The sequence below is a fragment of the Pelodiscus sinensis genome, chromosome 3 (assembly GCF_049634645.1).
Source record: "Pelodiscus sinensis isolate JC-2024 chromosome 3, ASM4963464v1, whole genome shotgun sequence".
Lineage (NCBI taxonomy): Eukaryota > Metazoa > Chordata > Testudines > Trionychidae > Pelodiscus > Pelodiscus sinensis.
Window position 1 is genome coordinate 7,169,993 of NC_134713.1, and position 60,948 is coordinate 7,230,940.

The 60,948-nt window shown below is 47.7% G+C and overlaps 3 long non-coding RNA genes across 3 annotated transcripts; all 3 read right to left on the reverse strand.

Annotated features, from left to right (window-relative positions):
- Positions 1–11,805: 11,805 nt before the first annotated feature.
- On the reverse strand, positions 11,806–13,451 carry LOC142827732 (uncharacterized). The gene is made up of 2 exons (XR_012902436.1): positions 12,590–13,451; positions 11,806–12,029 (listed from the first exon to the last, which is right to left on the reverse strand). It is a non-coding gene; the product is annotated as an uncharacterized LOC142827732 (long non-coding RNA).
- A 9,594-nt stretch (positions 13,452–23,045) lies between these two features.
- LOC112546501 (uncharacterized) lies at positions 23,046–27,260 on the reverse strand. The gene is made up of 2 exons (XR_003090197.2): positions 27,075–27,260; positions 23,046–23,275 (listed from the first exon to the last, which is right to left on the reverse strand). It is a non-coding gene; the product is annotated as an uncharacterized LOC112546501 (long non-coding RNA).
- A 9,318-nt stretch (positions 27,261–36,578) lies between these two features.
- On the reverse strand, positions 36,579–42,762 carry LOC112546500 (uncharacterized). Its single transcript, XR_012902216.1, has 3 exons — positions 42,619–42,762; positions 39,543–39,629; positions 36,579–37,746 (listed from the first exon to the last, which is right to left on the reverse strand). It is a non-coding gene; the product is annotated as an uncharacterized LOC112546500 (long non-coding RNA).
- Between the last annotated feature and the right edge of the window lie 18,186 nt (positions 42,763–60,948).

Here is a 60,948-nt window from a genome sequence, read left to right on the forward strand (position 1 = left end):
AGGGAGGGAGGACGGGCAGGTGGGGTGGGGTGGGGTGAGGGACTACAGATGTAACATATTTCCTTCTCCAGCTGGGGAGGTACACCTATCAGAAAGGCAGCATGGCCCTGTGACTAGGGCATGTAACTAAGATCCAAGAGAAAATGGGTTCTGTTCCTGATTCGGCTGCTGAGTGACCTTACAGAGGTGCTTCTGGTTCATTTATGAGGATAATAAAATCTTTGAGCAGGGGCCTGTCTCCTGCCACGTCTTTGACCTTCCTTCAGTAGATGCCCTGGGTTGGAGGTTGGGGAGGGAGGGTAGCAGTGCTTTGGAGCTGTCTGGCTTAAACAAATGGCATCTTGTCCCCCCCCCCCAAGGAGGAACCCAAGAAAAAGGCACGTGCGGACGTTGAAGAGGTTTTTGGAGGGTTTTTTTGAAAGAAGAGGTCTCCAGGAAAAAGCACAGGTGCCCTAGTGGCTACTCCATCCATAGTAATTGCAACTTAAATGTGAGATATCATCCGAACAATGTGGACGCTATCTTTCAAAAAAGCAGATTGATTTTTCAATGCACTTTGGCTGTGTAGACGCTCTCTTTCGAAATAAGTTTTTCTGGAAGATCTCTTCTGGAAAGGCTTCTTTTGAAGAAAGCCTGCAGTCTAGACGTAGCCCCCATCATGACAGAATTGGGAACAGGACCCAAGAGACCTAATTTTCAAATTGAGGGTCATGTCTTGAATTTTGTTCTTTGATCAGAATGAAGAGTTCCCAAAAGCCTGACAGAGCAACAATCCTTCATGGGCATTATTCAGCACGTGTTCTAGAAGAACTAGAACCTTAGGCTACATCTACACTGGCAGCTTCTTGTGGAAGAACAGCCATTCTTCCGCAAAAACTTGCCGGCTGTCTACATGGCACGAGTGTTCTTCCAGAAGTAAATTTACAGTATAGTGTTGTAAACAGGGCTTCTTCCGGAAGAGTTAGTCCTCTCCCTACAAGGAATAAGCCCTCTTGTACACGAGCTCTTCCAGAAGAGGGCAGTGTAGACAGGCAACATGTATTTCTTGCGCAAGAATCCCCTATGGTTAAAATTGCCATCAGAGCTTTCTTGCGCAAGAGAGCGTCTACATGTCCATGGATGCTCTTGCGCAAAAGCACATCTCTTGTGCAAAAGCCCATGCCAGTGTCGATGCGCTCTTGTGGAAGAGTTTTTGCACAAGAACTCTGCCGCAAAAGAGTTATTGCGTAAGAAGCTACCAGAGTAGACGTAGCCTCTGAGAGCACTAGGAATCATGCAGAGAAGATTATAGGAGACCAGCACAATTGATCAAACACATGATTGGTTATGAGTTATAAGTGAGGTCTTAAAAGAGAGTAAAAGAACCTGAGTTTCCTCCCTGTCAATAGGCCCCTGCTCGGCCAATCAGCATTGAGACTGTGAGTGCTGGGAGGAGGGATAGCTCAGTGGTTTGAGCATTGGCCTGCTAAACCCACAGTTGTGAGTTCAATCCTTGTGGAGGCAGTTTGGGGCAAAAATTCATCAGGGATGATACATGGTCCTGCTGTGAAGGCAGGGGACTGGGCTCAATGACCTTTCAAGGTCCCTTCCAGTTCTAGGAGATAGGCAGTCTTCATAAATTTATTAGGTGAAAACAGACCCCTTACTGGAATTGCAGCCTTTCCAGTGTGGAGTAGAGCAAATAGAATTCCCTGTATTTTATATCCAACTCTCCTGTTACTATAACCTCAGTACAGCATTTGCCTTTTTCACAACGCTCCATTGTTGCCTAATATTCAGTTTGGGGTCCACTGTAAACCTCAGGTCCTTTCCTGCCAAAGCAGCTCTTCCCCATTTTGTATTTGTGCTTGATTCTTCCCTTATCGGTGCCTTTCTTTGAACTTGTCTTTGGCAAATTCTCCAGTGTGTCACAATCATTCTGAATTCACTCGACCTTAGGCTGATGTCTTTTTTTAATTTTTGGTGTACTAGACACTAGTTTGTCACATGCCAAAATTATGCTGCTGACCCAGTCAAAGGATAAGGAGAGACAGCTTGCCTAATTACTTGAGACAAACTTCTAGGACAGATGGAGTGGTTCCAATTTCCAATGGGAGAAAAAAAAAACAATGTAAGAAAAGATAAGGTGGGCCATGAACAATGTGCTTTGTGTACTTTGCAGTGATCAAACCAGTGGGTCAGAACAACATTAAAAGGTGTTGACGAGTGAATATCATGAGTAGTTAGGAATGGATCAGCTCATGCATTAATCAATGGGCAGTTCTCTGGGGCATCTTGTTTGACTAGTTGCTCACCATGTGGATAATAGGCCCACAATCTGGCTTTTAGGGCTGCCCTCGGGCATTCCTCTAGCCAGGCTGTCAGCAAGGGGGTCTGGACGAAGCTGTAGGCATAGTCCTCATGGTTAAGAAGCACACTGCATCATGGGAAATACAAGTCCTTCAGCCTGCTCCCATTGACACGGGTGTCCCCCTGTTTACTCTTTTAGTGTTACTCTCTGTCTGATTGTGGGTTGCTTCACTGACACTGTCAGGAAAGGAGTCAGTGAATTCTCTTCAGGAAGTGAGCTTTTGCCCGGAGTAAACCAACAAATGGTCTTAAAATATTTGGCCCCAGTTCTGATGCTGGTGTATATTGGTGTAACACCACTGACTCAGTTTGCACCAGCTGAGTGCCTTGCCCCTTATTTTTGTGCTAAGAAGGACTTCTGTCCATGGGACCTGTGGGTCGAGCAATTGGCTGTGGTTTTCCTTCCATGAAACCTAAAGAACTTCAGTCCATTGTCTGCTGAGATGCGCTGACCTTCAACATGGTTTCTGGGGCAAGAATAAGTTCTACATTCAACAGCTAAAGCCTTAGCTGAGTCCCTTTCCCTATGCACCTCATTTATGTACAACGCTGACAAGCAGAACTGACTCTCAGACCTCTGGAGCTTAGTGCATGAGCCTCTCCAGCTTGAACTAAAAGGGAGCTGTCTCTCCATATTAACTGACCCACCAACCACACAAGGCTGACAGTGGTATGATTGACTTTGTGACCCACGTAGCTAGCTAGTGGTTCGGTGAATATAGACAGCCGAACAGTGGAGACACAGATAAACGAGTGTCTACTGTATATTGTATCTAGGGAAACAAAAGTTCAACAGTTCATTGTGGAAAAATGCAGATTTTTGTGTGTCTTTCTAAATTGGAGAATGTTCTTTTTATCACAGAAAATGAGGATCTCTGCTGAGCAGTTCTTGGCCCTACGCTATTTAACGTTCTTATCGGTGATCTGGAAGAAAACGTAAAGTCATTACTAATAACGTTTGAAAATGACACAAAATTTAGGGGAGTGGGAAATAATGAAGAAAACAGGTCTCTGATAGGGAGTGATGTGGCTTGCTAGGTCAGCTAGGCACAAGCAAACAATATGTGTTGTAATATGTCCAAATGTATATGTGTAACTAACAGATTTACCTAGTGTTGCTCAGGTATCAGGCCCCATGAGCGCGGGATGGTGGGAAAGTGGGGTGGGAGTAGGGGGGTGGGAGGGAATCCTCAGGCCCTGAGAGGAGTGGTGCCGGAGAGGAGAGGGCATCTGCAGGCCCTGTGAGAAGTTGTGGGTGGGGAGGGGAAGGGAATCCCCAGGCCCTGGGTGAAGTGGTGTTATCTGCTTAAACAAAGCACACGAGATCTTTCAGAGGGGAAAAGGCAGTACGCCGCATTTATTGAGAATACAACAGTTGCATGTGCTATTCAATAATTCACACACAAACACCATACACACACACAGTCCCGCCAGACGATGTCATAGGGTATGTCTACACTACCCTCCTAGTTCGAACTAGGAGGGTAATGTATGCATACCGCACTTGCTAATGAAGCCCGGGATTTGAATTTCCCGGGCTTCATTAACATAAGCGGGGAGCCGCCATTTTTAAATCCCCACTGCTTCGAACCCCGTGCAGCGCGGCTACACGGGGCTCTAACTAGGTAGTTCGGACTAGGTTCCTATTCCGTACTACCGTTACTCCTCGTGAAACGAGGTGTACCGGTAGTTCGGAATAGGCACCCTAGTCCGATCTACCTAGTTTGAGCCCCGTGTAGCCGCGCTGCACGGGGTTCGAAGCAGCGGGGATTTAAAAATGGCGGCTCCCCGCTTATGCTAATGAAGCCCGGGAAATTCAAATCCCGGGCTTCATTAGCAAGTGCGGTATGCATACATTACCCCGCTAGTTCGAACTAGCGGGGTAGTGTAGACATACCCATAGTTACCAGTCAAGATTCTGTATCAGTCTTGTGGCCAGCTAGTTTGAACACAGAGGGCCTTTGTCGATCAATCGATCCAATGCTTTTCTGGAGTTTGTGGCAAGACGAACCCAAAGTTCCAAAGCAAAGCATCCTGCTTTTATAATCCTTTCTCTGTTGAAATCAATGGATTCCACTCTGTCAGCTTGTGACTGGAATGTTATCCTATTGATGTCAGTCATTCCCAAACATCTCTTGAAGGCTCATCCTGTAATCAATTGTCTTGAAGGCTCATCAATGTGCCACTCTGCCAATAGTCCAATCACTCCTTATTATGGGTATGCATTTTTGACGGCGGGTCGTCTGTAGTCTGGTCTTCGCCTACACTCAACCTCCCTCTTTGGCCATCTGGTTCTGAGCAATAACTTTTGCACCTTATCTCAGCACATTCATTCCCTTTTCACACACATAAGCAATGTTACAAGGGCTTTCAAGGTTAGGCGGCACAGCGTCAACATCTGCATTGGCAAGACAAAGAGACATTGTAAATCAAGCAATTAAGGCCTCAGCCTTCAACATCCTGTTAGTCTCATTAACACTGACACAATATCAAAGCTATCTTTTTACTTAGGCCCATTTACTAAACTCACTAAACTTTAGGCCAAAGAAATAGCCATTTAACTAAAGGGACAGAGGCAGCAACATGGGGTGGCAGGTGGAGCCGGTCCACGAGAGAACCTGGTTTAAAAATCGGCTCCCCGTGCAGACCGGATCCCACCTGCCACCCCATGCTCCTGCCTCTACTACAGAGGCAGCAAGGAGTATGTGTGTGTGGTCACTTGGATTAACCAATAAGCCCAGGTTTACCAATTAATTGTTTAAACGACTATACACTAACATCCCTAGTGTGTACTAGTGTCCATGTGTGCACAAAGGTATCTCTTGCACTGAGCTTCTGCAATAGCCAGAAAGTGAGGAAATCTGTGTGGGACACAGCAGTAGTGTTACCACCTCATTGTTGCATAAGAAGAATTTTCACTATTATTTCCCAAGCAGGTTGCAGTGTCCGTGGCTACACTGGTGCAAATTGCCATTTAGCATATTCAAATGACTTGAAAGAAGAATTGTAGGGGCGCAGTCACACAGAACTGAGCCAGGGGCCAATGGTTAGCTTAATTTGAATGGAAGATGCCAACTGAGCCCCACAAACAACCCCCTTGCCCCTTAGGGTCCCTGTAGTGCGAAACGGGACATGGTCAACCTTCCAAGTGAGAAAAGGCAGCTCAGGTTGGGCCAGGGATGAACCGTGTGTGACAGAGCTCATGGCATCTCCAGTCTGGCTTTGCTGCTCCTGAGACACCCCAATTGACCCTCTTGCGGCACGCAAGGATGGCTGAGGGAGAGGTGTGTGCTTTAATTCTCGCTGAGGCAGCTCTTCCCTGAGCGCCTGGTAAAACCATGCTCCTGGGAGTTTGCCCCCGACAGGTTCATTAGTTACCTGGTGTGCTTTTCAGCTTGCAGCACTCTGAGCTTCAGGACTATCCAGGGCTGCAGGTAGGTTCCAGTACAGGGGGGCAAGTGAGTTGTCAGAAACAGCCAGAGGATACAGCAATTGGGAATTGTGGGAACAGCAATGGAGAATTAGCCAGGCTCAAACCCAGGTATCTGCACCTTGGCAACCATGCCGCTGCACAGCAGGTGGGGAGGGCAGGTAGGTGGGGTAGGTTGCAGCCCAACCTGGATGCCTTCCCACATCTGCCAGACAAGCATTCCAGCTCAGGGTCTACTTTCTGGAAGGGTGCAATTAAGGGCCTTGAGTGCTGACAACAGGGAGGTTGGGTGTGTCTACACACCTCAGCACCTGGAGAACCTGCAGAATAGACACCCGCTGTGTGTGGATGTCACATTACTGGATTTTAAGGGGAGCAGCCAGATCACTGCTGCACCCAATAAGGGGGTATTGGCCCCGAAGTGAATACAAAGGGGGCCATGTGAGGTGTCACACGAAAGCTTCTGTTCTACTGATTCTGTATCTGCTATTCATGTCATTGTATAATATCTGTATGTGGAGTTATAAACACTCTGTGTGGATGCTGGAAAATTCTCGGTCTGTGGCTGAACAATGGACAAGGAATGCTCAAACAATGGCGATGCTCATTAGCAAGGGGACAATGAATCTCTAGGTGCCAATACACACCTCAGGAATGTGACTGATACCTGCAGAGCAGCATGGATAGGTTGAGAAGATGCCAGAGGAGGTATATAAGTGCCATGTGGCATCCTCCATCTTGTCTTCAGTTTTGCTCCTGTTCCCAGATGCAGTCTTGCAGGGAACAACGAGCCGGAAACAACTGTGGACCCATCCTGACATCGGATGTACACCAGAGACTTTTAAGATAGCAGTTTATAATATCTCTGCTAAGAGCCTGCACTGAGAACTGGGGGATTCGATGGTTGTAATGTATTATCCTTTAACAACCTTACTCTCATGCTTTTCTTTCTTTTAGTAATAAACCTTTAGATTTTAGATTCTAAAGGATTGGCTCAGCGTGATCTTGCAGGTAAGATTCAGAGTGTAAATTGACCTGTGGGAACTGTGACAGAGAGAGTCTGCAGAACTGGAATTCATCTACAGATTTGACACCTTCACCCTGGGTTTGAACAAAGTCGTTAACAGGTGGGCATATTACAAAGCCAATTTCTCCTGCCTTTAACATCTGCATTTCCACATCAAAAGCTAAGTATAGGACACATCCAGCTTGCTTAATTAACCTCATTAACACAGCCACATTAACGTGATTCTGTCTGCGTGAACAGAGTGTTGTGAGCAAGACAAGAGAATTTGTCATGCTGCTGTATTCTATGCAGATTAGGTCTCAACTGGAGTATTGTGTACATTTTAGGAAAGATATGGAGTAACTGGAGAAGGTCCAGAGAAGAGTAACAAAAATGATTAAAGGTCTAGAAAACATGAGCTATGAGGGAAGACTGAAAGAACTGGGCTTGTTTAGTTTGGAAATGAGAAGCCTGAGAGGGGACGTGAGAGCAGTTTTCAAGAATTTAAAAGAGTGTTACAAGGAGGAGGGATAAAAATTGTTCTCCTTGGCCTCTGAAGACAGGACAAGAAGCAATGGGCTTAAACTGCAGCAAGGGAGGTTTAGGTTGGACATTAGGAAAAACTTCCTGTCGGGGTGGTTAAACACTGGAATAAATTGCCCAGGGAGGTTGTGGAATCTCCATCACTGGAGATATTTAAGAGCAGGTTAGATAGACATTTGTCAGGGATGACCTAGATCATGGGTTCCCAAACTGGGGGGTGTGCTCCCCTGGGGGGGCATGAAGGAATTCCAGGGAGGGGGGTGGAAGGCAACCCATCCCCCCCATCCCCCGGCAATCCCCTTGCTATTTCTGTTAGGTCAGTTCCTATTCTTTTTTCTTTTTTTGCTCAACAAGTTTTGTTGCTGAGGGTGGGGAGGGGGCGTGAGGGTTTCTCAAAAAATCAAAAAGGGGGCGTGATGCCGAAAAGTTTGGGAACCACTGATCTAGATGGTGCTTGGTCCTGCTGTGGGGACAGGGGACTGGACTCAAGGCCCTCTAAAGGTCCCTTCCATGTTCAGTGATCTATGATACTATGAGGTGCTACATTTGACGAGTACTTCTTCTGTTGTTATATATGTATAAATCTTGGTTTCTGTTATGTAGGCACCTAACTTTAGTGCATAAAGCCCTGTTTAAAACTCTCCTTTGCCATGAGACCTACAGAGACCTTGTTTGCCTGTATTCATCTCTTGTCTTATGTTTAGGGCATGTCTACACTACAGCCAGAGGTCGGCTTAAGGTATGCAATTCCGGCTTTCTAAATAATGTAGCTGTAGTTGACCTACCTTAAATTGAGCTTTGGCACTGTCCTCACAGTGGGAGGTCGATGGCAGAAATGCTTCTGTTAACTCTCCTTACTCCTCGCACCGGTAAGGAGTACTGGTGCAGATGAGGGCACTCTTAGTGTTCGATTTAGTGGGTCTATACAAGACTCGCTAAATCGAATGCTGAAAGATCAATTGCCCCAGTGTTGATTTCCTAGAAGTATAGAAGTACCCTCTGATTGTAAGCTCTTTGGGACAGGGCTGCCTTTGTTTTCTGTGTCTTTACAGTGCTCAGGTGAGTGGGATCCTACTCAGTGTTTCCTGTAAGATATGCACTTGTGCTCAGGAAAGATTCACATGCAGCCCAGATGATTAGCAGGGTGCACACGACCTGGTATTTTGTTTCCATTGGTGGTGCACATTCACCCATACCTCGGTGCACATAAAAATGTAATCCACACATGGATGGAAAGGATTAGAGGGAACATTGCTCCTGGTCTATGATTAGGGTTCCCAGGAGCTTCTATAACACAAATAATCACATGCTTATTAAAGGCAGGGGAATCAGAGGTTGGTTTGAAAATCAGCTTGCATGATCTTCTTAGGGATCTGGGTTTCTCATGCATTCACTTGGTAACAAGAGAAATGATAGGAGACCCAAAGAAATAAAACATACTTTCTTAATGGATGTAGTGATTAGCCACTGGAATAATTTACCAAGGGCCATGGTGGATTTCCTGTCTGAGCCAATCTCTGAATCAAGATCTTTTATGAAAATTCTGCCCTAGGAATTATTCTGGGGGAAGTTCTCCAGCCTGTTATACAGGAGGTCAGACCAGAAGATCATAAAGATCCATTCTGGCATTGGAATTGCTGAAAAGGAAGGATAAAGATTCCTCTAACTGTTCGGCACCCACCTACGTGCCTGGGGAGAGGGGAACCCAGTTATATGGAGGCGACTGCTGACCCAGCCACTCTTGGACAAGCTATTGTATTAACTTGTATATGAAAAAGCAGATCATCTTAAAAGTGCTACAGGAGAAGGAATGAAATACTGCCTAGAAGAGTGCACTTTACAATTACGTCTAAATTACATTTTTTTCAAAAGAGGATATGCAAATTCTGCGTGAATTTGCATATCTTCTTCCAAGCTCACTTTTGAAAGAGGATCTTTTGAAAGTGAAAGTAGTTTGGCTGCAGTTTTTTCCGGAAAAAAAACCTTTTTCGAAAAAACCGCATAAACCTCATTTTTTAAGGAAGAGCAGTTTTTTCAAAAAAGGGTTTTTTTCGCCCCAAAAAACCCCGTCCAGACTACTGACAGAATTTGCATATCCTCTTTTGAAAATAAAACGTAGTCCAGACATCGCTTAAATGAAAGCGGGGGAATGGTCCCGCTATTGTGGAGAGCTTTCCTGGCTTATATACCACCCCGGTGAAATCGACCAGTGAAATGATCTGAGTCCCCGCTCCCACTTTTTTTACCCAAAGGTCTCCTTGAACCTTAGGGCTCCCCTTCCACTCTCTTAGAGTAGCGCAGTCCTCAAAATCCCAGCAAGGCTGGGCCCAGGTTTTCTGGGGCTTAATCCTCGACCTTGGGGTCACTTGGGGCAGGGGCTAGGGTGTCCCCACTCCGGGGTGTTCTCTTCACACTGGATGCTTTCTTGACCCAGTGATCATTACATACAGTTCAAAGCAAATACAATTTATTAAACAGCAACTGATTAAAAAGAAAAGAATAAGGAAAAACAAGAAAGTTTAAATGAGAACACGCAGTCCTGCTCTGTAGCACGGGGACATCACAAACAGCAGACTGCAGAGTGTAAGGACAGTTCACAGTCTGTTCTTTATAGGCCCCGGGGCTCTTTCTCTGGCCCTGGCTGTGCTGCAGGGGGGGCTGCAGGTGGGACACGCTTGCTCTGGCAGTGACTACATGCCTTCAGGCTCTAGGTAGCAGGACCCCTCTCCCAGCTGGAGTTACAATCCCTCTCCAAGTCTGGCCTGCAGGGCCTCTTGGCTGGTGGTGTCTCCCTGCCCAGAGCCTCTCCCCTCACTTTGCTGGTCCCAGCTGATCACCACACTCAGCTGCAGACTGTGTTGCATTGCCAGACTCCAGCTCCTTGTGTTGCTTCTCTGACCCCTTTGGCTTTCTGGTCATTGGGCCCTGGTCAGCCTCGCATTGAAGGCCTGGTGGGAGGGGTTGAGGTGCCCAGTGTAGGGCTTCATGAGCCAGGGCTGTAGATGGTAGGCCGCATCCCCCCCAGGCAGACGGGCATGTCCACGTCCCCGACCCTGATGTGGCGGTCAGGGAAGAAGGTCCCGGCCTGCAGCCTCTGGCACACGGAGGAGTTCCGGTACACCCTGGTGTCGTGTGCCTTGCTGGACCAGCCCACATTAATGTCCGTGAACTGGCCCCAGTGGTCAGAAACGGCCTGCAGGAGCACAGAGAAGTACCCCTTGTGGTTCACGTACTGGGAGGCCTGGTGTTTTATTGCAAGATTACAACTATCATTATACCCTCTAAACTCCGCAGAAGTCCACATCCTGCTTTTTTACAAACTGCTTTTTCGCAGTTCCAAACACAGAATTCTCGAAGGTTGTTGACTCAGGCAGATGTTGTTATTGTTGGCTCAGGACTCTTGATTGGTTTCGTCCTTGGGATGCCCTGTCACGTGGCCAAAGCACTATATTTGTTGATTCTCTACAGATCTCCCCACGCCGAACTGGTTCCCGATGGATCAGTAGCAGTTCAGCGTGGAGAGCTTCCAGAGGGCGATGGACACACGTTTCTGGAGGGGGATGGCGGACCTCATGCGAGTGTCCCATCGCCGCAGAGCAGGAGCAAGCACCTTGAAGAGCTCCAGGAAGGTGTGCATCTTCATCCTGAAGTTCTGGGTCCACTCCTGTCTCCCAAGCGCTCCAGGACGATGCGGTCCCACCAGTCACTGCTGCTGTCCAGACGCCAGATGTGGCTGGGCACGCCGGCATCCGGGCGCCGCTGCGGCTCCTCCACCGCACCCAGAGAGGCCAGGCGGAGAGGCAGGGGGCTGACGTGCACCAGGTGGTGCCAGGCAGCCTCCAGCCATTGCTGGCAGGCTTGCAGCAGCAAGTCCACAAACTGCACCAGAAAGCCTAGGGCGAGCTCTGGCTCCATGTTGCCACCTGCAGCGGCGTCCCCGAAGGGAACCACCGACACAGACGGGCGCAGAGAAAAATGCTTTTCTGTCCCTCGACGAGGTAGACAAGCAAGCGGAAAAGCTGAGAACAAGCTGTCCAGGGGGGGTCACTTTAAGCACGAGCCTCAGATAGCCTCAGACAGCAGCCACACAAAGCAACTACTGACCTGATGCCCTGCCAGAACCGGTTTCAGCTGCCCTTAAGTGCGCCCCTGCGTCCAATCAGTGTGGACGCGCTAGTTCGAATTAGCAAAACGCTAATTCGAACTAGTTTTTAAGTCTAGATGCGCTAATTCGAATGAGCTAGTTCGAATTAGCGCTGTAGTGTAGACATACCCTATGAGATAAGGTTTTGGGGTGTTTTTGTGGGCCTCCACTTTTGTATTTGTTGTGCCAGAGCGCGGAACAGTCTTGACACTTCTATGGCCACGCCTAGGAAATGATTCTGAGCAAAGAAGAAGGAAGAGAACATTACTCTGTCCCGTCATACGCTCCCCCCGCCCCACACACCACCCCAAGAAGACTCCAGTCATTTAAAAATGCAGTGTGAAATATTTTATTCAGAGAAGGGGGACAAAACTCTCTCTCCATGCTGTGAGGTGTCCCCTTGTGCATTACTTCGGCACAGAATATTTATCAAATTCGGCAGCACCCAAATCCTCCGCTGCATCCAACGGTCACATGTACTATACATAAAAGGTCGACTATGGGCAGACAAGGACCCCATCCGCCGCTACCACACCTAGAAGATGGTGTATCATCACCTGCACAAGAGAAAAAGCAATGATTGGTGGATAGCCAGCACTGCAAATGGAGTATCATCAGTGGACTAGGGACTCTTGCTTGCCTCCATGGTCAATGTTGTTAAATGTGTGGTGCCTGAACTTCAGTGGTGCAGTGAGGTGGGGTGGAGGGGCAGTTGCTCCTGGGCTCCAGACTAGGGGGGCACCCAGTTAGTCCCCCTCCACTTCCCTTGTCATCCCCAACTTGCCTGTTCCTCCTCTGCCTGCCATCACCTGGACAACTCTCCTTCATCTCTACGGGCAGGTTAGTGCTTACGGGAGCCCAGCACCAAACTGGAGGGGGGTGTCTGAGAGAAGCCACGTTCTGTCTCTTTAAGGGAAATCTATCCTGCTCTGTTGTCTCCCCGCACTCCTGTTCTGTGCTCCTCTGAGTCACATGCTCCAGAGTGGAGCAGCTGTAAGTATGCACCTCTGGTAATCAGTTGGGCACACTGGAGAGAATCCGCTTACCCCTGCCCTTGGTGCTACTGCAACAGGAAACATAAGCAATAATAATCCCTACAGGCTACTTTATCTCTCACCTGGAGCAGCATGGAAGAGAAGGAGGGTCATAATAAGGAACAGGTAGAGGCCCTTCATATCGGGAGCTCAGCTGCGATCTCAGTGTCACTGCAGAGAAGAGGTGCCACTGCAGAGGAGTGAGATGGAGGAGGAGACAGGGAGCCCCAGTATTTATAGAGCTCTGTGGACTGAGAAGCATCGACCCATGGGATTGTAGGTGCCCCAGATGCATTCTGTAGCCAGAAGGCCTTGTAAATAGCTCCATGCATCACTTGCCCTGAACAATCACCCAGAGTTTCATACGTAAGCACAGGAGCTAACAATTCTCCTCCATAGAGACAGCGCGGCTACAGGAGGAGTGCTGGCCGTAGTCCAGTGGTCTTGTGATGGAACAGTTGGCTCCACTAGACAACTAGTGTGAAAGGGGTGTGAAAGTTGATAAAACAAGTGAAGGACAGAACACAATAGAAATAAAATCTTTTATAAATACCAGCCCTTTCAAACACTGCCCTCTGGTTAGAATGTCTTCCCTGTGCAGTGTTAAATCTCATTTCTATTCCTAATTCCCCTCAGACCACACCGATGCCCCACCTGGTTCCTTTCTCTCCTGGATTTTCCCCTTCCTCCTATCCCTACCTCAGACCTAGCACCCTGATTGTCTGCTTCTTCATCTCAGGCCTGATCTATACTAGACCAGGCAGGTCGGTTTAAGGTACAGGGCATCCCCACTATAAGTCGTCCCGGTATACATCCGTTCCACACTAAAGTCACTGACACTTGAAGGAACTGATGCGTTATAAGTCCTCCCATTCCCCGCTCTTAAGTCATGCCAAAAAAAAAGCTTGTGCAAATGGAAGCCAACTGCAGGAAAATATCCCCTGCTTTAAGTTTTTCTCTGTAAGTCCAAGTTTTTTTGAATGTATCTTGGACTTATAGTGAGGACAGCTTGTATACAACTCCAGCAATGCAAAATGCAAAATGCAAAATGCAAAATGCATAGCTGAAGTCAGTTTACCTCAAGCCAGGCTGTGGCAGCGTCCACCCAGAGGGAGGCCGACAGGAGGACACTACTGTCAGCTTCCCTTATTCCTTGCAGCATCAGGGGTACCAGATGCTGGCAGGGGCTGCCCTCAGTGTTCGATTTATGGGTCTACATTACACCCACTAAATCAAATGCTAAAAGATTCACCTCCAATCTTCTCACTAGTGCAGAGAGGAACTGCCCTTTTCTGAATTCTTGTTACTAGGCCTTACTTCCATCTCCTGGCCCACTAACTTCATCACCCATCCACCATGACCATCACACCAACCGGCACTGAACCCAAATGTACACATGGTACGTGTGCAAATTAGAAGTTGTTTCCTCTTAGGTACACCTCTCTGACAGGCAGAAAAAACTGGATGAATGATTGCAGCCCTGAACATACATAAAATCTTCATATAGTCATTTCCCTACTTGAATTACACTGGGGATTCACATTTCATTCCCCTCAAAGCTTAGTCCAATCTAACTTGATTTAATCAATACTTTCTTACACTGTGGTCAAGACAAATCCTTTATACTTTGGCACCTGCTAAACTTATGGGCTACGTCTAGACTGGCCTGATTTTCCACAAATGCTTTTAGCGGAAAAGTTTTCTGTTAAAAGCATTTGCGGAAAAGAGCGTCTAGATTGGCACGGACGCTTTTCTGCAAAAGCACTTTTTGCAGAAAAGCATCCGTGCCAATCTAGACGCGCTTTTGCGCAAAAAAGCCCCGATCGTCATTTTCACGATGGGGGTTTTTTGCACAAAAGAAATCTGAGCTGTCTACACTGGCCCTTTTGTGCACACACAGTGTGCTTACAGTAGAGTTAAACAGAGGCAATATGATATTTCCGCTCGGCTAAGTCTAGACTGCTTTCTTCTGCCGAAAGAAGATATGCACATTTGGAGCTAATTTGCATATCTTCTTACTATCGGGTTATTGGAAGAGGTTTTGTTGAAAAAGAAAGCAGTCTAGACATGGTTCTTTAGGGAAAAAACCCCTTTTTCAAAAGAACCCTGCATATCCCATTTTTTTAGGGAAAAGGGTGCTTCCGAGAAAGGGGTGTTTTCCTGAAAGAACCGCATTTAAACTGCTTTCTTTTTTGACAAAACCTCTTCCAATAACACAATCGGAAGAAGATATGCAAATTAGCTCTGAATTTGCATATCTTCTTTCAGCAGAAGAAAGCTGTCTAGGGGAGCTATGTCTACACTGCAGCTTCTTGTGCAAGAACAGCCAATCTTGTGCAAAAACTTGCCATCTGTTTACACTGCACGAGCGTTCTTGCGCTAGTAAATTTACAGTCTAGCGTTGTAAAACAGGGCTTATTCCAGAAGAGTCATTCCTCTCCTCACGAGGAATAAGCCCTCTTGAGCAAGAGCTCTTCCACAAGAGGGCAGTGTAGACAGGCAACATGAATTTCTTGCGCAAGAAGCCCCTATGGTTAAAATGGCCATCAGAGCTTTCTTGCTTTAAGTCGAGATAGCATGTCCACATTAAGGGAGCCTGCTTCAGACTAATTTTGAGGCTTCCTTGTAGCGTGGACATGCTATTTCGAAATAGCTATTTCGGGAGTTATTATTTTGAAATAAGTTACTTTGAAATAATTTCCTAATGTAGAGAATGCCCTTAGGTGCCACAGGACTACTCATTTTTTTAAGTGTAGATAATGATACTTTACTTATATCAGGTCACTAGGTGGCACAGCCACAGGGCAGATGGACTCCACCTTTCAACAGCAAGCTGCACATGAACCTCACCCACACTCTCGGCCATACACATGCATGCACCCGGCTGTGGTGTCCATGAAGCTCACACTACCGGGCCCTCTCTTGTGGGGGTGAACAGTGCTCAGGCCAGCACTTCGTAAGTCTGGCAGAAGCAGTCCAGGGAAAACAAGGCGCGAGGAGGCAACGAGGGACAGCGACGAGCTTAGGTTGCTCCGGACTCGCTGGCAGGCATGTGGATTGCATTGGACAGCAACAGCCCAGGCGTGACTTGCTTTTTCCTCAATGGTCTGCAAGCCAAATTCAGGCTTGCCTCCAGCTTCCACTGCCAGGGCCCAGATGTGGAGAAACTTGGGCGCAGGACTGATACGTTGTCTGCCATAGTGGAGGCTTAACCCTCCTCACATGTCTTCAGCAAGCCCCACATCTCAACCATGGGCTCTGTCACTGCGCGTCCTTGGCCCGGAGCTGAGGAAAGCAGCAGCTCTCTGTTCCAGCTCCCTATCCCTCCAATGGAGGCTATCAACCCCTTGCAGCAGCCTCTCCCCATCTAGCCCAAGCCAGGCCCAGAGGGAGCTCACCACTGCATCATGGGACCTGTAGTTCGTCCTAGCCAGCATAGAGCACACAGAGGTCTGGCTAATCAGAATACCTCTGGAAGGATTCAGATACTCCTCTTATAGGGAGGGAGGGAGGACGGGCAGGTGGGCTGGGGTGGGGTGAGGGACTACAGATGTAACATATTTCCTTTTCCAGCTGGGGAGGTACACCTACCAGAAAGGCAGTATGGCCCTGTGACTAGGGCATGTAACTAGGATCCAAGAGAAAATGGGTTCTGTTCCTGATTCGGCTGCTGAGTGACCTTACAGAGGTGCTTCTGGTTCACTTATGAGGATAATAAAATCTTTGAGCAGGTGCCTGTCTCCTGCCACGTCTTTGACCTTCCTTCAGTAGATGCCCTGGGTTGCAGGTTGGGGAGGGAGAGTAGCCGTGCTTTGGAGCTGTCTGGCTTAAACAAATGGCATCTTGTCCCCCCCCCCAAGGAGGAACCCAAGAAAAAGGCACGTGCGGACATGGAAGAGGTTTTTGGAGGGTTTTTTTGAAAGAAGAGGCCTCCAGGAAAAAGCACAGGTGCCCTAGTGGCTACTCCATCCATAGTAATTGCAACTTAAATGTAAGATAGCATCCGAACAATGTGGACGCTATCTTTCGAAAAAGCAGGTTGATTTTTCAATGCACTTTGGCTGTGTAGACGCTCTCTTTCGAAATAAGTTTTTCCGGAAGATCTCTTCTGGAAAAGCTTCTTTTGAAGAAAGCCTGCAGTCTAGATGTAGCCTCCATCATGACAGAATTGGGAACAGGACCCAAGAGACCTGACTTTCAAATTGAGGGTCATGTCTTGAATTTTGTTCTTTGATCAGAATGAAGAGTTCCCAAAAGCCTGACAGAGCAACAATCCTTCATGGGCATTATTCATCACGTGTTCTAGAAGAACTAAAACCTTAGGCTACATCTACACTGGCAGCTTCTTGTGGAAGAACAGCCATTCTTCCGCAAAAACTTGCCGGCTGTCTACACTGCACGAGCGTTCTTCCAGAAGTAAATTTACAGTATAGTGTTGTAAACAGGGCTTCTTCCGGAAGAGTTAGTCCTCTCCCTACAAGGAATAAGCCCTCTTGCACAAGAGCTCTTCCAGAAGAGGACAGTGTAGACAGGCAACATGTATTTCTTGTGCAAGAATCCCCTATAGTTAAAATGGCCATCAGAGCTTTCTTGGGCAAGAGAGCGTCTACACCTCCATGGATGCTCTTGCGCAAAAGCACATCTCTTGTGCAAAAGCCCATGCCAGTGTAGATGCTCTCTTGTGGAAGAGTTTTTGCACAAGAACTCTTTCGCAAAAGAGTTATTGCGCAAGAAGCTACCATTGTAGACGTAGCCTCTGAGAGCACTAGGGCCCATGCAGAGAAGATTATAGGAGACCAGCATGATTGATCAAACACATGATTGGTTATGAGTTATAAGTGAGGTCTTAAAAGAGAGTAAAAGAACCTGAGTTTCCTCCCTGTCAATAGGCCCCTGCTCGGCCAATCAGCATTGAGACTTTGAGTGGTGGGAGGAGAAATCAGACCCCTTACTGGAATTGCAGCGTTTCCAGTGTGGAGTAGAGCAAATAGAATTCCCTGTATCTTACATCCAACTCTCCTGTTACTACAACCTCAGTACAGAATTTGTCTTTTTTACAACGCTCCATTGTTGCATAATACTCAGTTTGGGGTCCACTGTAAACCTCAGGTCCTTTCCTGCCAAAGCAGCTCTTCCCCATTTTGTATTTGTGCTTGATTCTTCCCTTATCGGTGTCATTCTTTGAACTTGTCTTTGGCAAATTCTCCAGTGTGTCACAGTCATTCTGAATTCACTCGACCTTAGGCTGATGCCTTTTTTAATTTTTTGTATACTAGACACTAGTTTGTCACATGCCAAAATTATGCTGCTGACCCAGTCAAAGGATAAGGAGAGACAGCTTGCCTAAGTATTTGAGACAAACTTCTAGGACAGATGGAGTGGTTCCAATTTCCAATGGGAGAGAAAAAAAACAATGTAAGAAAAGATAAGGTGGGCCATGAACAATGTGCTTTGTGTACTTTGCAGTGATCAAACCAGTGGGTCAGAACAACATTAAAAGGTGTTGACGAGTGAATATCATGAGTTGTTAGGAATGGATCCGTTCATGCATTAATCAATGGGCAGTTCTCTGGGGCATCTTGTTTGGCTAGCTGCTCACCATGTGGATAATAGGCCCACAATCTGGCTTTTAGGGCTGCCCTCGGGCATTCCTCTAGCCAGGCTGTCAGCCTCTCCAGCTTGAACTAAAATATAGAGAGATGAACAATGGAGACACAGATAAACGAGTGTCTACTGTATATTGTAGCTAGGGAAACAAAAGTTCAACATTTCATTGTGGAAAAATGCAGATTTTTGTGTGTCTTTTTAAATTGGAGAATGTTGTTCTTTTTATCACAGAAAACGAGGATCTCTCCTGAGCGGTTCTTGGCCCTCCGCTATTTAACGTTCTTATCGGTGGTCTGGAAGAAAACGTAAGGTCATTACTGATAACGTTTGAAAATGACACAAAATTTAGGGGAGTGGGAAATAATGAAGAAGACAGGTCCCTGATAGGGGGTGATGTGGCTTGCTAGATCAGCTAGGCACAAGCAAACAATATTTGTTGTAATATGTCCAAATGTATATGTGTAACTAACAGATTTACCTAGTGTTGCTCAGGTATCAGGCCGCATGAGTGCGGGGTGGTGGGAAAGTGGGGTGGGAGTAGGGGGGTGGGAGGGAATCCTCAGGCCCTGAGAGGAGTGGTGCCAGAGAGGAGAGGGCATCTGCAGGCCCTGTGAGAAGTTGTGGGTGGGGAGGGGAAGGGAATCCCCAGGCCCTGGGTGAAGTGGTGTTATCTGCTTAAACGAAGCACACGAGATCTTTCAGAGGGGAAAAGGCAGTACGCCGCATTTATTGAGAATACAACAGTTGCATGTGCTATTCAATAATTCACACACAAACACCATACACACACACAGTCCCGCCAGACGATGTCATAGTTACCAGTCCAGATTCTGTATCAGTCTAGTGGCCAGCTAGATTGAACACAGAGGGCCTTTGTCGATCAATCGATCCAATGCTTTTCTGGAGTTGGTGGCAAGATGAACCCAAAGTTCCAAAGCAAAGCATCCTGCTTTTATAATCCTTTTCTCTGTTGAAATCAATGGATTCCACTCTGTCAGCTTGTGACTGGAATGTTATCTTATTGATGTCAGTCATTCCCAAACATCTCTTGAAGGCTCATCCTGTAATCAATTGTCTTGAAGGCTCATCAATGTGCCACTCTGCCAATAGTCCAATCACTCCTTATTATGGGAATGCATTTTTGACGCCGGGTCGTCTGTAGTCTGGTCTTCGCCTACACTCAACCTCCCTCTTTGGCCATCTGGTTCTGAGCAATAACTTTTGCACCTTATCTCAGCACATTCATTCCCTTTTCACACACATAAGCAATGTTACAAGGGCTTTCAAGGTTAGGCGGCACAGCGTCAACATCTGCATTGGCAAGACAAAGAGACATTGTAAATCAAGCAATTAAGGCCTCAGCCTTCAACATCCTGTTAGTCTCATTAACACTGACACAATATCAAAGCTATCTTTTTACTTAGGCCCATTTACTAAACTCACTAAACTTTAGGACAAAGAAATAGCCATTTAACTAAAGGGACAGAGGCAGCATCATGGGGTGGCAGGTGGAGCCGGTCCACGAGAGAAACTGGTTTAAAAATCGGTTCCCCGTGCAGACCGGCTCTCACCTGCCACCCCATGCTCCTGCCTCTGCTACAGAGGCAGCAAGGAGTGTGTGTGTGTGGTCACTTGGATTAACCAATAAGCCCAGGTTTACCAATTAATTGTTTAAACGACTATACACTAACATCCCTAGTGTGTAGTTGTGTCCATGTGTGCACAAAGCTATCTCTTGCACTGAGCTTCTGCAATAGCCAGAAAGTGAGGAAATCTGTGTGGGACACAGCAGTAGTGTTACCACCTCCTTGTTGCATAAGAAGAATTTTCACTATTATTTCCCAAGCAGGTTGCAGTGACCGTGGCTACACTGGTGCAAATTGCCATTTAGCATATTCAAATGACTCCCGTTGATCTTGAAAGAAGAGTTGTAGGGGCACAGTCACACAGAACTGAGCCAGGGGCCAATGGTTAGCTTAATTTGAATGGAAGATGCCAACAGAGCCCCACAAACAACCCTCTTGCCCCTTAGGGTCCCTGTAGTGCCAGGGGGCAAGTGAGAAAAGGCAGCTCAGGTTGGGTCAGGGATGAACCGTGTGTGACAGAGCTCATGGCATCTCCAGTCTGGCTTTGCTGCTCCTGAGACACCCCAATTGACCCTCTTGCGGCACGAAAGGATGGCTGAGGGAGAGGTGCGTGCTTTAATTCTCACCGAGGCAGCTCTTCCCTGAGAGCCTGGTAAAACCATGCTCCTGGGAGTTCGCCCCCGTCAGGTTCATTAGTTACCTGGTGTGCTTTTCAGCTTGCAGCACTCTGAGCTTCAGGACTATCCAGGGCTGCAGGTAGGTTCCAGTACAGGGGGGCAAGTGAGTTGTCAGAAACAGCCAGAGGATACAGCAATTGGGAATTGTGGGAACAGCAATGGAGAATTAGCCAGGCTCAAACCCAAGTATCTGCACCTTGGCAACCATGCCGCTGCACAGCCAGAGGATGGAACAGCCAGATCACTGATGCACCCATAGGTGGGGGTGTTGGCCCCAAAATTGGTATAGAAGGGGGCCATGTGAGGTATTGAATAGAAGCTTATTATCTGATAATCCTATGTATGCTGTTCATGTGTTTGTATAATGTCTGTGTGTGCAATTATTAGCATGTACTTGTATGGACACTGAAGATTTCCCTGCATGTGGTTAAGCATTGGGCAGGGCCGAGCCTGTGGACATGCTAATTACCGAGGCCCTGTGGAACAATGGCTCTCAATGGGCCAAGGACACACCCAAAGAATGGGGGCTGTCATCTGAGAGCAGCCAGCAGGGAACATAGAGATTGGCCTCTGACCAGGTGACCTGCTACATACTAGAAGAGGCCAGGAAGGAGGTATAAAGAGGCCATGTGGTTGATGCCATTTTGTTCTCAGCTCAGCACTTCATCCCAGAGGCAGCATTGCAGGGACCGAAGAGCCCAGAAGACCTGTGAACCCATCCTGAGCTTAGGATGTGCAATAAGAAATTTTAAACCAGCAGCTGTAACATCTCTGCTAGAGCCTGCATCGAGGACTGGGAGATTCGGTGCATGTAATGTACTATTCTTTAACAACCTTACTCTCATGCTTTTCTTTCTTGTGAAAATAAACCTTTAGTTTTAGATTCTAAAGGATTGGCCCAGAGTGATTTGTGGGTAAGATCCAGAGGGTAAATTGACCAGGGATCTGTGGCTGGTTTCTTGGAACCGGACACAACTTGTTCAGGTTAGGTGGGATTGGGTGTTAGGACCCCCCACCTGTGTATAGGCCCGGGGCCATCTGGGGCACGGATATTGCTGGGATGTTGGAGGGGTTTTGCTCAGGAGGCTTTAGGCAGGCTGCTGAAGCGCTCTGTGGGACTGGTTTGTGGCCTGTTGAGGTCACCAATCTGGGGGCTGTAAGGAGCCCCGGATTTGAGCAATTCACCCTGAGCGGACGCCCTCAGCTGTGCCCAGACACGGCCCGGTCCGTAACAGATGGGTCTTGGAACTAAACCCACTCTCCTTTGCCTGAATGTTCCCAGTCACCTTAGAAATTGATCGGAACTGAGAATAATGAATAAAAACACAAACTTCCTTACCCACCCAAAGCAAGATTCACATCATTTCAACAATGTGATTTAACACAACCTTTAAACACACATACACAAACACACACACACTCCAATGACAGGGAGAGTCTGCAGAACTGGAATTCATCTACAGATTTGACATCTTCAGCCTGGGTTTGAACAAAGTCGTTAACAGGTGGGCACATTACAAAGCCAATTTCTCCTGCCTTTAACATCTGCATTTCCACATCAAAAGCTAAGTATAGGACACATCCAGCTTGCTTAATTAACCTCATTAACACAGCCACATTAACGTGATTCTGTCTGCGTGAACAGAGTGTTGTGAGCAAGACAAGAGAATTTGTCATGCTGCTGTATTCTATGCAGATTAGGTCTCAACTGGAGTATTGTGTACATTTTAGGAAAGATATGGAGTAACTGGAGAAGGTCCAGAGAAGAGTAACAAAAATGATTAAAGGTCTAGAAAACATGAGCTATGAGGGAAGACTGAAAGAACTGGGCTTGTTTAGTTTGGAAATGAGAAGCCTGAGAGGGGACGTGAGAGCAGTTTTCAAGAATCTAAAAGAGTGTTACAAGGAGGAGGGATAAAAATTGTTCTCCTTGGCCTCTGAAGACAGGACAAGAAGCAATGGGCTTAAAGTGCAGCAAGGGAGGTTTAGGTTGGACATTGGGAAAAACTTCCTGTCGGGGTGGTTAAACACTGGAATAAATTGCCCAGGGAGGTTGTGGAATCTCCATCACTGGAGATATTTAAGAGCAGGTTAGATAGACATTTGTCAGGGATGACCTAGATCATGGGTTCCCAAACTGGGGGGTGTGTTCCCCTGGGAGGGCATGAAGGAATTCCAGGGAGGGGGGTGGAAGGCAACCCATCCCCCCCATCCCCCGGCAATCCCCTTGCTATTTTTGTTAGGTCAGTTCCTATTCTTTTTTCTTTTTTTTGCTCAACAAGTTTTGTTGCTGGGGGCAGGGAGGGGGCGTGAGGGTTTCTCAAAAAATCAAAAAGGGGGCGTGATGCCAAAAAGTTTGGGAACCACTGATCTAGATGGTGCTTGGTCCTGCTGTGGGGACAGGGGACTGGACTCAATGCCCTCTAAAGGTCCCTTCCATGTTCAGTGATCTATGATACTATGAGGTGCTACATTTGACGGGTACTTCTTCTGTTGTTATATATGTGTAAATCTTGGTTTCTGTTATTTCCACTCCAGTTCCTGGGTTTTACCCACAAAAGCTCATGACTTTATATTTTGGTTTGTCTGTAAAGTGCCACAGGACTACTTGTTATTTTTAAAGTGACAACCTGACACAGACACACACACTTCTTGTCATTTAAACAATATGATTTAAACAGCTGCCTTTATTGAAAGGAGAGGTTGTATTCTCTTTCCATGCCAGGAGTTTCCCCACTGCACATTTCTTCAGGTCAGCATGGTCTCTATGAATAGCAGCATATTAAAAGAGGAGGGCAAGTTCCACGTAGCAGTGCTAGACCAGAGGAACAGAAGCCTATATCCGGTAAACAGATCCCGCCCTTGAGGAGACAGGGAAGCGCTGGCACACGGCCCGACCCTGCACAAAGAGAAAAAGGAGTGATTTGCAGGTCACCAGAGCTGCACTGAAACTATGAGCTGTGGTCCAAATTTACACGCAGGGCGACTAAGGGAATGCTCCTAAGTCCTGAAAGAAAACTGGCCTGTCTCTCAGTGGGTATCTATCCCTGCCACTGACGACTTCTGGGCACTCAGCACTTCTTCTAAGCTCTTAAAAATGAATGTAGGCACCTAACTTTAGTGCATAAAGCCCTGTTTAAAACTCTCCTTTGCCATGAGACCTACAGAGAGCTTGTTTGCCTGTATTCATCTCTTGTCTTATGTTTAGGGCATGTCTACACTACAGCCAGAGGTCGGCTTAAGGTATGCAATTCCAGCTTCCTAAATAGTGCAGCTGTAGTTGACCTACCTTAAATTGAGCTTTGGCACTGTCCTCACAGTGGGAGGTTGATGGCAGAAACGCTCCTGTTAACTCCCCTTACTCCTCGCACCGGTAAGGAGTACTGGCACAGATGAGGGCACCCTTAGTGTTCGATTTAGTGGGTCTATACGAGACTCGCTAAATCAAATGCTGAAAGATCAATTGCCCCAGTGTTGATTTCCCAGAAGTATAGAAGTACCCTCTGATTGTAAGCTCTTTGGGACAGGGCTGCCTTTGTTTTCTGTGTCTATACAGTGCTCAGGTGAGTGGGTTCCTGCTCAGTGTTCCCTGTAAGATGTGCACTTGTGCTCAGGAGAGATTCACATGCAGCCCAGATGATTAGCAGGGTGCACACAATCTGGTATTTTGTTTCCATTGGTAGTGCACATTCACCCATACCTCGGTGCACATAAAAATGTAATCCACACATGGATGGAAAAGATTAGAGGGAACATTGTTCCTGGTCTATGATTAGCGTTCCCAGGAGCTTCTATAACACAAATAATCACATGCTTATGTAAGCGGGGTCAGGGTTACACTTATTAAAGGCAGGGGAATCAGAGGTTGGTTTGAAAATCAGCTTGCATGATCTTCTGAGGGATCTGGGTTTCTCATGCATTCGCTTGGTAACAAGAGAAATGATAGGAGACCCAAAGAAATAAAGCATAATTTGTTAATGGATGTAGTGATTAGCCACTGGAACAATTTACCAAGGACCATGGTGGTTTTGTTATACCAATAAAAGCAAGCAGGATCTTATGGGGGGGATAAGGCAAAAAGCCACATTTATTGTAAAAATAATAAAGAATAAAGAAAAGATAGAAGCAAACAATGTTGTTTAGCTACTTATTCCTATCACTACTTAACTCTTAGAGGGTATGTCTACACTACCACCCTAGTTCGAACTCGGGTGGTAATGTAGGCAACCGGAGTTGCAAATGAAGCCCAGGATTTGAATTTCCCGGGCTTCATTTATATATTGCCGGGTGCCGTCATTTTTAAATGTCCGCGGCTAAACACGGCACGGACTAGGTAGTCGGATTAGGCTTCCTATTCCGAACTACCGTTACTCCTCGTTCCATGTAAACCTCATTTTTTAAGGGCGAGCGTTTTTTCAAAAAAGGGGTTTTTTCCCCCCAAAAAACATTGTCCAGACTACTTTTACTTTCAAAAGCTCCTCCTTCAAAAGTGAGATCAGAAGAAGATATGCAAATTCCCACAGAATTTGCATATCCTCTTTTGAAAATAAAACGTAGTCCAGACATCGCCTAAATGTAAGCGGGGGAGTGGTCCCGCTATTGTGGGGAGCTTTCCTGGCTTCTATACCACCCCGGTGAAATCGACCAGTGAAATGATCTTAGTCCCCAGTCCCACTTCTTTTACCTAAAGGCCTCCCTGAACCTCAGGGCTCCCCTTCCACTCTCCTGGAGTAGCACAGTCCTAGAAATCCCAACAAGTCTGGGCCTAGGTTTTCTGGGGCTTAATCTCCATCCTTGAAGTCATTTGGGTAGGGGCTAGGGTGTCCCCACTCCGGGGTGCTCTCTTCACACTGGATGCTTTCTTGACCCAGTGATCATTTCATACAGTTCAAAGCAAATACAATTTATTAAACAGCAACTGATTAAAAAGAAAAGAATAAGGAAAAACAAGAAAGTTTAAATGAGAACATGCAGTCCTGCTCTGTAGCATGGGGACATCACAAACAGCAGACTGCAGAGTGTAAGGACAGTTCACAGTCTGTTCTTTATAGGCCCCGGGGCTCTTTCTCAGGCCCTGGTTGTGCTGCAGGGGGGGCTGCAGGTTGGACACGCTTGCTCTGGCAGTGACTACATGCCTTCCGGCTCTAGGTAGCAGGACCCCTCTCCCAGCTGGAGTTACAATCCCTCTCCAAGTCTGGCCTGCAGGGCCTCTTGGCTGGTGGTGTCTCCCTGCCCAGAGCCTCTCCCCTCACTTTGCTGGTCCCAGCTGCTCACTACACCCAGCTGCAGTCTGTGTTGCATTGCCAGACTCCAGCTCCTTGTGTTGCTTCTCTGACCCCTTTGGCTTTCTGGTCACTGCAGGTCTGCTCCTCACCACAGGGTCTGTGCTCCTTGGGCTGTGTGTGTCTGGCTTTCTCACTGCAGGACGGCCCCTGAACACAACTTGTGCTCCTTGGGCTGTGTGTGTCTGGCTTTCTCACTGCAGGACGGCCCCTGAACACAACTTGTGCTCCTTGGGCTGTGTGTGTCTGGCTTTCTCACTGCAGGACGGCCCCTGAACACAACTTGTGCTCCTTGGGCTGTGTGTGTCTGGCTCTGTCGCTGCAGGATGGCCCCTGAACACAGCTTGTGCTCCTTGGGCTGTGTGTGTCTGGCTCTGTCGCTGCAGGATGGCCCCTGAACACAACTTGTGCTCCTTGGGCTGTGTGTGTCTGGCTCTGTCGCTGCAGGACGGCCCCTGAGCACAGTTGCGCTCCTTGGGCTGTATGACAGAACAGCGCTTAGAATTGTACAGCGGTTTGCATCTTCCCAGCACAGAGCAGCCAGGTGAGCAGTGAGGGAGAGAGAGTATAGAGAGGGAGAGTGTAGTCCAGAGGCAACGGTTGAACTGTTCAAACCTGGATGTTTTAAATAAGCATTTTTGTAGAATTGTAGGGTTGGAAGAGGCCTCAGGAATCGAGTCCAACCCCCTGCCCAAAGCAGGACCAACCCCAACTCAATCAACCCAGCCAGGGCTTTGTCAAGCCGGGACTTAAAAACTTCTCGGGATGGAGATTCCACCACCTCCCTAGGGAACCCATTCTAGTGCTTCACCACCCTCCTAGGGAAATAGCATTTTGCTCCTTGTTCTGCCATCTGTCATCACTGAGAACAGCCTCTCTCCATCCTCTTTGGAACCTCCCTTCAGGAAGTTGAAGGCTGCTCTCAAATCCTCCCTCACTCTTCTCTTCTGCAGACTAAACAAACCCAAATCCCTCAGCCTCTCCTTATAAGTCATGTGCTCCAGCCCCCTCATCAACACTCTCTCCAATGTATTCCCATCCCTTCTGTAACAGTGAGTGGGGGCCAGAATTGGGTGCAATCCTCCTGATGTGTCTAGCATTTTGGAGCCGTGGCACCCATCAAAAATTAGGTGACTTATCTGGGTGCCTAAATCTGCCTGGAAAACACGCTCCCAAGTTCTGGTCAGAGATCACACAGTCTGAACTTGCAGGCTAGTTCTCAAGCCAGCAGAGCTTCAGTGACACAGCTGTCCTGTGTTATCCTCTCACTGCTCCCTCGTGCTGCGGCCCTCTTATGATGCATGCATGGTGCCTTGCACGATGGGGCCCCGATTCCCAGTTGGGGGCGTCTCACTGCCACCACAACATAAAACCTCCATTGTAAAAATAATCCCTGCTGGTTACTTTGCCTCTCACCTGGAGCAGCGTGGAAGAGGAGGAGGAGAAGAACAAGGAGCAGGCAGAGGCTTCTCATGGCGGGAGCTCGGCTGGGATCTCAGTGTTACTGTGGAGAAGAGGTGCCAGGCCAAGCGGGCGGGAGGCTGTTTGCCACTAGGAAACAGAGAGCCCCGGTATTTATAGAGCTCTGTGGCTTGGGAAGTGTTGACCCATGGGGCCCCCGGTGCACCTGGTGCTGACGGCTGCCAGAAATCCCTGCAACCAGCTGCACACATCACTTGCCCTGAACAATCACCCAGAGTGTCACACGTATGAACTGGAGGTGACGGTCCTTCTCTATCCAGGCAGTGCAGCCGCACCGGGCATGCTGTGGGCGCCCCAGGGGCTCTGATAATGAGACAGTCGGTGACTCCAGCGAGAAAAGGAGAGTAGATTTAGAATGGGGAAGGGGGGTGACACTTTGTGTGGAATGTGTCCAGGGGTGGAATTGAAAGCAGTTCTGGTTGCATGTCAACCTAGGCCTCCGGTTCCACATGCCACCAGGGCTATGTCTTCTTCACTGCCAGCTTTTGCCAGCAGAGTATGCAAATGAAGCACTGATTAACATTTTGTCATGCTTCATTTGCATAATCTATTCAAGCATGCTCTCTGCTGGCAAAAGCCAAGTAGAGGGACAACTGGGTGAATGCTAGGGGAGTATGTTGTGTAACCAAGCCTCATGTGCACATTGTGCCTTTGTGATCTGGGCCACAGGATGCGAATGAGCCAGGAAACTCCTTTCTTTTCACTATTTACTCCCCACGAGCAGAGCTTGTTCCTCAGATTCAAGAGCTGACCTTGTTTCCAAACCGCAGCCTGTGCCACTAGACCCAGCATTGAGGTGGGGTGGGAGCGGGGCTGGATTAAGATGCAGGCAACCCACGTGACTAGCTGGGGTGCAAGGCTTGAGATGCATCGGGCTCACAGATTTGCAGATCCCAGGATGCAAATGTATCGTCTTATGTGACTGGGATCAATCATGCATGCAAATTGTGCCAAAAATGGGCTACCAGTAAAAAATAAGGTACTGAAAAAACTTAACAACTGTGTGTGTGTGTGTGTGTGTGTGTGTGTGCACCTCTCACCAGTACCTCTCCCTAGTCTCTCTACTGGAAATACCTCACCTGATGCATTTTAGGACTGCATTAGCTTTTTTCACAGCTAACTTGCATTGGCAGCTCTTAGTCATCTGGTTGCTTCTTGGCTAACAAGTTGTCTTTGGAAATGAGGGTGTGTCCTACCACCCAGCACAACCTCAAGTTAAAACTATCGATTTAAGCTTACACTTTCATTTATGTCTGCCAATCAGAGAGACTGGACATGTGTTTCAGGGGAACCCCTTTCCACTAGAAAATGCTGTTTCATCAAAATGTTTCATATGTCGATTGTAATAGAAACACTTCTGCAGAGTTTGAAATTGAAGGAGCATTTTCATTTTGACCGTCTCATTTTGTTTCTATTCTATTCTATTCTATTCTATTCTATTCTATTCTATTCTATTCATCATAAATATATTTTTCAGAAGTTTCTTTCTGTGAAAATATAAAAAAATTGACTTTTCCCCTGAATTTGGATGAAAACAGATTTTGAAATGTGAGAATTTCCTGCAGGAGAGAATTTTTCTGTCCTTAATCACCTCTGTCCCCATTGAAGGCTGTTTCATGGTATCCCTTTAGTCTAGAGGGGTTAGTTTTCAGAATAAATTTCAGGTATTATCACTGCTGAGTGGGCAACACCAGAACTTAATTTCTAGAAGGTGTGAGAATGTATTGTCTATCGAAAAATAGCGGAGGCTTAAGTTTATACCTGAAAGAAGTGGGCATTTCTGGGGCTTCCTTCAGTTACAATATTTTGAGCCTCAGAATCGTAATGAACTGGAATGGAAATCATAGAACAATATTCGCCCCCCACCCCCAGAAATAAGGGTAAGTTTAATGCATGAAACTAATATGTGGTGCTGATTCATCTCTCCCTTAATACCAGTTTTAAATCAGCAAGACTCCATTGATTTGAAAGGAATGACTCCAATTTATTTCTTAGGTCGTCCACTCCTCAGGGCAGAACTTCATTTCAGCTTTCTGTTTGTCCAAGGGGGGCCTGACCCTGATCGTTGTCACCCATGGGGCTAGCTTGCCTTTCTTATATCAACATAGTTAATACGTAATCTGCAGATCAGGCTCCATCGTGGTCTCAGTGTGCTACAGCTGGATAAATATTTACCAATACCAATAAATAAAATGGGAATGAGAGGTGGATTGTGTGATGTGTATCTACTTGGGGACGCACTGCACTTAAATTTACTTTTCCACTGTTGATAATTAAATGAGCTGCCCCAAAACTAGAGGGAGAACCTCAGATACAACAATAGAGGTTTATTATAGTGACATGTGTACTACATAGGCATTATTTTTTTTGCTAGAGTAAGTAAATAGGACCGAAGCCTGGAGCCCTTTGCATTTTCACAGAACTGGGCAGACAATAACTAAATAACCCTTCACAAAGCAGGCATGGGCTAGACACTGAGCCAAGACAGGTTTGAGCCCCACGTCCTATAGATCCCCAAGTGGAACAGCTGATGTTAGTACCCATTAGAAATGCTGCTCTTCACAGGTTTCTGTCTTACCTGGAGCAGGCTGGAAGAGGAAAAGGGCAACAGCAAAAAGAAGGTATGGGATCTTCACGGCTGAAGGTCAGATGGGGCTGTGGCCTCACTGCAGAAGAGAGGCACCAGATGGAGTGAGATGGAGAAACCGTGCAAGATGGAGACAGAATGTCGGCATGTATAGGACTCTGGGGGCTGTGAAATATTGTTGGGCAGGATTCTTACTCTGCATATTTGATACAATCTCTACCCCAAAATCCCAGTAAATAGTTGTAACCACCACTTAACCTGGATGGTCACCGAGAGTACCATGTGTATGCCCAGGTAGGCGAGAGTACCTCTCCATACGGCTTTCAAGGTTGAATTGAGACTGCTGTGTTTGCTCTAGGGCTCCTTGTTATAAACAAGGCTGCCATGGCAGAGATAAAGCAAAGAAGAGAATCTTATAAGCATTCTCCACCATATTCAGATCTTCCCCTCTGACAGTGGCCATGTGGACGGCAGGAGCTATGAGTAAGCACAGGAACGGGAAGGACTGGCATTTGCTGGACTTCGCTATCCCTTTCTGCCGCTGTAGAGGTGAAATTAAAAAAAAAAATTCACTTGTAACCATAAAGTTGAATACATTGCTTGAAAGCATTTTTACAAAAATTGACTCGTGTTCCTAAGTTACTTAAGTTTTTCAAGAATACCCTCCCCCAATAGGTGACTAAATATGAATGTAGGGGTAATTCTCATAAGAACATAAGAACAGCCGTACTGGGTTAGACCAAATGTCTATCTAGCCCAGTATCCTGTCTGCCGACAGTGGCCAGTGCAAGATACCCCAGAGGGAGTGAAGAGATCAGGGAATTCTCACATGGTCCCTTTTCTGTCACCCATTTCCAGCCCCTGACAAATAGAGGCTAGGAACATCATTCCTACCCATCCTGGCTAGCAGCCATTGATGGACCTATGCATTTATTAGTTCTTTTTTGAACCCTGTTAAAGTCCTGATCTTCACAGCATTAAATTCTCTGAGAATTTTGGCCTCTGTGTCCTCTGCTGCATTCATTTGTTTCTCCCTTGGCCACTCTTCCAGCATGTGGGGTGTACAATCCAATGGAATTTTCCTCAATGGACATTTTAAACAAAAATCAAAATATGTAATTTCATTGAAATTATACGTGGAAAAATCCCCCCAAATAAATATATCCTGTTTGCCCTCCATTTTCTTTCCTTTTTTATTGGCAGACATTTTTTCTGCTTTTCTATATTTTCAGGTTCTCAGTGAAAAACTGAAATGTGCCATGCAAAGTAAAAAGCTATTATAAACATTTTTTATTTACTGAAAATGCAATATTCCATCATCAAACAATTTAAAGAGAACATTTTTTAAAATCTCCCCTAGAGGAGCAAGCTGATGTGTCAACTAATTAGTCCCAAGCACTTTTCACTTGGGCTCTGGTTTATATCACAGCTTGGAAGATGCTTTAGTGGTGCAACAAACCATTCAAGAACATAAGAAAGTGATTGGATGAATGGAACACAGTGCTACACTCCAAAAGAGCAGCTCATGAAGCCACATGCAGTGTAGCCTAGTGGAAAGTGCAGGGAAGTGAGATTCAGAAACTCTGGGTTCTGAGTCTAGTTCTACCAGTGGCTTGTTGGGGCACTGCAATATGCCTCAGTTTTTCCATCTATAAAATGGGAGTAATGCAGACAACCTCCTTTGTAATGTGCTTTGATGTTCACTAATGAAAAGTGCCATATAAGAGCCTCTTTTCACAGGTTTCTTTGTTATCCAGAGAAGTCTGCAAGAGGAAAAGAACAACAGCAAAAAGCAGGTACAGGCAAACGTATAAGGGATGGGAAGAACTAGTCAACTACTCACTTCCTCCCCCTTGCTGCCTCTAATCAGAAAGAGGCAGAACATGGGGGGAATAGAGAAGGGTGCTTCTAAGTGGCAGCACTGCACTGCCGCTTTGAAATGCTGCGTGCAGCCCAGGGCCAACTGTCCCCAGGCTGCACGTGGCGTTTCAAAGCAGCAGCAGGCACGTGGAGCCTGGGGTCACCTGGGGATTCAGCTGACCCAGCGCTCAGTGCAGCACTGCCACTTTGAAATGCTGCAGGGAGCCTGATGCTCCTCAAAGCGGCAGCGTCACACAGAGCCCAGGGTCAGTTGGATCCCCAGGTGACCCCGGGCTCCATGTGGCGCTTCCGCCTTTGAAGTGTAGACCAGCCCTAGCTGACAATAGCCCTAGCTGGCAAACTGAAGTTTAGAAAATGCAGAAGCTGGTTGTCATGATTTAAAAAAAAAAATTAATTCCCATCACCCCAAAATGAACTATTTGACAAAATCGACATGAATTTGCAGAATGTTTCAATGTTACCAAATCTTCACTTTTCACCGAAAAAAGTGTTTTATGTGAAAAATTTCATCCCACTCTCCTTGAGGCCTTTCTCCCCTGCTCCACTGTGGGGCTTCAACCCTCTCCTGGTCTCAGCGGGCAGCCCGAACAGCCGACTCAGAGCAGCTGTATTGCCGGTTGAAAACATAGGCCAGCTCCTGCCCGAAAGGGATCAGTGTGGCCCCTTCTCCAGAGGTAGGGAGAAAGCCTAGATGGTGCCGTTAAGATAAGGGCCTCAAACAGGGGGAAAGGGGGCACCTGCCTCAAGGCCTGGCAATTCAAAAGGACCTGGGACCCCCGGCGGCTGCCACCCTACTGAGGCAGTGGCCACAGCCAGAGGCCTGGCCCTTAAAATCATCGCTGGAGTCCCGTGGGCGACTCTGTTTGCTGGCTGGAGGGCGGAGGGGGCGTGGTACACCCTGGGCGGTGCTGAGGACTGCTCCTAGCCCTGCCCTTTCCACCTGAAGCCCGGGCCCTTCCAGGAGTTCGGTGCCACCCAATCCCCCACACCTTGCCCGGGGGCCGGCAAGCCTGTCAGCCCTGCTGCCGAAGCTGCAGAGTGAGAAAGGAGGGAGGATGGGGGCATGCACAACAGGGCTACCAAGGCTTGGCTCCAAGCCGAGAGCCTTGAGGAGCGGGAGGAAGAGCAGGGGGCAGAGGAACCGAAGCGCTGAACCTCCAGTCCTACCCCAGTGAAAAGAGAGGGCCTTAAGGCCTCAGAGATCACAGGGTTATTGGACACAAGCTGCCTCCCCCTTCCCATAGGTTGGCTTCCCTGGGGTTCTTCAGCCTGAGGGGATAATTTCCTCACACCATCTCCCCAACAAACACTGATTTCCCAGGGGGGATACCGGAGTAGGCTGGGGCCTGAGGATACTGGTGCACACCCGCTGACTGCCTGGGTTTACACTGGTATCAGAGATAGCAGATTTAGCCCAGTGCCAGGAGGTAACCAAAGTCTTTTTCTCGGCATCCCGACCCAAGCAGGGGGCCCCCACGTTTCTGGGGTCTCTGGAGTCTCACCATTGAATTTCCCTCTGGCCTTAAACAGGTGATGGGTCCACCTCTCATGGAAACATGTGTCCTGATTGTTTTGTCATGTGATACTGTCCAGACCTGAGGTCCTGTCGTGATCGCCTGGGGTGGTTGTGGTTGGGAATTCCCCATTTCATCTGTTTTCTGGCTGCTGATCTCACCGTCTGGGGATGGTGTTGAGTCAGTGGTTCCCAAACTTTTCGGCATCACGCCCCCTTTTTGATTTTTGAGAAACCCTCATTCCCCTCCCCAAAAATACAGAAGCAAAACTTGTTGAGCGGATGCCTGAGCGGATAGACGGACCGGGTTCTTTCTTGGGGGGCAGATTGACCGGAGGGGAGGGGGCTGACTCACCTCGCACCCCCCCTGGAATTTCTTCACGCCCCCCAGTTTGAGAACCCATGGTTTAGACACTTGTAGATGGGTCTTGTTCTGTCTCGATGGGTCTGGGATTTTCCACACCCTCCATGGGGACTGAGAGCCAGCCCCTCCCGACTTTCAGTCTGGGTTTGGATACTGACTTCCTGGGCGACTCTTTTGTGCCTCAGTTGCCTTTAAAAAAAGAAACAGGGAGGGATTAACGCTGCTGCCTTTGTTTTGTGGCCAAAATATTCCACTCATACGGCATCACTGCCAACATACATACTCAGCCCCTGATTTCTTTGCTTGTGCCCAGTTTCCTGAGAAGGAGAGATGCCCGGAGCATCTTGGGTTCTTTAAGGTATGTTTTTGAGGAGGGTAGGTGGGGAGGCAGTCCCCTTTAGGGTTTTCGGGCCTCAGGGTTACTTCACTCCTGTGATAAGGCCTCTGGTTTGGGACCCAGTGGTCTAGGGAAATCACAAAGGTAGATATGGGCAAAGAGAGGAAGCCAACTCCGAGGGAATAGTCTGTTTGAGGGAAAACCTGTGCTGCTATTTCTTACTGGGCCCGGATCCAGGAGTCTTGTAGCGAGGGTGAGGTAAGGCTCCCTTCTCCACTGCTCCGTCAAAGCTAGGAACAAGGGCTGTGTCTATGCTGCCCCATCCCTTTGACTGGAGCGAGATACCTGCAGGAGAAGGCTGCCTGCTGAACCCTCGGAGGCTGGGGACACACTGGAGAGGGGCCCCTGCTGAAGCAGACAGCGCCGCGGGCCTGAAGTAATGAACACAGCCCACCAAAGGAGCTGTAGGCCCTCTGTGCCAAGGAGGGAGTGGGCAGACATAGTACCCCAGTCTCAGTAGGAGGGCTCGGATGATTCCTGAGCCTGAGGGGAGCGTCTAGGGGCCAGGAAGGCCAGGAGTAAAATCTCCCCCTCCCCTTCCAAAGCAGTAAGGCTGGGAAGAACCAAAGAGGGAGCTCTTCTGGGGGAAGCTGTGCAAACTAAACACATGAGACCTCAGGAGAAGGGAGCTATTGTGTGAGGACTCTGGACGTGACTGGTTTATTACTGAGCCCAAGTAGAAGCCTCAGAGGTGAGCCTTCAGGGCCATGCTGGGCCTCAAGAGGCTGCTAAGGGATGGTGGCCATTGCTAAATACAACTGGGATTTGCAGACAGCAGCTCACAGGCCCAGAGCCTTATACAGCTCCGTAAGATATTCAAGTGGTTCTGTAGAGTGGAAGAACAGGGGGCTTGTTGAAACACTTGGGTGGTGGCAAGTTTGTGTGTAAATCCAACTTGCCGTTACCAGCTCTTTGTGTCTGTGTGGACCCTGCTGCTGTGCACTGAAAGCTCCCTACGGCGCTTTAATCAACCTGCTTTGTAATGGTACTAGATTCATTTGCAGGGAACGCTGAGTGAGTAACAACAGGGTACATGTGGAGACATTGTGCACTTAGTTCACGTAGACAAGCCCAGAAACACACAGATACAATGCCCCTCTGTAATGCTAACAGGTAGAACTGAACCTGGGACTTCTAGGGTATGTATAGACTATAGGCTTTTGTCAACAGAAGTTTTGTCGACAGATATTGTTGACAAAGCTTCTGTCGACAAAGAGCATCTAGACTGCAGCCAGTTCTGTCGACAAAGCAAGCCGCTTTGTCGACATGACAGTATAGACGCAAAGGGCAGTGTAGATGTAATAATGCCTTCTGTCGACAGAACTCTGTTGACAAAAGATGTTATTCCTCATAGAATGAGGTTTACAGCCGTCGACAAAACTGCTGAGTTCTGTCGACGTTATGTCACCAGAACTCAGCGGCAGTGTAGACGCAGGTATAGTTTTGTCAACAAAAGTCCACTTTTGTCAACAAAACCCTGTAGTCTAGACACATCCCTAGAGCTTAGTGTATGAGCCTCGATGCAGCAGCTGACTTTTGAGAGCAGGGTGTAGAACAAACACATTCTCTCATGCTCTGTAAGTGGTTTAAGGGCCATGGCATGTGACAGTGAACCACATCCAGTAGGCATGTGAGTTACACCTGCAGTGAAGAGTTGAACACCTAAAAAGGCAGGGACTGAAGCAAACATGGCTCCTTCTGACCTTAAAGTCTCTGGCTATGTCTAGACTGCAGGCTTCTTTCGAAAGAGGCTCTTTCGAAAGCATCTTTCGAAAGAGCCTCTTTCGAAAGATCGCGTCTAGACTGCAGGCGGATCTTTCGAAAGAGCAATCCGCTTTTTCGAAAGAGAGCACCCAGCGAGTCTGGATGCTCTCTTTTGAAGACGGCCTCTTTACATTGAAGAATGCCTTCTTTCGAAAGAGGAACTTTCGAAAGAAGGCGTTCTTCCTCGTTAAACGAGGTTTACCGCCATCGAAAGAAAAGCCGCGTTCTTTTGAAATAATTTCAAAAGAACGCGGCTTGAGACTGGACGCAGGGGAAGTTTTTTCGGGAAAAGGCTACTTTTCCTGAAAAAACCCCTGAGTCTGGACACGGCCTCTGAGTCTACATCTAGACTGCAGGCTTCTTTAGGAAGAAGCTTTTCTGGAAGAGATCTTCCAGAAAACCTTTTTTCGAAAGAGAGCATCCACACAGCAAAAGCTCAACGAAAAAGCGATCTGCTTTCTCGAAAGATAGCGTCCATATTGATTGGATGCTATCTCACATTTCAGTTGTGATTACTGTGGATGGAGGGGCCACCAGGGCACCTGTGTTTTTTCCCTGGAGGCCTCTTCTTTCGAAAAAAACACTCTCTGCCGCGTCCACACACGCCTTTTTCCGAAAAAGCTTTTTTGGAAAAAGGCTTCTTCCTCGTAGAAAGAGGCTTACCGCTGTTGGCAAAACCCCTCCTTCTTTCGACTTTCTGTCGAAAGAACGCAATGGCAGTGTGGATGTAAGTGTAGTTTTTCCAGAAAAATTCTGCAGTGTAGACATATCCTGAGAAACCATTGAGCAAGGTGGGGAGCGGCCATTTAACGGCAAGTCTACATTGCAATCTGGAGATGCCAGTTAGATTGCTGCTAGCTCGGATCTGTCCACTCATGCTGCAGTCAGGCCTCCGGCCGCCGTGTGGACACACTCCGGGTGTGAATGTTTCTGAGGCAAGGGGGGTTTCGAGCCGCTTCTTAAAGGTGGAGAGAGGGCGGGAAGTTGAAGTGTATAAACAGGCCCATTCATAAGTCCCACTGAAGTCCGGTGAGGTTAGTCAGGCTGTAACCCCAGGCCTTTGTGGGGTGGCTCGGTTCCCCTCTAGTGTCAACTAAATGAGCTAGAGCTTGATGAGGCTGCTACAGCCTGGGCTAAGGAAAGCATCTTTTAGCTCAGGCAGTAGAGGCTCATGCATTAAGCTCCAGGGATCTCAGTCTGATCCCAAGTGCCTGGGGTCTGTAGGCATGACATAGGTAGGACCGATGATGGAGGGATACGGGGGGGGGGGGCAGAAGGGGGAAACTGGCGATTCTAAAGGGCTGAGGGCCCCCAGCCGCCTCCTGCTACTGTAGCAGCGGTGGTGGCGGTGGCGACTAAAGCCCTGGGCCCTTTAAATCACTCCCAGAGCTCTGCCCCGCACATTCCCGGTGGCTATGAGGGCTGGGGGGAGGGCGGTGGGGTGCGATTTGGGTGGTGCCGAGGGCTGGCTGGTTCCACTCTTATCCCTTCTGCCAGATACCCCACCCCTTCAGGAGCTGCCTCCTTTGACGAGGGGCCCAGCCTGGCTCATCCTGCATGTAGGTCACACATGCATTCATTTTTACCAAAGAAAGATGATTTAATGGCTTGGGACTGATTGTCCATGGCCTTGCGCCTTCTGCAATCAGCTACCATTCTCGTGGGGCGTCCTTTCACCCCCACTCGGCACAGAGCTATGGCACTCCACGCAATGCAGGCAGGTGGAGAATCAGGCTCTTGCTTTCATCTGTGTTCCGTGGCCTGCTTAGAGAGTCCATCAGCACAGCATCGAGGCACCAACGGACACGGATTGATTGTTTTATTTATTGTCTGAGTGCCCAGGGGGGGCTCGGTGCAGCACCCAGAGGTCCCTGGAGCTTACGGTCTACGTGGCTCTTGCTGTCACTCGTCTCCGTTCTGCAGCTGCACAACTCAGCATGTGGGGGATGGGTTAGTGCTTCGGGTGGCAATAGATCATGACCCCTGCCAGGCATGTTCCAGTCCGTTCCTCACCAAATCTGCAGCCCCACAGTCGGCACTGGCCACCCGTACGAGACCAGTTGCTTTTACATTTCCGAGTGCCTCTAAATAAAAAGCTTCCTGTAAAATCAAACTAAAAGTCATTGGTGATCCTGGGATCAGAGCACAGTGGTTCCAAGAAAGAAGACACTGCCGGCTCTCGGGTGCTGAAGAGTGAGACATCTAGGTGAGAGATCGGCACATATATGCTGCAGTGAGCTCTTTCCCACCAGGGCAAAATATGGTTGCAAGAAAAGCATGTAGTCTGTCTAAAGAAAACATTAATGATCACGTTCAATACCAACTCCAAAGAGTGCACACTAGGGCTATGTCTAGACTGCAAGCCTCTTTCGAAAGAGGCTCTTTCGAAAGATACTTTCGAAAGAGCCTCTTTCGAAAGAGAGCGTCTAGACTGCACGTTGAACTTTCGAAAAAGCGGCTTGCTTTTTTGAAAGAAAGCATCCAGTGAGTCTGGATGTTCTCTTTCGAAGAAGCCCTATTTACATTGAAGAACGCCTTCTTTCGAAAGAGGAACTTTCGAAAGAAGGCGTTCTTCCTCGTGAAATGAGGTTTACCGCCATCGAAAGAAAAGCCGCGTTCTTTCGATTTAATTTCGAAAGAACGCGGCTTGAGTCTGGACGTAGGTGAAGTTTTTTCGTAAAAAGGCTACTTTTTTCGAAAAAACCCCTGAGTCTGGACACAGCCCTAGGATATTGACTTCCCGGGGTTGGAAGATGTGGACGGTACAATTTGAAGCACAAGAATTCAACAGTGCCACTTAGGCCATCAGGGCCAGCCCACAACATTTCGGCACCTGAGGTGGGGAGCTCAAAGATGCCCCCATACCCCCTCGCTTGGGCCAAAACTTTGAAAAGTCTCTTGTACCCTCCTTTCTCCAGCACAGCACTCCACCGTCTCTGTGCATCTAGAGCAGAGAGAATACATATACACCAGCAGCAGACAATTTTCTACACTCTGGGTTCTAGTGGCATCCCCCCTCCCCCCACAGTCTGGCACCTGAGGTGGCTGCCTCAGTTTGCCTCATGGTAGGGCTGGCCCTGAAGGCCATGTCTACACTAGGAAACTATAACTCCTGATTTAACAAAACTGAACTAGTGTGTCCTCACTATGGGGGAACCTTGAAATTAGTCTGAGGAAGACACTGTTAATGTGGATGTGCTACTTCAACTTAGTGCCCCAGGAAGCGCTGGGGAACAATGAGTTTGAATTACTTTGGGGAATCATTATTCTGAAATAGTGGAACTGGAGCATTCACACGACTGTTATTTCAAAATATTTTTTTCAGAATGAGTGTTATTCCTGATGAAAAACAGGAGTATAGATTTTGAATTTAGCAGCCCATTATTTCGAAACAACAGGCTTGGATGCTCTGCTTATAAATTCAACTTTGGGGCAGTTGTTTCAAAATAAAAGTCCTAGTGCAGGCTAGGGTCTAGTGATCTCCTGGTATCGAGCGAAGCACGTGTGTTTGAGTGGCCAACTTTACTTAGGGACAGCACCAGAACAGGGACATTGGGAGGCATCATGGTGACCGTGAGAGTGAGGTTTCAGATCTACCGAGGTGCTTTGAGCAAGCCCATGACCCCATTTTCCCATGAAAGAGAGAGATGCATAAGAGATAGCATCTTGTCTGTAGCCCTCAAGGGTGGGGAAGGTTGATTATGATCATTTTTATAGATGGGGAAACTGAGGCTGAGGGAGGGTAAATGCGTTTCCAAAGGTCTCACAGAAGATCCGAAGCACAGCTGGGAATGGAACCGAGACCCTAGAGAGAGGTTTGGGGGATTAACTAGTTAAGGTTTGAAGATGCTAAGTGGGTATCAGTTTTCTCCACCTGACCCCTGTGTGTGTCTTACCTTGAGCTGCCTGGAGACTGAGGAAGAGAACAAGAAGCAGAAGGTAAAGGATCCTCATGGCTGGAGATGGGCTGGGAACTCAGCTGTCTGGTGAGGAAAGCGGAGAAGCAGATCAGGACTGAAGTTTCTTAAACGAAGGAGTTGGAGGCTCCGTGGGCCCGCTGCTATGTTGTGCACAGTCCAAGGTGAGACGGAGAGCAGCAAAGTGTGGCCATATACCACCTTTGTGCTTCTCTCATGCTGGGCTGCTCCGGAACTGACACAACACAAGGTTCTCCAGCTATTCCCTCTTTCACCCCTGCATGCTCCTTCCTGTGTCTGGTCAGGGTCTCCACAAGGGGGCGCTGTACCAGCTTCCATGCAGGGAAGTGTGTGTAGGACGAAGTGGTGCTAGCATTTCATACAGTGTCACAATGGCCCATGATACACAAGGTGCTGAAAGGAGAGCCAGAGGGGCTGAATGAATGAAACCAGAGAGAGCGAAAAGAAGCACCCAGCTCCACATCTGGCAAACAAGAGGGCTACGTCTGGACTGGCATGATTTTCCGCAAATGCTTTTCACGGAAAAGTTTTTCCGTGAAAAGCATTTGCAGAAAAGAACGTCTAGATTGGCATGGACGCTTTTCTGCAAATGCACGTTTTGCGGAAAAGCGTCCGTGCCAATCTAGATGTGGTTTTGCGCAAGAAAGCCCGGATTGTCATTTTTGCCATCGGGGCTTTTTTGGGCAAAACAGTTTTTAGCTGTCTACACTGGCCCTCTTGCGCAAAAGCGTTTCCGGAAAAGGGCTTTTGCCCAAGTGGGAGCAGCATAGTATTTGCGGAAGAACAGCGACAACCTTACATGAAATTCAAGCGGCCAGTGTAGACAGCTGGCAAGTTTTTCTGCAAAACCAGCTGCTTTTGCGGAAAAACTTGCCAGTCTAGACGCAGCCGAGGAGTGTGGCAGCAGAAATTAAACCTTGTGGAGGGGACAAAACAATGACGAGGGAAGTTTATTCTATTTCTCAGCCCCTCTGGGAGGCCTCTAAAAAAATCTTCAGGGAAGAAAAGAGGCAGAGGAAGGATTTTTTTTGGTCAAACACCAGTGAGGATGCTACCACCATGGCACCAGAAGGACCCCAGCTTGATACATCTGAGTTCCTGCTCTGTTTCCTCCTCCCTGGGGAGTCCCTTTCCACCCACCACTGTTTTCGGCTCATCTTATCTGGAACTGAAATCAACTGCAATGCATGGCACCAACACCGTGAGATGAGATGGCCCACTCAGCTCTGCTTGGCCTGAGAAGGAGCAGTGAAGGAAAGAGACCTGACAAACCCAACTGGATGGTAAGTGAGCCAGGGACCCAAAACAACAGCTCTTGTGGCTGACTTGCCAGCTCAAAGCATCCAGTCGGTGACTGACCAACTGGCATGGACCTGAGAACAACAACAAAAGATTTATTTCACCACCTTTTACGAGCCTACCTCATCTTCACCTTTTGTGTCTGTCTGTTTTGTTGAAAGGAAAGTGACCCTCCTTCCCAACTCAGAACGGAACAGGAAAACCACCGAAAAAACGTTACAGGTTAGAAATTACAGTACCTCACCCTGAGTCTATCCGCTCTTCATACGGGGAATGCTGCCATAGTATTACTCATTCAGCAACAGCAGAATCACAAAATGTGTTTTGGACGATCATTTAGTTTCCCTTTCAATGCTTTTTGCCTTGGTTTGGTTTATTTCCTGTAGAGTGTCTCAGTCTATCCATTTCTAATCTCGGACAGGAATTTCCTAGTGTATTTTCCATGGTATTAAGCAGCCTGCGGGCTCTGTACTCAAAATCCCAGACCTGTTAATATTGTTAATATCGTGCAAGGACAGGCTATGGGAACACTTGTGACTCTTCCATGCAAATCAAAACAACAGGCGGAATGCTCCACAAATGCTGTTACACACCATTTCAGGCCCACCTCCACTGCTGGAGCAAAGCACTCCAGGAACAGGTCTACATGGTGTGACCTCAGGCCTACAGAAAACCTCTCTCTACCCAGAAGTGCTCCTTTCGACTCTCTGAAGCACTGAGAACAGGCCATTTGCAAGGCGCTGAGGATTTAAAATTCACTAACCACGGCTATAAGCTATTGTCATGCAGGGAAACTCAAGTGTCCGTCTGCTATGTACATTGGACAAACGTCTCAGACACTTCGCCAAAGGATCGATGCCCACAAAACAGATATTAGACAGGATCACAAAGAAAAAACAGTTTCTTGCCATTTCAACCAGAAAGGACATTGTCTCAACGACTTAATTACCTGCATCTTGCTTCAAAAGCCTTTTAACACTGCACTTGAAAGAGAATCCTCTGAACTGTTATTCATGCTAAAATTCGACACTTTACACCTGAGTCTCAACAAAGGATCTAGTTATCTTACCCATTACAAAGATAGCTTCCCCAATTATCAGCTCTAATATCATTAGCTCACAGACATGTACCTTCCCCCCCCATCCCCCTTCTGTTCTGAAATGTGATTTGTCCTTTTCATATGTGTTCATTTTTTAAATTGTATCCTTTGGTATATATGGTTGTGACAATTTTCTTCCATTATTTGATCTGAGGAAGTGGGTCTGGCCCACGAAAGCTCATCATCTAATAAACCATCTTGTTAGCCTTTAAAGTACTACATAGTCCTGCATTTTGCTTCAGCTACACCAGACTAACACAGCTACATTTCTATCACTCAACTAGTGAGACCATTAAAGGTTAGAAGTGATCGTACCTCACCCTGTGTCTGCCAGCTCCCCAGGGGTTCTGCCACAGAGTTACTCATTTGGCAGTGGCAGAATAAAGCCCCATGAATTTACAAAAAAGCAAAAGAGCAAGTCCAAACCATGCATCGTCCCACAGATGCTCCCCCCATCAGCAGGATGTTCTCGAGTAAGCTTGCTCAGCAACTGCAGAACAGCTCTCTCATGCCAAAGCAGCTAAGACTCATTTCTTTCGCCAGTCCCTAAGAGCAGTTCCAGCTCTCACTCCTCTGGGGATTTGGGATCCCTCCTGGAAAGTGGCCGTTTCTGCTCTAAGATTGTGGGTACTTTACCTTTCCGGAAGTCTGCTGCAAACAAGTTAGGCCAAGGTGCTAAGGAAGATGTGGGTTCCCGTTCGCTGTCTCCTATATGTGGCAATGGCAGCACACGCGTCTTAGCAATTGGGCCTCAAAGACTGCATTTATCTTGGTTGCAGAATGGACTCTTATTGGCTGGACACCAGACAAAGACAAAATGAAAATGAAAAGATGCTCTTTGGCCATGGAAAGCCCCTTCATTCCCCATAGGCCAAAGATAGAAATGCAAAACACTCAACTGTAGCATTGGAAAATACCCATGGCTACCTGAAACTGCAGAACGGTATTAACAGTATTCGGGGGCTTTCCTGACTCCCGGCAGGGACTTTCAAAAATTCCCAAGTGATGTAGGAGCCAGAGGGGCATGTGGGTAGCAGGTTAAGTGGCCAGTTGAAGTCAATGGAGCTATTACAGTTTACATCCGCTGAGGTCGAGTCCCTCAGTCTTTCAAAGGCAATTAGGCCACTACATCACTTAAGAGGCGTATTGTCAGTCCCAACCATTCCAGTATCTTGAGACAAACAATGTGAGCCTCGGCCATTTTAAAAAAAATAATCTGGGTTCTTTCTATTTGTCTTCTATTGTCCTAGCCATCGTCATTTATATTTTTCTAAGCAAACAGGAAGAGTAGAACATGCTTAAAAAAATTGGGCATATCTAGACTGCATCCCTCTGTCGGCAGAAGGATGCAGATTAGGCAGGTCGACATTGGAAATGAGGCAGGGCTTTAAATATCCCGTGCCTAATTTGCATAAAATGGCCGCCGCGTTTTGCCGATTCAGCACTTTGTTGGCAAAAAGCGGCAGTCTAGAGGGGGATCTATCAAGAAAGAAAGCCTTTTTTGACAAATCCTGTAAACCTCCTTGCAGGAGGCATAAGGGATCTGTCAAAAAAGGCTTTCTTTCTCGACAGATCCCCCTCTAGACTGCCGCTTTTTGCCGACAAAGTGCTGAGTCGGCAAAACGCGGCGGCCATTTTTATGCAAATTAGGCACCGGATATTTAAATCCTTGCCTTATTTGCAATGTCGATCTGCCTAATCTGCATCCCTCTGCCGACAGAGGGATGCAGTCTACACATGCCCATTGAGATTTTCAGGTGATCATCTAATACCAGGAGCCGGGCATTCATGAGAAGCACAGACATTAAAAGGAAACCATGAGAACTGGCAACACAGTCATGCCCGTGAAATAGCATATGCCCCAGAATTACCTATTAACATTTCAGACCCCAGAAATAAATATAACCCAGGCTCCTTCTGGGTGGGCTGTACTGTCCAGTGTAGTGGCACCGAGACCCCTTATGGAGAGATAACGAGTCTGCTCCATAGTTAGGAGGGTCTGGCCTAAATGTATCAGCAGTTCTCTGTCTGCCTGCACTTCACCCTCCTCCGCATATGTTCCCAAGAACATACTGAGCTGCAGAGATGCACACGGGGCAACCTTAGAGCAGTGGGGGAGAGAGGACAGGCAGCACCGCAGAGACAGTGCTGCGGAGAAACAGCTTTTAAGCTGGCTCCCCCCAGCACTGGCCTGTTTCCCCTCCTTGCTGCCTCTCATACAGAGGCAGGAAGGGGGAGGAGGGAAAGCGAGTAGTTGAGAACTCCATGTCTACGTCTAGACTGGCATGATTTTCCAGAAATGCTTTTAACGGAAAAGTTTTCTGTTAAAAGCATTTTCGGAAAAGAGCGTCTAGATTGGCATGGATGCTTTTCCGCAAAAGCACTTTTTGCGGAAAAGCATCCGTGGCCAATCTAGACGCACTTTTGTGCAAAAAAGCCCCGGTCGCCATTTTTGCGATCGGGGCTTTTTTGGGCAAAACAAATCTGAGCTGTCTACACTGGCCCTCTTGCGCAAAAGTTTTGTGCAAAAGGGTCTTTTGCCCGAAAGGGAGCAGCATAATATATCCGCAAGAAGCACTGATTTCTTACAGTAGGAAGTCAGTGCTTTGTGGAAATTCAAGCGGCCAGTGTAGACAGCTGGCAAGTTTTTCCGGAAAAGCGGCTGATTTTCCGGAAAAACTGGCCAGTCTAGACACAGACCATTTGACTACTCAATAAGCGTATGCTTGTCGGGTAGTTGAACAGTTGACTGCTCGCTTAGAATCATAGAAGTGACCTCAGGAGGTCATCAAGTCCAGCCCCCTTCCCATGGCAGGACAAATCCCAACTAAATCAACCCAGCCAGGGCTTTGTCAAGCCGAGACTTAAACACCTATAGGGATGGAGATTCCACCACCTCCCTAGGGAACCCATCCCAGTGCTTCCCCACCCGCCTAGGGAAATAGTTTTCCTAATATCCAACCTAGACCTCCCCCTCTGTAACTTGAGACCATTGCTCCTTGTTCTGCCATCTGTCACTACTGAGAACAGCCTCTCTCCATCTTCTTTGGAACCACCGTTCAGGAAGTTGAAGGCTGCTCTCAAATCCCCCCTCACTCTTCTCTTCTGCAGACTAAATAAACCCAAATCCCTCAGTCTCTCCTCATAGGTCATGCGCTTATATCCCTCTGTGCGCCCACAATTCCCCCCTGAGATCTGTGGGCACTAGCAGTGCGCAGCACCTTTGGAAATCATACCACCATGGCATTGATGGGTGCGCCAATATTACAGCTGGGACAGTGCAGACCTGCCCTAGCTCTAACACTAGTTGCAGCAGGGGGAGCAGCATGGGTTAGCTGTCCGAGTACTTGCACCCCTGGCCCTGGGTCCACAGTGAGAGGGCTAGCTCATGCCCAGGACCCACACGGCTATTTTTAGCATGCTAGCTCAGACAAAACCAGCACCAGCCTATCTACCCAGGCTGGGAGACACTGTCACTCACCTACCCTGTGAGTTGTGGCAAGGGCCCCTTTAACCTTGCTGGACTCATCCCCTTTCCCCTTGGTAAGAAGGGCCCCAGGCAAAGCACCCCCTGTCTGTCATGTTGGGGCAAAACAGCCTTCCCTTCAGAAGTGGGTTAGCCTGGTAGGCTAAGTCTACACTGGCATGATTTTCCGGAAATGATTTTAATGGAAAAGTTTTCCGTTAAAAGCATTTACGGAAAAGCGCGTCTAGATTGGCAGGATGCTTTTCCATTTTCGCCATCGGGGCTTTTTTGCGGAAAACACTACTGTGCTGTCTACACTGGCCCTTTTGCGCAAAAGTCTTTCGGAAAAAGACTTTTGCCCGAACGGGAGCAGCATAGTTTTTCCGGAAAAGCACTGATGATTTTACAGGAGCTCGTCAGTGCTTTTCCGGAAATTCAAGCGGCCAGTGTAGACAGCTGGCAAGTTTTTCCGGAAAAGCAGCTGATTTTCCGGAAAAACTTGCCAGTCTAGACACAGCCGTAGTGTATCCCTGAGGGGAAGGGAAGGGAGGGGAAGGGAGGAGAGGAGAGAAGATGGAGCCCAGACTTTCCTCTTAGAGCTCTTTACTGCCCTCCTGTTTCTCACTCTGTAACCTACCTTCCTTCCTTCACCTAATCTGGGAGGCTTTTAAACGGTCTTCAGCACGCCTGGAGTGGAATCAGCTGGCCCTAACTGATCCATGGTAGCCCAGTCTCAGTTGATCCCTAATCTGCCTGAGCCAGCTCCCTGTCAGCTGCCCTAATTGGCCGACTCCTCATTAACAAGGGACTTGGCTTTTTTCCTTGCTAGGCCTGCTCTTCTCCCACTCCACCACAGCCCTCCGACCTGACTTTGTCACAGGCTATGTCTACACTGGCGCGATCTTGTGCCAGAAATATGCAAATGAGGCTAAGTGTGGAATATCGCCGAGCCTCATTTGCACATCTAATGAGACGCCATTTTTGCAGAAGAGGCTCTTGCACCAGAAGGAGCGTCTACACTGCCTCTTCTTATGCAAGAAAAACCCCTCTTGCGCAATGCCATTATTCCTGAAAATGATCAGCGTAACGGCATTGCACAAAAGGGTTTCTCTTGCGCATGAAGGGGCAGTGTAGACAGCTCCTTCTAGCGCAAGAGCCTCTTCTGCAAAAATGGCGGCTCATTAGATATGCAAATGAGGCTCAACGAGATTCCACGCTTAGCCTCATTTGCATATCTCTGGCACAAGATTGCGCCAGTGTAGACATAGCCACAGAGTCTACTGCTGGCAGCAGCTACTTTGCTAGAAGAGAAAAAAAAATCAAGAAAACAAGAAAGAGAAGCCCCCATTTCTGGTCCTGCCATGGTGACGTAGCAATGTCAGAACCTGCAGAGTGGTTTCTAACCGTGTTCAGAACTGTTTATTTATTTACAAAAAAAAAGTCCCTGTTTGTCTTCTCATTTACATGGGTGTGAATCGGGAGTTGCACACTGTTTTGCTGCTCTGTACATTGCAGTCAGAATGCAAGGGGATTGCTTTGGGGTGCAGAGCAGCTGGCATTTTCAGCACAAACTAAGCTACCCATAACCCCATGGCACAACTCTGGGTCATGCCGTACTTATCATCCTCATTTGACTATCAAAGGGATTCATTTAAATCTGCATGATTTTATAGACCTCTATCAAATCCCCCCTCCTCTTTTCTAAGCTGCAAAGTCGCAGTCTTTTTAATCTCTCTTCATATGGCAGCTGTTCCAAACCCCTCATCATTTTTGTTGCCCTTTTCTGAACCTTTTCCAAAATATCTTTTTTCGAGATGAAGTGACCACATCTGTACGCAGTATTCAAGATGTGGGCATGCTATGCAAAAGTCCTATGATTTTATGCAGCTGTGGACATGCCTGCAAAGCACAGGGACATCCTGGAAAACCAAGTGATCTTTTCTGGCCCTCTACTATCAGTACTGGCAGGGAATTGGACTCCCATCTGTCCAGCCTGTCAGATTACTCTGGATTTGCTGGCCAGCATCCCTCCTGCTCTCCACCTGTTTCTGTGTTGACTTAAATGTCCAGACAGTGTCTAACCCGCAAGGGAGCTTTACTTTCAGGGCAGGTACAAAGACAATTACACGTTTCTGTCCAGGCAGAGATAACACACAAGAACATCAATAAAGAAGCTTTTCATTGGCCCCATTGCCTTCCAAGTTACTCCAGAGGGTGTCCTGCTTCCACAAGTCTCTCAGATGACTCCTCACCTACCGGCTTTCCCATGCACCTGTCACTCCCCTTCCCATGAGCCTCTAGGTTTTCATCTTCTTACACCCACTTGAAAAGTCCCTCTTAGGGTCCAGCTGCTTCTGCTGAGCCCCAGAAGTCCAGCTTCCTCCGCTTTGCTTAGACGCAGGCTGCATCGCTCCACAGAACACATAAAGAGTGACACTTTATGCTTCAGACTTCCCTGCCTGTCCAGGGACAAGCCGGTGGTGTGAGGATTAGCTGGTTAATGATTACAGTTGTTATCAAGTGCTAGGGATTATTATACCGGCCTGAGTCCTGTAATGTGACTCCAAGCTTACTTATATGACATTATTATTATGATCATCTCTCGTTTGTATTGCCACAGCGCTTAGAAAGTGCCGGCACATTCAGTGCCTCGTTGTGCGAGGCACTGTGCAAGCACCCAGCGAGAGGCAGTCACCTCGCCAAAAGGTTCACAGAGACAGTGCAGGAGGGGAAACAGAGTCACAGGGAAAGGCAGCGATTTGTTCAAGATCGTGGGGGGGAGCCAGGAGCAGAACCAGCTCCTGCTGGCTACAGCTGGGTAGGACTGCCCAGAGGAGCATTTTAGTCTGTGAAAAATTCAGTTTGGGCCAACATGAAACAATTCATAAATTTGACATTCATACTTTGGACCATTCACCAAACTGCTGGAGGTGGGGAGGTGGTTCTGCTCCACCTTATAAACTTTTGCTGAGTAGTTGCAGCCTGTGGTTTAAGTAAACCAGTACAATCTGGCATGCTGTACCATTAAGATACATATTTCCAGGATGCTGTACCAGAAAGACACGTTTTCAGAGCCTCAGAGCTCTGCTGGGAAGCCACAATAACAAAAGGAGCAGAACACGGGTGACGCTGTGCAGACACCAGCGTGAAGATAGCAAGGCTCCAAGCGAGCAAAAGCAAACATACTCTTTGAAGACCGAAACATTATTATAGGAAGATACAGTCTTTGTGTCAGCAGGTTTCTCACCTAACTCATTTCCCAGAGACTTCTACCCTCTTGGTTGGAGGGGCCAACATTCTGTGCTTTCAGAAGCTCTGGCCCCTTGAATCTCTCAAGTGATAGGTTCCAAAATGGCTGCCCGTCTCTGCCATATAGCTCCTAAAGACCATCACAGGAGGCAGGAAGGCTTCCTACATGTCCATGTAGGGTCCCAGCAGCCCTGGAGGTTGTTTGTAGCATCCTCAGGAAGGCTCCCCAGGAAGGCTTCCCATAGAATCATAGAACCATAGAGCTGGAAGAGACCTCAGAAGGTCATCAAGTCCAGCCCCCTGCTCTAGGCAGGACCAATCCCAACTAAATCAACCCAGCCAGGGCTTTGTCAAGCTGAGACCTAAACACCTCTAGGGATGGAGACTCCACTACTTCCCTAGGGAACCCATCTCAGTGCTTCACCACCCTCCTAGTGAAATAGTTTTTCCTAATATCCAAGCTGGACCTCTCCCACTACAACTTGAGATCATTGCTCCTTGTTCTGCCATCTGTCACTACTGAGAACAGCCTCTCTCCATCCTCTTTGGAACCTCCCTTCAGGAAGTTGAAAGCTGCTCTCAAATCCCCCCTCACTCTTCGCTTCTGCGGACTAAACAGGCCCAACTCCCAGTGGGAGAGAAACATCTTCTAAGACCTAGGGTGTGTCTAGACTACATGCCTCCTTCGACGGAGGCATGTAGATTAGCCAGATCGGAAGAGGGAAATGAAGCCGCGATTAAAATAATCGCGGCTTCATTTAAATTTAAATGGCTGCCCCGATCTGCCGATCAGCTGTTTGTCGGCAGATCGGGGGAGTCTGGACGCGATGCCCCGACAAAGAAGCCTTTCTTCATCGACACAGGTAAGCCTGGTTTCACGAGGCTTACCTGTGTCGATGAAGAAAGGCTTCTTTGTCGGGGCATCGCGTCCAGACTCCCCCGATCTGCCGACAAACAGCTGATCGGCAGATCGGGGCAGCCATTTAAATTTAAATGAAGCCGCGATTATTTTAATCGCGGCTTCATTTCCCTCTTCCGATCTGGCTAATCTACATGCCTCCGTCGAAGGAGGCATGTAGTCTAGACACACCCCTATTGTAAATTGCCAAGGGAGGTTGTAGCATCTCCAACGCTGGAGATATTTAATAGAAGTTTGGATAGTCATCTATCAGGGATGATCTTTCTAGATGGTGCTCCGTCCTCTCTCTCTCTCTTTTTCTCTCCCCACACCCTATCTATCTATCTATCTATCTATCTATCTATCTATCTATCTATCTATCTATCTATCTATCTATCTATCTATCTATCTATCTATCTATCTATCTATCTATCTATTTTTGAGGCTTGCCCTCTGCTAGTATTGCAGAATGTCCAACTGCAGCACTTAACCTAATGCTGCATTGGAGGGTCTTGGTGCTGCTATGTGGAACTATAGCACCATTTGCTGTCCCTGGCATTCTCACCCCAGCCACCAGGACGCAGCAGTGACACATGCAATCTCTAATTCTAAAAGCGAACCCCTGAAAGCCAGTGGCCTTAGAGCAGGGGTCACCAACCAGTAGATCCTGATCTACTGGTAGATCTTGGAGCCTCTGACAGGTGGTCCTCACTGGTTTGGCCAAGAGGCTACCAAGCGAAGCACTTCAGCTGCCCCTCCACCCCCCTCCTGCGTATCTCCGGCCCTTTGCCTTGGAGCTGGTCCTCCCTGGGAGCCTCCTGCTTGTGGTGCAGAGTGGGGGAGGGAGAGGAGGGTGCGGAGGGTGCTGATGTCAGGGTGCCCCCCTCCCACCCTGTATTCTATCTCCACAGAACAGAGTAGGGGGAGCACAACAGGGCTTGGGATGGAAGGAGTTTGCTGGCTGCTTTTGAGAGTGGTGCAGGGCAGGGGTGATCCTGGCTTAGCCCCACTGCACCACCCTCCAGGAGTCACCTGAGGCGAGCAGTGTCCAGCTGGAGCCAGCTCAGTTCTCCTGCCCCAGTCATAAAGCCCCTTCTACACCCCGAGCTCCTACCCCAGCTCAAAGCCCCGTCACATTCCAAATCCCTTGGCCCAAGACCCTGCACCCAAACCCTCTGCCCCTGCCTGGAGAAAGGGAGGGAGAACAGGGAAGGGAGGATGGAGTGAGCAGTGGCAGGGCTATAGAGAAGGGACACAAAGGAGGTGGGGCCAGGGGATTTGGGTTTGAGGTAGATCCTGGATTGCACTTAAATTCAAAAAGTGATCTTGTGCTTAAAAAGGTTGGGGACCCCTGCATTAGAGTCTCATCAATGCTGGTAGGCTGGTGCTGTGATAGCATTTCCAGAAGCTTTTCATGACCTGTTACCTGGGAATTTTATTTCCTTTGGGGGATGGGGAAGGATGCACAGATCCTGGGGGAGACTGGTGACGAAGCAAGGGAGTGGGTATTGTGATGGGTATTTGGGTGACTGCACTAAAGCGTCCTATTAGAAGAATCCTAAGACACATAAATGTTGCTGAAAGAAATTGGGTGTGGGCAAAAATTCATAGATCCAAGAGGAGGATCAGTTGCTCCAGGGGTGTTGCCTCATTTCCTCAGTGCTGTAAGGTCAGTGAAGTTTGATGTTACTCCCCATGTCTAGGCAAACAGAGAGACTTTCAGAAAGAGGAGCCTGAGTCAGGCTTCTAAAGCAATTATTTAGGCAACATAAACCAATTGGCTGAGTGTGCAGCAGGCTAATGACTGGAATATTTTATCCCCCCAGCTTTCCACCAGCTAAGTGTTCATGTAGTACACACCCTATAAACAAACCCAATGGCATCAGTCAGAAGACAAGGCCAGTGGCTGGAATCTAACCTCAGTCATGCTGATGTAATTCTGAATTGACTCCATTGCTTCAGCCAGGAGGGTGGAACAATGGAAAGGAACTGTCTTGGGAAGACGAGACAGAGGCTGTAGGGTTTCTTACTGCACAGGAATGGTAAAACAGCAGTGAGTTCCACAGCTCCCTCCTCTATACATAAGGATGTTATATGGCTGCTTTGGTTAAACCCAGCTAAATATGTCTTGTTTGTTTGGGTTTTATTGAAACCCCAAACACTCAGGCTTATAAATTAGTGATCTAGGAAAGAACTAAATAAGTAGACACAGTGTCATGCCTGTACATTTTTTTTTAATTAAAGAAACAGGATTTGAGAACAGTTTAATCTTAATGCACATGCAGATTTGACTGAAAAATGCAGAATTTTCACAACAGATTTGCAAAAGTTTTAACAAAAAACATTCATTCAATTTTCAAGAAAATCTGACCCCATCTATAAACTGGTCACATTAAGAAAAAAAAAAAAAGCAACAATTTTACCATGAACATTTCAAGGTATCTTTGCAAAAATATTTATGAAAAATGTCAGCCAGCTTTATTTCCATGATTTAGCAAGTACGTTCTCTTCTTTCTGGAGCACTTCGGATTCAGCCCAGCACTTCTTTCCATATTCTGTTTGCACAGCAAATCTTCCAGGGAATACAGTTTCCAATTCTCTTTTCCCACCGCATGCAGCAGGTGGACCGGCATGTGCCACCTCGAAAGCTACACATCATGTAGCTTTGCTGCTTGTCAGGACCTGCAGAAAGAAAAAGCGTTTCTACAACATTTTATCTTAATAAATTCAAGCAAGTAGATATTATGGTTACAAGTTGAGAGATGGAAAAAATTCTCTAATTATTCCATGATGAATAATACAATATGAATAATACAATAATATAATAACAGTATTCATTTTTTGAGGAGTACAGGAGCTGCCGAAAAAGCTCCCCACTGTTGGCAGAGCCGCAGCTACACTTTACTTTTACTTTCGACACTGATCCTGATCGGCACAGCGTCGGAATGTGAGTATGCAAACCAAGCCTGGGATATTTAAATCCTGGGCTCATTTGCACTTCCAAAGTGCTTGATTTGCATCCCTCTGTTAGCAGAGGGATGCAGTCTAGACATAGCCTAGGCGTGTGGGTTACAAGAGCAACAATTTTAAACTCTGGAACTTTTAAAATTATAAACATCTAAGATTTCTAGCTGTAACTAAGAGATTGCACACACTGTTACTTCTAAGGCCTTGTCTACATTAGTCCTCACATCAGTCTAATCTATGTGACTTCAGCTATGCAAATAGCATAGCTGACGTCAACGTATTTACCACGGCATCTTGTTTGCGGTAAGCTTGGCAGAGGCTGCTTTCCTGTTGACGTCCGCTATTCTTCTCATCTTGGTGGAGTACCGCCATTGGAGGGAGAGAGCTCGGAGATCGATTTGTCATGTCTAAGCAGATGTGATATATTGATGGCTAGTGGATTGATTGTTGCAGCATCGATCTCTGGCATAGTGGAGACAAGTCGGAAAGGCCAAATTGACTGCGTACACAGGGGCTCCTACACCTCCCTCATACGCTTCCTGTGTGCTGCCCTCCTCACCCCATCTATCTGAGGGACCCCCTGAAACTCTCCATGCTCTCCCTCATACCAGGAATTCTGTGTGTTTCTTTCTGTGTACCCCATATGTCAGAGTCTCTCCTGGTCTCCTCTTTGCCCCCACAATTTTTCTTTTCTTTCTGCCTGAAGATAACTCATTCAGGGTGTCAACATGTTAACTGAACTCTCTTGGGAGGACGGGTAAAGCTGAGGTGGTGGTGAGGACTTTTTTTGCTGGAAGATGTTCATGGCAGCCAAAAAACAAGCTGTAGACAATGACAGAGCTGGTTGAAGCAGCAGGCTCCGTTAACCAGATGATAAGGGTCCATGTGCCTCCCACTTCCTCTTTTCTGTTTGCTGATTTCCTCCAAAATTAATAGGTTTGTACCCATGGATGCCTGGCTGGACCAGATGCAGCATTCAAAAGTGTTCATGTTCAATCCAGACAGAAAATGCCATCAGACTGAGCATGGAACTCTTTGCTCAGCCAATGAAAGGCTCAGTTAAGTAGCTCATTCCATCAGTAGCATCAGTGAAATCAACATGTGTAAGGATACAAGAATCCAACCCCAAGCAGAGGTAGCACAACCTTTTTAGCTCAAACTAATATGAAAAAGATAAACTCCACCTCTCTCCAGTGAACCTTCCCTTGTTTAGTAGAGGGAAGAAGAATGGTCCAGTGGTTAGGCTGCTAGCCTGACACACCAATTCCCGGCTGTGTCACAACTCCATGTGTGTGTTCCTGGGCAAGTCAGTTATTCTCTGTCTGCCTCAGCTTCCCATCTTTAAAGTGGGGATAACAGCATCTCCCTGCTGGGCTATTGTGAGGATAATGGTGCTTCAGATAGGGTTACCAGATGGTTTCAAAAAAATACCAGACACACTTGATCTCAGATATGGGGGGAGGGAGGGACTGTCCGGGAGGGGAGCAGGGCTGGCCAGGAGGAGGTTGGAGGGAGTGGGGGAGATTGGGGCGGGGAGGAACTGCGGTGGGAAGCAGGGCTGGCCGGGAGGAGCTTGGGGGGAATGGGGCTGGCTGGGAGAGATTGGGAGGGGGAAGCAGGGCTGGCCAGGAGGGAGTCGGGGGGAGTGGGGCTGTCTGGAGGGGGGGGGAATCAGCCAGTGGGGAGCAGGGCTGGCTTAGGTGCATGCAGATCCTGGGGTGCTGCCCGTCCTGCGCACAGTCCCAGCGGGTTCGGCCCCAGGGATACCATCCTGTCCCGCCCCTGCCCCCCTCCTCTCTAGTGAGTAGTTGCATACAGCCTGGCTGGTAGTCACGTTCACGCAGTGTGTGTGTGTCTATCAGCCAGGCAGTGCTCAACTACTTACTGATACTCATGATAATAATAAATGTACTTAATTAGAAAATACCAGATATTTATATGTCTGATATTTTCTCAATGTGTTTCCCGGACAGAAAGCTCAAATACTGGACTGTCCAGTTCGCAACTGGACACCTGGCAACCCTAGCTGAGGATGGCGAGATAGACACTATGCTGATGCAGGCCAAATAAGTACCACAAGCTTTCTACCTTTGTACCCTTGTAGACAATTTTCACAGTGTTTAATAGGGATCCAGGCATTGATCAGCACAGCATGCAAACTTGCACTTAACCTTAAGCAACTAATGCGATTCTATTCAGCAGTGCACTAAAGCCCAGGTTTAATTTTAATAATGCACAGGTTCTTCCCAGTGATGTCAGTGGGACTAGCCACAGGTTTACAGAAGGCATCTGAAGTATTAAGGGAAATATTTAAGACAGTTTCTTTACCACTCACTATTTTGTTTTTCTGTTAAAAGCAAGATGCATTTACCAGTCTGAGCAACTATGTTTTCCCTGCCTAGATTCCTGTATCAATTGGATGAGGCGTACCTCTTAACTGCCTTCCCTAGTGGGCTTTGTAGTTTTGCCAAGTACTGAATAGGTGGTGGCATTTCAGCAATGGATGAAGTAGGCTCTCTAGGAAGAGTGAGTTGAAAGGGACCATATAACAGTGGCCAGCTAGCTGGCTAGAGGATGGCCCAGCATTGTCTAGCTGCAGTCTCTCCTTACATAGACGGTCAATAATGGTTCTCACCCACACACATTGACAAAGCTATGGATTTTTACACCTTACCTGGGGTCACCTCATTCTCTGCCCCTTCCTCTGCATCACCCAGGGCTTTATTCCAAGCTTGGGGATCATCCTGGGGCTCTTGCTGATGCTGGCCCTGCACCAAGACGATGCCAGCAAAGAGAAGGTAAAAGACCTGCATGGCTGGAGATGAGCTGGGATTAGAATGTCAATAGAGGGTAAGAGGCAGAGCATGGATGCTTGCCAGGAGGGAGGGGAGGAGGGGGACAGTCGGAGGGCGGTTCTCTTCAGCAGTGTTATGGACACACTCAGTCCATGTGAGCCTGCTCAGGAGAAGCCAAGCTCCAAATGTGGTGGGAGGAATGCACATACGCTGTCTCTGAGGCAGTGATAGAGGTTCTTGGAAAGCATGAGGGTGCTGAGTTCCTTTGTTTATTTAGGCTTATCAAGCAGAGGGGCGAGCAATGTAGGGTGTAGCTCTGCAGGCCACGAAAGGCCCTCTGATGTTGTCATGATCTAGCCGCTTTACCCTCAACAGCTCATCCTTTCTGTTTACTCTGGATTTGCCACAGAAAATCCCCTCTGCTCTCCAGCTGTGTGACTATTCACCGGCTGTACACAGGTCAACTAGTAGTGCCAATTAACATAAGGCAATTAGCCATTCAGACTCTCAAGGCACTCCATTGTGAAAGAATATTTAAACTGAAGGCAATATAAATAATCTTATATCTTTGATCTTAAGGGTAAGCGAACCATCCGCCTACATAAAGTAATATAATTAAGACATGAAAAAGCATCCACAAAGACATCTGCTTATGTTATTAATTCCTAACAAGGTGTAGGTAAACAAAGACAACGACAATTAGTATCAATTCTTAATTTTTTAACTAGGGAGGTTAAAATGAGTGTAATTTGCTAACTGTGTAACCGCTGAAACTTTCAGTGGTCTCCCAGGGTATGTCTAAACTACATGCCTCTGTCACCAGAGGCATGTAAATTAGACTACCCGACATAGTCAATGAAGCAGGGATTTAAATATCCCCGGCTTCATTAAAATAAAAATGGCCACCGCGCTGTGCCGGCTCAGCTGATCGTCTGCACAGCGCGCGAGTCAAGATGCGGATCGATCGACAAGGGAAGCCTTTGTCGACTGCTCCCTTAGGCCCCTTGAAACGATGTTTACAGGAGTGGTTGACAAAGGCTTCCCTTGTCGACCAATCCACGTCTTCACTCGCGCGCTGTGCCGATGATCAGCTGAGCCGGCACAGCGCGGTGGCCATTTTTATTTTAATGAAGCCGGGGATATTTAAATCCCGGCTTCATTGACTATGTCGGGTAATCTAATTTACATGCTTCTGACGACAGAGGCATGTAGTCTAGACATACCCACAGGTACCATGCCGGGTGGCAACCAGCAACCTGGGAGCCGGAGCATGCTGGGAGCCTGCATGGGACAGAGGCAGCAGTGTGAGGCCGCAGGCGCCTCCCCAGGAGCTGGACTGGAAGTCCCGTGTAACCATTTGGGCAACAAATAAACTCATTCTTATTGGTTACCCATTTAAACGGCTTCACTCTTACATCCCTACTTTTAACAATACAGGCCTACATGTTAATTCTAATCGACTTAACATGGCTTTGCTATCTCTCTACAAAGAACAGCCCCATTTTCAATTCAATACTTTTGTAATATGTCCTTACACGTTGTTTTCAGGTCATGCACCTTGCTGGTCATTTAACCTCAGCATCACGGGGGTCCCTCTAGAAGGCAAAGAAGACTTAGCTTCCCGGTGCACCTAGGTGAACCATTTGTCTGGTTTTAATACGGACGGTCCTGTTTTTGAACAGGATTGTGGCTGTCCAGTCCCAGACATGGTTTTGCCTGTGTCATCCTCCTGTCACACAGAGGACATCATTTTTCAGAGGATGATCCTGTTCCCCCGCTGACCTAACCTGAAGCAATACTTTTGAAAGGGGTGAACTGCCCAGTTCATTCCTATGAAGTATTAAGTGATGCCAAATGGAGGTGTGTGCAGATCTGAAACTCTAACTTTGGATCTCTGCTTTTCCCAAAGAAACTGTGTTAACATCTGCGGCATATTTCCTGATTGTTTCCTGATATCACAGTTGGCACTGCTTGAAGCAGAAAGAATAAACGAGGTCTTATATTTTTTGAAGCACTGGAGCATGTCTTTCCAAGAGACAGTGGACTGATTGTCTTCCATGTTACTCTGCTTATACCTCAATGTTGCTTCACTAAAATCAAGGAGTCAGATTCTGAGTCACTGAATCGCAGTAACTCCATTGACTTCAGTGGAGTTAAGCCAATTAACACCAGTTGAGGAATTGGCCTAGTGAAACTCTCACCAGTGGAAAAGTGGTGTAAAACATAAAGGAACCAGGCCAGCCATATTTATTCTGTGGTTAGCTGTCTCTTTTGTTCTGCGTAAGCGGTGAAGTGGGGTAGTGGCTTTGCTACTCTATCTCCTCTTACGAGTTTTTGCCTGCTTGTTGTGACACTCAGGTGAAATTCAGCAGAACCAGTCTCAAACGTCTGCTGTGGAACAGATCCTAAAAGGGCTCAATTCACCAACATTAAAAAAAAAATCAATTCCAGTTTGACCTGAACCTATTTCTTTTCTTGATTTATTGGAACTGCCACTGAACCAAATAGGGTATGTCTACACTACCCCGCTAGTTCGAACTAGTGGGGTAATGTATGCATACCGAACTTGCTAATGAAGCCCGGGATTTGAATTTCCCGGGCTTCATTAGCATAAAGCCGGCTAGTGCGAACCCCGTGCCGCGCGGCTACACGCGGCACGGGCTAGATAGTTCGAACTACTCGTTCCACGAGGCGTACAGATAGTTCGGAATAACTACGTAGTTTGAACTAACTAGCCCGTGCCACGTGTAGCCGCGCGGCACGGGGTTCGCACTAGCCGGCTTTTAAAAATGGCGGAGCCGGCTTTATGCTAATGAAGCCCGGGAAATTCAAATCCCGGGCTTCATTAGCAAGTTCGGTATGCATACATTACCCCGCTAGTTCGAACTAGTGAGGTAGTGTAGACATACCATAGTGAGTTATTTGCCACGTTCTACTCCTGTCACTGAGTTCAACCCAGTGGAATCTTTCTACCTCTCCAAGGCATGCTGCAGGTTTCATAGACCAATGCATCCTGGGAGATGGGAGGTGTCCAGGGCATAGGACCCACAGGGAAGAATGGGAACACCAAGGAACCAAGAACCAGGGGCAGATGACCGTTTTGCGGGGCCCCGGGCAGCATAATTCTGCGGGCCCCCCCCTTTGCCACAGCGCATGCGCAGTGATGCCATGCGCATGCGCAGCGGCACCACGGCACATGCGCGGGGCTTTCTGAAGCGCGGGGTCCGCGGCGGCCGCCCCGTTCACCCTGCCCTATCTCTGCCCCTGCCAAGAACTACAATTCCCATGATGTACCTCAGAGGTACAGGTGGACACAAAGAGTCACATGCAACCCAAAAGAACCAATTTTTATATTTATTTCCCCAATTTGACATTCCACAGAAATCTATCTGACAGGAAAACGTTTTCTTAGAAACCTTTTGAGGAACCCTAATGGTTCTTTCAATCTATTGTCCACAATAGTTCACTGAATAGGGTCTTTCCTTAAGGTTTTTACACATGCGCAGATATCAGGTATTTTTACCCCTCGCTTCCTCCCCGTATCCACCTCCCTATGAACTGCCTGGGAATCCAAGAAGAGAACAAGAAGTGGAAAGGAAAAGGCCCCTGATGTCTAAAGGCGGGACAGGATTTCAGCCCAGACAAGGCCGCGTGCTGTCCTTAAAGCACTCAGCCTGCTAGGGAAGATGGTGCAAACTGTGAGCCTGAGTCTGTTCTCTTGTTTCACTCTTTACACTGTTCCAGTGGGCGAAAGGGGAGCCATGAACCCCAAAGGAATTCTGGCAAAGGAAGGGGGGCACTTTGGAAATGCAGGTGGCCTAACATTGTGCTCCTACCCAGCCCTACCTCAGTGCTGTGGCTGAGGGGCAGACAGTGCATACTGACTTGGGTAACAGACATGGTCTGTAGGCCTTGCATCCTGGGTGTACTGTGCTGATTCCTTAGCCAAGCCAGAATTCACAATGCCCTGAATTGTCACAAAGCCAGTTTGTCCTCCCCAGCCTGGGCTGTGCCAGCTGTCCTGCCCCTGTTTAATAATGAAACAGATGGGGAGCTGCATGGAGGATTGGCAGTAAATCCAAAGTCGACAGAAAGGACGTGTGGCTTAGAGATAGCCCTCAGATCAAAACAACATCAAAGGGAGTATGTAATAGCCCCAGTAACCCACCTGAAAGGGCCCAGAATGCCTTGCACGATCCTTCCTTTTGAACCATGACATATAAATACAGGAACTCACCAACTCTGAAAGTATTTCACTTTGTCCTTGCTTCTCTGCTCTCCGCAGGTACTCTGAGATCCTTGCCAAGCTTTGGCCATGAAGATTCTTGTCCTTCTCTTTGCTGTTGTCTTCCTGGTCTTCCAGACCCAGAGTGAGGCCGTGGCAAAGGATGAGGCTCAGTCGGAAGCTGTGGACCTGGAAGAAGCCCAACTCCAGGATGACACTGGGATGGATGATGGTGCTGCTGAAATGGCATCTCCAGGTTAGACCAACAATAGAGACGAGTGTAATATATTAATGGTAGCGAGAGTCACATGCTTGGCAGTATTCAGAGACGATACTACGCTAAACACGATAATCTGAGTCATGGTTATATCTCATGGCCAGGCAGCTCCAGTGTTGTTCGTAGGACAAGAAAGTAGGCATGCAGATATGATGGTGATAGACAGCCATATAAAGACCCCAAGTAGATTGATAGAATTTAAAAATAATGCTTTAGTATGCTGCGCCTGTTTGCCCTGTTAAACCCCAGATAGAGGCTAAGCGAGACAGCTGGAGAAAGGTTGTCAAAAAAAGAAGGAGTCATGAGTAGATCAGAAGGCAAATTAATAATGAGTTTTTGGGATGTGACTTGTAACCAAACATTGCCGGTTGTTGAATTGAATTTTTATTGCTGAATGGGAAATACAGCCTCGATGGAGCTACCACAAGGTGGATGCATACCAGAGCTTTCACTGATACAATCTCTTTATGGTGGGCGGGGTGGGTTGGGGGTGCTGGGGCAATATCAGAAGGGAACCATTGGCTAGCAAGGCAGTCACAGAAAGGCTTCACTTACGGCTTTCTGACACTAATAAGCAACTTGCAGCCATTAGAAGAGTGTTTAAACTGCAGTCAAGTGGACCACCAAGTGGACACCGTTCAAATGAATGTAAGACATAAGAACATAAGAACGGCCGTACTGGGTCAGACCAAAGGTCCATCTAGCCCAGTAGCCTGTCTGCCGACAGTGGCCAGCACCAGGTGCCCCAGAGAGGGTGGACCGAAGACAATGATCAAGCAATTTGTCTCCTGCCATCTCTCTCCAGCCTCTGACAAACAGAGGCCAAGGACACCATTTTATCCCCTGGCTAATAGCCTTTTATGGACCTAACCTCCATGAAATTATCTAGCTTCTCTTTAAACTCTATTATAGTCCTAGCCTTCACAGCCTCCTCTGGCAAGGAGTTCCACAGGTTGACAATACACTGTGTGAAGAAGAACTTTCTGTTATTAGTTTAAAACCTGCTACCCATTAATTTCATTTGGTGTCCTCTAGTTCTTCTATTTAGGGAACTAATAAATAACTTTTCTTTATCAGCCCTCTCCACAA